General features: G+C 47.8%; 1 pseudogene; it reads left to right on the top strand.

The window, feature by feature from the left end:
- Window positions 1-13,941: 13,941 nt before the first annotated feature.
- LOC115313977 lies at window positions 13,942-58,995 on the top strand (annotated as a pseudogene).
- Window positions 58,996-72,089: the final 13,094 nt, after the last annotated feature.

Here is a 72,089-nt window from a genome sequence, read left to right as displayed (position 1 = left end):
GTGCGGGAGGAGGTGCAGCGAGCCTTCCAGCAGGAGGCTCCCGTCGACCTGCCACCATCGGAACAACCAACGGTGAGCTACGCCGCCATGGCTCGACGACCGCCAGTTCCTGCCCGTCAACCTCCTGCGCCGCAACGACGAGACACACCAGCACCGCCGTACCTCCGACGTCTCGACGACCGACCTCAGTGCGTCCGGCGAGAACAACCGGCGCCCAGGAAGACTGACGTGTGGCGGACGGCTGATCGACGCCCCCTGTGCTACCACTGTGGTGAAGCAGACCACATCTACCGACGATGCCCCTACCGACAGCTGGGCTTACGAGGGTTTGCGCCCAACGACCCTCGACCACGTCTTGGAGAGCGACCTCGGGACATCGAAGACTACCTCCGCCGCTCTTCATCTCCTGAGTCGTCTCGCCGCCGAGGATTCCGTTCACCATCTCCCCGACGCTCGCCATCGCCCTTCCGCCGGTCCCGCCGAGAAAGCCTGTCCCCCTTGCCTCGCCGGGAAAACTGAGTGCGGCAATACCGGGAGGTGGTATTGCCCGTGACGAACGACGCCAATATCCTCCACTAACGTCGGAGGGCTCCCACACTAGCGACGAAACGGATAGGAGCGACGCTTCTGTGACGGTGTCGAATAACCTCGACGTTACCATCGACGGCCACGACGCGAAGGCACTCGTCGACACCGGAGCAGACTATTCCGTTTTAAGTGGGAAGCTCTCTCGCCGCCTTCGGAAAGTGATGACGCCGTGGGATGGCCCGAAAATACGAACCGCCGGCGGACATCTCATCACACCAGTGGGAAGGTGTACTGCGCGCGTGGACATCTACGGAGAGTCTTGCCCCGTCAAATTCGTCGTCCTCAAAGACTGTTCGAGAGACGTCATCCTTGGCATGGACTTCCTTTGTGAGTACGGTGCCGTGATCGACCTTGGAGCAAACAGGTTGACGCTGCGAAAGCCCGTGCTACCTCCGGAGGAATCCAAAACGTCGCCAGCCGCCGTCCGAGTCATTGCGGACCACGTGAACCTGCCGCCACGGTCGAGTGTTCTTGTGCCCGTCGTTACCGACGCAGTTGCCAGCGGGAAAGTCCTTTTGGAAGGCAACGTCCAACTGCTTCTCGGAAGAGGAATAGGCGTCGCAAGGGGCGTAGCAGAGCTGCAGGATGGACGTTGTGTGGTCCTCGCGACGAACTTTCGACCGGAGGCGCAGCATCTCACGAAAGGTGCCACTATAGGACACGTCGAGGAACTCCGGGCCGACGCCGAAATCGCCGCGATCTCCGACGAGCCCTCGCCATGTCAGCCGTCCAGTACTGTGCCGCCACAGCTCGACGTTAACCCCAAGCTCAGCGCCACGGAACGACGACAGCTCGGAGACCTCCTCGCCGAGTTCGGCGACTGCTTTGCGACGACGTCGAGGGTGCGCCAGACAACAGTTGCGAAACACCGCATCATTACCAACGAGGACGCGCTCCCTGTGCATCGGCCGCCGTACCGGGTCTCCCCAAAGGAACGAGAGGCCATTCATGAACAAGTACAGGAGATGCTCAACGACGACATCATTCAGCCTTCGAGCAGCCCGTGGGCCTCTCCAGTTGTGCTGGTAAAGAAGAAAAACGGAACGCTTCGATTCTGCGTTGACTACCGGCGGCTCAACGCGGTCACGAAGAAAGATGTGTATCCGCTCCCCCGCATCGACGACACGCTGGACCGGCTGCGCCACTCCCGATACTTTTCGTCGATGGACCTTAAGAGTGGCTACTGGCAGATCGAAGTCGACGAACGGGACCGAGAGAAGACTGCCTTCGTCACGCCCGACGGACTGTTTGAGTTCAAGGTGATGCCCTTCGGACTGTGCACGGCGCCGGCAACGTTCCAACGTGTCATGGACACCGTCCTGGCAGGCCTCAAGTGGCAGAGCTGTCTCGTTTACCTCGATGACGTCGTGGTATTCTCGGCCAACTTCGACGAGCATTTGCGACGCCTTCGGGCCGTTTTAGAGGCAATCAGGACCGCAGGACTCACCCCCAAGCCGACGAAGTGCCGGTTTGCCTACGGCGAACTGAAGTTCCTGGGCCACGTGGTGAGCAACGAAGGTGTAAGTCCTGACCCTGAGAAGACTCGCGCCGTAGCGGCCTTTCCACCGCCCACCGACAAAACTGCCGTCCGAAGATTCCTTGGGCTTTGCGCATACTACCGGCGATTCGTTCAGGATTTCGCCAAGCTTTCTGCGCCGCTAACGCACCTTACGAAGGACACCGTGAACTTCGACTGGGGTGAAGAACAACAACAGGCATTCGACGAACTAAAGCGACGGCTCCAGTCACCACCGATTCTCGGCCACTTCGACCAATCAGCCGAAACGGAGGTCCACACGGACGCCAGTAATACAGGACTCGGAGCGGTACTGGTCCAACGACAAGAAGGTGCGGAGCGCGTGATCGCATACGCTAGCCGGACGCTGTCGAACGCGGAACGCAATTACTCGACGACCGAGAAGGAATGTCTGGCCGTCGTCTGGGCTATCACGAAATTCCGCCCATACCTGTACGGGACTCCGTTTCGGGTGGTCACCGACCACCATTCGCTGTGTTGGTTAGCGGGCCTGAAGGACCCATCGGGACGCCTCGCTCGATGGAGCCTACGACTGCAAGAGTACGACGTAACCGTGGTCTACAAGTCAGGCCGAAAACACAGCGACGCCGACTACCTGTCCAGAGCCCCTGTCGAGTCAGCTGCCGGATGTGCCAAAGACGACGACGACGACGACCACTTTCTTGGCGCGGTGAGCATTCACGGCATGGCAGCGCTCCAGCGGGACGATCCTGAGCTGCGTGCATTGATCGACCACTTGGAGGGACGAGGGGGTACGATTCTCCGAGCCTTCTCACGTGACCTGCCACGATTCGCCGTCCGGAGAGGTATCCTCTATAAAGAAAACTTCGGGGACAACAACTCGACGTGGCTGCTAGTGATTCCTGCTAGTCTTCGAGAAGAGATCTTCCAAGCCTGCCACGACGACCCAACATCTGGTCACCTTGGCTACAGTAGGACTCTTGCACGGATCCGAGAAAAATACTACTGGCCCAAGCTTCCGAAGACTGTCCACCTCTACGTCCGTTCGTGCCACGAATGCCAACGACGTAAGAAACCACCGACGAAGCCGGCAGGTCTCTTGCAACCGATCGCGCCCCCGACTACACCATTCCAGCAGGTTGGAATGGATCTTCTCGGACCTTTCCCACCGTCGGCGCAGGGAAACCGGTGGATAATCGTGGCAACTGATTATCTCACCAGGTACGCCGAGACAAAAGCACTCCCGTCGGGGACCGCCGTGGAAGTAGCCAAATTCTTCGTGGAGTCTATCGTCCTCCGACACGGCGCTCCCCAAGTCCTGATTACGGATCGAGGATCCTCGTTCATGGCGCAACTGACACAAGAGATACTCCGCCTGAGCCACACCGACCACCGCCGGACCACGGCATACCACCCGCAGACCAACGGGTTGACGGAGCGACTAAACAAGACCATCGCCGACATGATTTCTATGTACGTTGACGTGGAACACAAGACGTGGGATGAAGTGCTGCCCTACGTCACGTTTGCGTACAACACGGCGATTCAAGAAACTACCGGCATTACACCCTTTCAGCTGGTGCACGGCAGAAAGGTGACGACGATGCTCGACGCCATGCTGCCCCACGACCCGACGGATGACGGCACTGACGACGCCCAGCTGGTCACCCAACGAGCAGAAGAAGTACGCCAGCTAGCCCGTCTTCGAATAAAGAACCAGCAACGTGTGGACGCTGGCCGGTACAACCTTCGCCACCGCGACGTGGAGTTCCAGCCCGGAGACAGGGTATGGGTGTGGACACCCATTCGCCGCCGCGGCCTCAGCGAGAAACTGTTAAAACGCTACTTCGGACCCTACAAGGTCATCCGCCGCCTTGGGGACTTGAACTACGAGGTGCTCCCCGACGGAACTCGCCCATCAGGACGCCGCCAGCCACGACCCGAAGTCGTCCACGTTGTTCGACTCAAGCCGTTCTACGCGCGTTAGGATTGTGAAACTGCATGTTTGTTTTGTTTCGCCGTAATTGTTTTAGCCATTTCCGTTTTCCTTTCGTTTTGCATCGGGGCGATGCACTTTTAAAGGGGGGATAATGCCACCCGCAGAGCCGAGAAGGCAACGCTCGGTCAAGGTCTTCTAGAAGATTCCCGGTCATTCTCGCAGCAGACGTAACTTTCCTTCTGCTTTGTTATTCTCGAAAGTGCCAGTTCATCCTCGCCCCGAGCGCGCGACGCTCGAACCTTCGTTGCCGAACTTTCGAGATAGTGACGCAGGGTAGATAAGCGGCTCCCGCGACCTTGTCGAGTCAGTCTCAGTCTCGTTCGCGCTCTCTGATTCGCCGCCGAATCGCCGCCTGCTTTTCTGCTGCTTCGACGCTCTTTCGTTACTTATTTTTGGTTGGCACAAGTTCGCCCATTAAATCTTTATTTTCAGTTCATTTTAAACTTCTCGTCGCCTTAATTCGTGACAATATATATATATATATATATATATATATATATATATATATATATATATATATATATATATATATATCTTCTGGTAGCAAAACGGGAATTCTGTGCGATTTTGAGCAACGGTGAAATAGCTTCCACTTGGAAAGGGATAGAATTTATGGACAGCGATAAAGGATTCCGCTCGGCTTAGGGAACGCATGCAAACAAATTTTAACTTATGCTTAGCGCCCACTCAGAGCTCGTCAAAATAGTGTCTCTCATTCGTTGACAATGCACTAAAACATACTTGTATTTATTGTATCTGAGGTGTACATAGCAATCAATCGAGCGATTAAAATGTCAGCTGGCTACAGCTTGAAGTTCAATTACAAAAGCCCCCAAAGTGTTTCAAAGTTAAATAGTGTGCTTCCGTGCTTCTCTGGTTTCTCATGTAAATAAAAAAAAACCTTTTTGCTGAAATGTTTTTTAGTGCTGCTTTTAAAACGGTCTTCCGGATGAGATAGATAGCACCGTTTCACTTAGAACATAAACAGGGACGTAACAAAAAATACAATGTTCCGTCACTGGACTGCGTTTGGGAGTTGTTTATGCCCGTGTCTCATTAGAGCGACAGACAGAAACAAAATACAGCGACAAGCCTCAAAGCCACGCAGCATGCTCGCGATGGTACCTATGGCAGGCGTTTAGTCGTTCGGTGCTCGTGAAGTAAGCACGAGCGATTGCAAGCCTGCCAAAGATACCCTCGCGTGCATGATGATCGTGTTTCAGTATAGCATCCTTTATTCTACAAAGCCTCTCGAATAGTGAAAGACTCTGGTTTAAGGTTGTCGTTGTGGTTTGCTTTTGTCGGTCGCTCTAGTGGGACACGAGCATTACAAGATTAGGTGTGGTCCCAACATGCTCATGTATTATGACCGCTTCACGAAACAAAAACGGGAATGTTAAAATTAGACCCTTAGTTCCGAACTTGCAGGTCGAGGTAATTTACATTGCCTTCTTTGGGAAAGAAAAAAAAAAAAAAAAGCTTCAATTTTTCGCGAGCCTTTTTTTTTTTTTTTTTTTTCGAGGTGCTTTTACTCTTATTGATTTAAAGATGTAAAGGGGCCAAAATTAAATAAAGATTTGGTGTAATGCTGGTTGGTTCAGATCAATTAAAATATTAGAAGGCGTGACTAAGGTGGTTTAGCTGCGGACAAGTTTACATCGCTCAGACCAGTCGATGCCTTAATAAGAGAGCGCGGGAACACAAGCTAGTCGGACGCAATGATTCGGGTGACCATCTTGCGGAGCACTGCGAACGATGCGGGTGTGAAAATTTGTTAGAGCGCACAAGGTTTATTAAGAGAGGGAAGAAGAAGATGGAAAAGAGATAAACCGAAGCTTTCGGTATGCACAACGCGGTTGATAAATGCGTAAGCAGCCGTTCCTTTATTTGCTAAACAAAGAAATTGTGTTTCTTGAGGGCTGCGTCTGTTGAGCGATAGGAATCTTTTATCTCTTGCATGTGTTTAGGCGATGGGGATTGACAGTTTAACAATGTTTCGTGTTTTATTAAATCGGTTGGAGGTTGACGTTTGCCCGCGTCGTACGTGGTTTTTTTTTCGTCCTGTTCTATTCGCGCCTTTTAACTGTTTATTCGACATGAAGCGAATTTTGGGCGGGGACAAATGATTTTACCATGAGGGGTTTACTATTCGCATATCGTTTAGTGGGCCAAAATAAAGAGGGCAGAAAGTCAAAAGCCAGCTTTTCGGTTACGAACATTTGGAGATATAGGGGACTATTTTGTACCTAATTTTCCTTGAAAGCTCTCCTCCTTTTCACTGTGATAGATCCGCTGTACTCAGAGCATGTCAGTGTTACTCACGCGTTGCACATGAGAACTGCGTCACTCGGATGTATGCGCTCGTCAACAAATATTTGGATTCGCGTTCGTGGTCAATGAGTGCCCCGACGGAACTTATAATCACTTGCGAATGACAAGTTATATGTTGTGTTCAAAAAGCACGGTGAAAGCTTCGAGTCATCGCACCGGTGCTAAAGCATCTCACGACCACGTGATTTCTCAATCCGCTTTTGAGTTGAGGATTAAAGCTAAGGAGGAATGAAAAATAATTTCATGACTCCTTTAAGCGTAATACAATATGAATATAAATGCAAAGGGGGGGGGGGTGTATTACGTGAGTGGGATGCTCTGCTAATCTATGAGGATGTCACTTTCAGCTGAGTCATTGGGTCGCTATTTTTGTCTCAGCGGCATGGTAGCGTGATAGTGCTCATAACGGCGCGGAGGGTGCTATCGCACCACTTACCGAATTAGAGAACCACAAGCAGCAGTAAAGTACGTGAATAATAGGCAGTTTCATGATACTCCTAAAACATATGGTTTCGGAACAATTCTTTTTTAAAATAAATGCCTCTAAAACGGCGGTCGTCGCACAGAGCTTCGCATCGGAGCGCTGCTGGCGGGGCCGGAGAACTCCAGAACAACGCGGCGGTGGCGCCCTCTAGTTGCATCAACAGAAAGAGAAACATCTTTGGCGGGCATCAAGACTCTGGTTACCATGAGTTTTAAGAAAACTAGTTCTTTGCCTGAAAACAAACGGAAATAAACTTTTTTTGTAGGAACTTTTATTGGAGATTGGTACAAACCCGCAGACACGGTATGGTTCTTAAAAAAATAGTTTACAAGGTTTCGCGGCATAATTACTATTGTTTTTCTACAACTACGACTCACCGGAAATTTGAGGTAGCGCGTCCAGAGCTGGGTGCGTGCTGACTTCTCTGTGTATTCACGGTATCTCTGCATGGGAGACGGGGGTCGCAACCCTGACATCCCTTTTACCTAGTCTGTTTCGGCTACTACATAGCCGACGAAGGCGAAAATAGAAGAGTAATAGTTGACGCTAATGAATGCAACACCCTGAGCCCGTTTAAAGAGAGTTCTAAGGGCTGTGTAGTTTCATCAGTGGCCGCGCCGGGAGAAATGGCGGTGTTGCGATCGCCGAAAATTGGGTTCCATCGTACGGATCGGTGCAACTTCTTTGGGGAATGTTCCATGGCAGTATATTGAGTTTTAGTAACGCTGCTGTAATACCGTTCGCTATACGGTGCCCGCAATAGTTACCAAAAGGCTGTCCAACTGTTTTCGAATTGTTGCGAGACAAGTGAGGGGAACACCCGCAAAACTATGCCACCCAGCTGTGGCGTGACAGACTCTAACAACAAAAGCAAGACATTGTTGCCCCGATCATGGGGAAGCACTCTCGCGAGAAGCGCTGCTTGGTCATGCAGTGCAAATGTTGTGAAGATGCATGGCGGCAACAGTTGGCGAAAACTGATGTACAGCTGCAGTCCCGTTGTGGTACGCAGCGTCTGCCGAATAGGCTTGAGCAACAGTCAACCAACAATAATGTCCAGTGTTTCCGCAACAATTCCTCGACACATCTATTCCAACCTAGCGCGAAACTGTTGTGTCGTACGGCTGGAACACTTTTGGAAAGCAATGTTTGGCGACTGCAATCTGGCAGTGTAAACGGAAATTGTTTTTGAATCTGCCACGGGAACAGTTTAGCAACATCAGGACAGCACAATTTTGCTGGGTAAAAGCAATGCTTCGGTAACTGTTGCAAGCATGAAACAATCAACGGTTGACCGACACAGCTGCCGCAGTGCTTTAGCAGCGGACACTTCTGCAGTGTTATGACTGTTGCTTCAACATTGTTGCGCGATTGCAGTAAAACTGTTTTCTGTTGCGAAACTTTGTTGCGCCGACTGTCTCCACAACATAAATTGTTACCTGGGAACTTGGGTGCATAAAATAAGCCACAATTAATACAAAAGCGATGTCGTCGGAGCTGAATCTAGGTCATGGTAGCTCACGCCCACGAATCTTCACGCAGAAAATCCCTAAAAGCGGGAATCCAGAAAGGGGTGGAGTGTCGCGTTATGTCCGAGTTAGGTTTTAAAATAGCCCAAAATAGCCGCATAGCCAACCGCCAAATTCCGACGCCAAATGCATGACAAACTAGCCCTATTTGGCTATTAGTAGCCCAACCTGGCAACCCTGCAGGCAACCCAGCTCGGGTTGCGCCCGAGCGAAGAAAGTACTCAGCGCGAGCTCGTAGTTTGACTGCTGCAACGGCGGGCGTGCTCTCGGAATACTCGATGTTCTTGCAGCCGCGTGTACGCGTGCTAACTTCGCTGCGCCTTGAATTAAAGTGAAACGGAGTCTAGACGTACATTCTTTCACGCGGTCGCGTCTTCTGCGAGAGCGATTCGAGCTGAATAAGTAAATTGAGGCAACAAAGATGGACTAAGTTTTAAAGTTCCGTCAAAAATATCGGCTCACCAACGTCGCGCGTTTAAAGTAAAACAACAAAAAAAGGTGTTAATTTTAGTTGCAGTATAAGCGAACATCAGCGCAATTTAAATATAAATATAATTACTTGGCGTTACGCGGACGATCTGAATTCGATGAACCGGCGCTCCCAGCCTTCCGGAAACATTGGCTGCCACGGCTGAAACGCTAGGCGTGCCCACGCCGCCGATCTGTACGTTCAGGATCAAACGGGCTCCGGAGAGCCGTTTGAGTAAACCGGTACAGTTTGCAACATGGTCACCGGTTTGAGCAAACGTGCGACAACTTTGCCCAAACGAGTCGCCCATTTGCCCAGACGAGCGACCCATTTGCCCAGACGAGCGACCCGTTTGACAAAGGAGTGACCTGTTTGTCCAAATAGGTGACCGTTATGGCTCATACGGGTGACCGCTTTGAGCCGAACGGGCGACCCCTTTGACAAACTGGTGACCGGTATGTTTAAACTGTTACCGTTATGGACCCGTTTATTTTCATATAGGCGCCAAATAATTTTTTTGAGTAGGGGTAGCTTAATTCCTGTAGAAAAAAGGTCGCATTCTGCAATGGGATCATCCAACCGAACGAAGCTCCAGTTTTCCTCCTCGACTAAACTTTAAGGAACATAATAATTTCATCATTAACGACTGTATACATAATGGGTGCAAGACACGTGGGCGTTTTACGTTGAGTTGAATGAGGTGTTAAAAAATAAAAAAAATAGGTAAATGTTAACTAAGATCCGATAGCAGAACACCCACCTCTAGCTCATTCGCTTGATAGTTCGTAATGCATAGGTTAAAGAAGGTGTGAGACATTTCCGTCACACTGGTGGGTACATGAATTACATTTTCATGTCGAAAATAATGAAAAACATCAAGCAGCCCTTGTTTGGCTGGATCTATTGGTAAAACATCTATATTAAAGTCACCAAAAATAATAGCATGTTCACCGATTTGCGCGCACCATCCCAGCATATCTTCAAGGAATTCAAGAAACGTGGGAACTGTAGCACAAGGAGGTCTATACGCAACGACAACTAGGGTACTTGCACACTTTACCATGAGATACTCATAATGCGGGTTAATTATAGAGCATTCTGACATGACATGTATATCTAGGTGTTCCTTCACGTACAGCGCCACACCCGCTCCTTTCATATTGTCTAGGGATATTGACGTGCACCCATATCCCGCGAAGTGAACGACATCGCAGTCAGTTAATAACTAAGTTTTTGTAAAAGCTAAAATATCAAAAATATGGTTTAACTGATCTAGTAAAGTGTCAACGCCTTCCTGATTATTTCTAAACTTCGCGCATTCAAATCAAAGAAAATTGTCTTTTATCGCGCAGTTGATTGAAGTGTTTAAAAGAAGGTTAATCATAATAACTGCATTTTGACAGCGAACTAAGAATATCGTCAACATCACCATAAAGGAAAGAAGCGTTGGTAGCCATGGACAGTCCTTCCGATTATTTTCGTAGGTTCAACTTGTATTTGCAACACTGGTTGTGGGTTTATTATTTCAAAACATATCTGAAACAACCTCTTGACTTGTCTTGAAACAGGACGATGAACATACGGGGGTTGTTGAGAAAGTAATGCCCCCCCCCCCCCTTTCTTTTTTCTTGTTGCATGATATATATCTTAACATAAAACTATACAGATTGCCACCTCCAGGTTTTTTTAGTTTTTTTTTTATATGGGTGTGTCAATTTTAAGGTCGTGGCACAGAGGGCGCTACATTAGTGCATGAAAATGGCGCCTGACTCAGAAATCCGTCTGAGACAACGAAGTGCAACAACGCATAAAGTTGGGCGAGTTGGTTTGACATCATGAAAGAGGGAACAGCTCGAAAATAAACGAGGGACGAGTAGAAGAGGTAACAACAGACACGGCGCTTACTAGCAACTGAAAGTTTATTTGTATACAAACCACGATATAAACAAAAAAAAGCACATAAACAACCCGTCACAACGGTTCCACGTACACGCTTATCTGTGATCGATTGAACTTGCCACAAGTACAATACAATACAATACAATTTCTTTTTTTATATTGAATTTCGCTCAACTTTCACATAAGCCAATGAGGCTTGTGCGTGCGACGTGACAGGTCAATACAGATTCCTTCAATTGTGTAGCGCATTCTGTTTGAATATATACACTGTAATTCATAGTATGAGTTAAAACGAATATACATACAAAGGTTTCATTAGGCATAGTCCGTAAATATATAAAAATAACACAATAACAGGTGGAACTAACAGAATTTAGTAGAACACTTCTAAAGCTTTCCCTCGGTCCATATATACAAAAAAAAAACTCAGGTTGCAATATATGCGTAGTTTGGGTCGAAGGAGAGGTAATTTTTAATCTATTCCACATTAATCATTAATAACTTTTTTTTACTGCGCATTGATCCATTGTCGTGTCAGTTTTTTAATGGCACAAGAATTTTCGCATCCAATCAGATCATCGGGTAATTCGTTAAAAACATTCGGCACATAATACATTCTTGTAGCCTCACCATATTTTGTGCTTACTAATGGCACAGAATATTTCCTGTTAGGACGCAGTGCTCTTTCCTTAATAATTTCTTTCTTATGATAACTTTTGAAATTATTGTTGTTATATCATATTTCAACTGATCACTAAAGCATAGTACTCCCAATTCTTTCCACATATACTCTGTATAGTTACTTTCTCCACTTCGGTAGCGAATCTTTCTAAGCATCTTTTCTTGAAGAGTTTCATTTTTGTTTGTAGATATTGAGCAGTGTCCATAAAACGTTATTCCATATTGTATTACGGATTTTCCTAGTGAATTATAAATCATTCGAACTACAAAATGGGGAACTTTATATTGGATGTAAAATATATGAGCCGTCAGTACCCTTAATTTTTACACACTTGTTCAACATGAATATTCCTTTTAAGATGGTTGTCTATGTGCATTCCAAGGTATTTGACATTTTTGACATACTCTATCGATGTGCATGAACAGTTAATGGAGTTTTTTGTGCATTTATAAGAGTAATTCAGCTAATAGTTTTTATTCTCGGCTCTCCTTTTGGGGGTCATTGCGGGCACTGCTGAGTACCTGCTAGAATTTCGGTTTGCTTGTTTAACCCCTCCTGACGCCAATCTTTCCAATTTTGGATAAATCCGGGACAGCGTTCATCGCGCAAGCCTGCGCAAATATTTAAAGGTCTTTATCAAGTTATAAAACAGTCATCAGGCAGAGGTAAGGACGAATAAATACGCGAAAGAGTCCAAAATTGGATGAACAACCTATGAGAGGAGATGTGTTTCAAACAGTAATAAAGAGATTAGCGAAAGCCACTTGATTTATAAGTTTCGGAAATAAATGTATTATCGACGACCTGAACTTTTTATTGCGCAAGCCAATCCTTGTGCAGACACGGGAACGGTTCCATCAGCCGCGCGATGCCAGCGAGCGGCTGCTGGTACGAACCCAGCATACCGCCACGACCCCTCGATCTCCACCGACCGAGCGGCCTCGGACCTGCAGCTCATGAGAGAAAGCGTTCGGTCGTGCTGGCTTCCTCAATCTCGCGGATTGAGCGTACCCGCGTCGACGAGGGAAGACACCTGGACGTCTCAAGGTTGTTGTGGCGCTCGCGGCTAGCTGCTCATTTCGCGCTTTTTGTGGATTATCCCTACAGAAAAAGTCGACACAAAAGAAGCCCCTGCCGTCACCTGATTTTTGGGAGAGGGTGACAAGAGGAGGGCGCGAGGGGCATTTTCCTACCTTGCGGATTATGGTTTCGTTGATCATCTTTAAAGCCTGGTGGACAAGCAATCAACGGCTGCTTTTCTTCGCTCAGGGGCCGAAAGCGAAGAGAAAGGAGCCGTCAATCTCTGCCTGTCAGGTGAAACATTAGCAATGAGTAGACAGGACACGACTATCCTTCTAGTTTAGGAAATAAAATAATTTCTTTTTTAACTTCATCAGCATCCGCACGAACCGCAAAATGACTTGCCTGTGCCGAGTGACATGCTGCATCCATCAATATGTCACCATACTTAAAAAAAAAAAAAAAGCTTTTTTTGGCATATTTTTGATTCCAACTAGCCAGTGGTTGTTCGAAACGATACCTCTCTTATTTTCTGTCCTTTCTTACCGTTGGTCCTTTTCTTTTAAAATGCCAGTAGTGACCTCGCTCTATCGATATCGTATTTCTTGAATAGAAGTCCCAGTCAGGCGATGCCAATGCTGTTTGTTAGACATAAATGAAGTATCAAAGTGAGGAGAGCTGATATCGAAACAAAGGGTGCAACAACCCTGCCATGCAGTAGCGGCACGTAGGATTATCACACCATATCCGCTTTTTGCATTACAGCCGAAAAGAAGAATCAGTGGAAGCAGCTGTGGCAAACCGCAACGAGTTTTTAGCTGCAGACAGTGACTGTATATGCAAGTCAAGAATGCACATGCGTAGAACCCTCTGCGAAAATCACTCCCGACTAGCAATTAAGCTGGGGGGGGGGGGGGGGGGAGCTCTATCCCGAAAGAGCACCAAAATTCAAGATGGCAACGACAAAATTTTTCTACCAGAAAAAGAAAAAAAAAAGCGCAGTGTACACGGATTTAGTATTTTATTTATCTCTGAGAACATAGACTTTATTAGGCCAAAGATTTGTCACTGCTATGTTAATCACTTTCAAAACCACCAAAAGACTCCTCCGAGTCTGTCACAAGAAAAAGTTTGCAGCATTCCGCAGACTACGTGCCGTTGGCTATTTTGACAACCTCTTCAGAAAGAAGCCGGTTGCCAATGGCTCATTCTGCACTTCTTTCGCGCTCCAGGTATGAGTGCATCATCCACGTTTTCACTGAACACCGGCGTGCCGTTACTTAGCTTTCGTCGAAGTTTGACTTTCTTGTAGTTTGGCTGTAGCAAATTTTAAAATCTTGTCCCATTCCCGTATCCGGTAGAGCTTGATGTGTCGAGTCGTCAGGTGTATGTTTTTCCCGTTTTCACAATGCCATTGGACGACCTCAATTTTCTTTGCCGCTATGAAAGAATGCATAGCCGACCTGACAACCCCAAAACAAATCGACAGTGGTGCGTGGCGACCGGGCTGATAGGGCTGCAAAGTAGGATTGGATTGGATTCCTTGGACTGAATTTCGCAGGCCAGTGTTGCCTGGGCACAATCAGCCTGGTACGTGATACGGGTGCGGTGCGGGAAGGGGGGCGCTTTCCCGGAACGGCGAGGAAATGTGAAATTTGCGGTGAAATTGGGGGGGACACTTGCTCAGAATTTCACGGTAAGCTTAAATTGTATCTTCATATTTTCTAATCTGTTTTATGCCTAAAAATAGTGCAACCAAATACTTCACTAGGGTGCTGTGGGAGGAGGGTGAATACACCTTACTGGGCACTGTAATGCAGTGGCTTTGGCACTGACAGGTTTGACGTCGTTTGTGTGGCTGGATTCGCCGAAGCCTGGGGTTTCCACCTTAAATTGGGTGAGGTGGCTGATGTCACCTATCATAGTGGAATACCAGGCAATCGGGTGTCTTTTTGTTGCCCATGGAGCTTGTTTTTGAAACTTAAAACAACATAAAATGGTTCATCTGGTGAATCAATTAAAATTGTGGCCACCTTCTGTATTGGAAAAAATGACCAGAGTTGATTTCATCTCATCAAATTGACGAGTTGTGTGACATGTGGGCAAGTAAAGGAGAAAGCCATTAGCTGGCTCAGAGCGTGTGAAAGGGAAGCACTCGATTGCCAGGCCTGCTCAGATAAACATGCATTTTTGTTTTGTCAAGCCTGTCTTGTCCTTGGAGGTGAGCTGTATGCACCGATTCTTACTGACGTCTGTGCAATGTGCGCCGTCAGTAATGTACCACTTGCGCATTGCAGAAGAACACTGGCTGGTGGTAATGTTGGTGTGGGAGTCTGTGTGTCGCACCATCAGGAGAGAATTTGGCACTCTAGATAAACTGTAATAGAAGTGAGTGAAGTAGGCTGTACATTTGCTCTAGAAACATGTTTAGTGCAATATTCATTCTCACAAAAAATGTTACCTTCGTCTACCAGTTTCAAGTTTGAGTCAATTTCATTGCAACAAGGGTACGGCTGTTCTCTTTAGACTTCATACCAATTGTCATTATGACAAGCAAACAAAGCAATGCATTATCTTTTTATGTTTATTTTTTTTTGTTACTATGAGAATTTACGAAATAGCTAACTTATTGCAAATGTTTTCAGTCATCTTGAACACTACATTTGCTTACCACTTTTGAGTTTAATGACGAAAACACCATTTTTATTGCCCGGTTGTGGTATGTTTATGCATGTTCTGTACAGTTGTGCACTGTATCGTTTTCACTGGATATATCTGAAAATGTTTATGCAAAGTAGTCATAATGAACAGTGTATAGGGTGTTTTCACTGACGTGATTTCGTCCACCATTTCGTTGTTGCGATCTGTCTGGAATGTGCCAAACTCGAGCATTTCAAGGATTTACATGCCTTCTCAAATGCGTAGAGCACCGCTGACATCATTTCAACCGGTTACGATGTAATCCTTCAATGTAGTAGATTTGTTTGAAAAACCAAACTAACAACAAAATGGCGAATTGACGTCATGCGCAAACAACCTATAGTAGAGTGCCTTGAATGCATTTGTGACTGCTGTCTTTGGCCATCCTATGCTGCTTATGCATTTAAGGTAGCCCCAAAATGGTGACAAATTATGTCGCAGGAGCTGGATGCTGTGTTATGTCGCAATCCTAATGGTTGGCCCTATGTGTTCCAGCGAATAATAGGAAACACAAGTGTCGCTCTTGTAGCGTCCCAACTCCTGGCTGCTGAATCTTCCATGGACTATCAAGCTGGAGACGAGCTACAGCACAACAGGGGCCTACCGCACCCGCCTTCTGCTGCTCTACCACCACCAGGATCGTGGCATGGAACAGCATGACACTTCTATGACGTTGTCAGGCAAAGATAGAGGGAACTAAAATGAAGTGACGATGAGCATAGCACTCGGGAACATGTTCTAGGCACCATTAGAATGTGCTAGTAGAGGCCCATTGATGTAGCCCATTAGAATGTCCCAATAAGGGCAAATACATCAGTAGGCGAATATTGGACCCATACACCAACATGCCTCTACTGAACCAAACACACAAATAGGCCTCTAATGGACCAATACACCAGTAGTCCTCTATTTGACCAATACACCAATGGGCCCCTATCGGTACTATAGGACCCACCTACTTTTTACAATAGGAATCTACTGGTCTATCAGTTTACTGGTTTATTATTGTAATTTTTGCTGGGGATGTGATAGCACATCTTTTATTGCATATGTTCCAATGTTAACTGCATATGTTATGAGCCTTACATATTGTTTACAGGTGTACTTTGATAATATTGACGTCAGTGCCATTTCTAACTCCAAACCCTCGATTAAGTAATCTTGTTCATTATTTCGAGCAAAAATAAATTATTAAATTTAGTTCAGTTGTACCACAGCTGCTGCCCTTGCCAGGGAGAATTTATTTGAGGAAGTATAATATCTGTAGCAGTGCCTCTCACCCTTGACATTTAGGCTGCTGCAAAACGTGGCACCAGCTGTTTTGTGTGTTTTCTTTTTGAGGAAAGTCTTTCCTGTAAAATCCACATTCAGGATCATTATCACAGCGAAATCTCTGGAGTGCTGGACACAATTTATGATACTTGGCATGGCACGGGTATAGTATTATATCAGTGCCCGGCGTCACTATTTTCTAGCGCCGTGTTTAATGCAAACCTTTAATGCATACCCTGATGATGGCCTTAAGACAAAGTACATTGGATAGTAATCACCCTACGTAAACGACATTTACATGCTGGTCCACGTCTTTCATCAGCCTGTATACGTAAATATCCCCATTCGATAATAATAAACCTACGTGAAAAACGTTTACACGCTGGTACACATCTTTCATCAGCATTTATGTAAATATTCCACAGTGAACATTAAAAATTGGCTGTATTTTCACATATGCTAGGAAATCTTGGACTATGTGAACACATGTAAAAAAAGTGAAAGCCGTTTACAACTTCCTGTAACGCCGAATTGGAGCGCAGCTCTTGAGGAGGAGGAGTGGAGGGTATATTCCTCCTCCTCCCTCGTGATCATGCCTGCTAGTCCTCCTCCCCCCCTGCTCCCCCTCCCTCTCCTTTACCCCTCCCCCCGAGGTCACGTGACCCCCCCGGACCATACTAGACAATGAGGGGAGGAGGAGGAGGGGGAGGAGGAGGGCAGAGGTCCGGGGGGTCACGTGACCTCGAGGGGACGGGATCACATGACCTTGGGCGGGTCGTCACGTGACTTCGGCGGGGGAAGGGGAGTCACCCCCCGGGGTCACGTGACCTTGGCGGGGAAGGAGAGGGGAGGAGGAGGAGCGGGGGGGAGGATGAGGAGGGGGAGGGGCGACGCCGACGCCAACGCCGACGCCGACGCCACACAGGCTGGAAACGGGTCATGTGACCCCCTCCCCCCGAGGTCACGTGACCCGCCCGGACCATACTACACAATGAGGGGAGGAGGAGGAGAAGGAGGGGAAGGAGGAGGAGGGGGAGGAGGAGGAGGGGAGGAGGGGGAGGAGGAGGAGGGGAGGAGGAGGAGAGGGAGGGGCGCGGTTACGCCGACGGCGACGCCGACGGCGACGCCGACGCCGCTCAGGCTGGAATCGGGCCCCTAAGAGCTGCGCTCTAAAAAAGTTCAGATGCATGTATGCCTTCTGCTATTACAACCCATTTTCATCACACTTCCGGCGCACCAAGGAAGCAATAGACAATGTGTTTGATTTTAGTTCAAACAGACCTGTTTAGCTGTGCAATGTACACTAATTCGGTTTGTACAGGCGAGTTATATGGCTAGTGGGACATAATTAGCGCGCCATGTTTTCGCATAAAACCGAAAAAATCAAACAAACATTTGCCAATAAAATTTTATAAAATTAGATTTATCCGATAAACTCACATTTTTGATGTCCCAGTGTAAAAAAGGAAAGGAAAAGAAAAAAAACAAATGCGTAAGCATGCCTTTCCTTTATCTGCTGAAAAAAGAAGTTGTCTTTCTTGGTGGCTGCATGCGATGAGTGATAGGAACCTTTATCTTGTTGCATGGCGGTGTATATTACTGATGGGGATCGACAGTTTGCCGAGGTTTGGTGGTATATTAAATCGGTTGGAACTTGGCGCTTGTCCTTGTCGTACGTGTCTTTTTTCGTCCTGTTTCAGTTCACGCCTTTTAACGTTTTAATCTGTATTCTGTAACTGAGTTTTGTCACAACACAAGGTCACTGTTCCCAAGGAGAGGTCATTCCTGTTTTTTTTCGAATCTCTGATAGTTGACAAAAGACGTTTTATTGTTTATCTTGTCTAGGTTTGTTGAGGACAACTGGTTATTATACCTCTCGGTCACGTCAAAGGCTACTGTTCCCGTTTGCAGTTTGAGCCATACTCTTTGTGCTCCTTAGTCGGGGGGGGGAGGTTTTGGTTTTTATAAAAGTAAAAAGTATGAACCAGTAGATTTTATGGGACTGTGTGCATGTGTCTGGGAGGGGGGGGGGAGCTGTCACCATCAGTACTGCACTTCATGCAGCCACAGGGTGAAATGGACGGGAAATGACTACATCTGGGTCTCTAGTGATTTTAGAGTATCAATGCCTGTTCCAGCAACACTTCTGTGTAACTTTTGTCATGGGAGAGTTGCGGTGTTAACAGTGGCAAAGACGCGAATGCCAAACCCAGCCAAATAAATATCATTTGATACAGGCACATTCTTTTGAATTTAGCAGACATTTATGCCCAAATGGCATTTATTTTTATTTTCAATTTTCCAAAATCGGGATTACAGCGAAATTAAACTTTGATTTTCATGCATTGTAGACGAATGGGTGTTAAATAGTAAAGTGGTAAATATAGACCGACACGCTGTTTACAAACAAGCACGTGTGTTCCCCCACACCAGGTGTGGGTACTGCGCGTGCACAGAAACCAAATTTGCGTGAAGTGAAAAGTATGCGCATGCGCAGTGCTGTCAACAGCGCCATTGCAGCTGCGTGACTTCAGGGCCGCATGTGGGTCTATATGTTCTTTTTCCAGCTTTCCAAGTGTTGGTCCTTGAAAACCAGGCAAACATCATCACGCAGCTTATTGAGCTAAGGAAGAGTGTTGTGGCTATCTCAGCCACGTTGGTAGCAGTTGCGCTGCCTCCAGACGCCCCCACGCTCCCTGCAAGCACATACGACGGCCTCAAGGAGGTTAACTCTTACGCTGCCTCGCAAGACAAGCTGGATGTTCTGGTGAGATTTTATCACAATTTCGGTGTATAGTTGCCATATTGAATGCGTAAATAATATTTGCACCAATTTCCTGGTTCCTCGCCATCCTGGCAACTTAACTTTATCAGTCGCGTATTTGTCCTGTGAATGACAGCATGTGTGTTTGTGATGAAACCCCATGGTTTGACAGAAGGGCAATGAGCCAGATTTTGTGCATGTTTCTATCTGTTCGTGAATTCATAAAAAAAAGCCTCAGTGCGGGGGAAAAAACATTGTTGTGCCCATTGTAATTTGTATTTTGGAATTGCAGTGGCTAAAATGTGCTTCATTTAAAACTATAATTTAATTTTTATTCAGAAGTAATGAACCACAATAACAGATGTTTGAGGAAAGCAGTGAAGTAATGTTTTTTTTATTATTGTGAATTTTTTTACGAGCTGATGTTAGCGGCTGTCATCAGCTCATTGCGAAAAATTTATTGCGCCAATGGAAGAGCCCACTGTAATGAGACATGACTAAGACCATTATGGTGATATCTTTGTCATTAATAGTGTGATATGGCTTTGCTCTCTTTAAACCAATCTGCGACATAAAAGGCAGGCAACCAAGATGGAACAAGCAAACTGCTGGGTGGCTTTGCAATGACTAAAAGCTATTTACTGTAAATGACTGAATTTCCACAAGCACCTAATTTTTACAACTTGCATAAATTAAAAAAAAATAGACCCTGCAAACACATTTTCCTGTGGTAACAAATCGATCCGTGCACTCATGCTTGTAGGTAATGGGCTGTGCCGTGCTTTTAGAAAGCGAAAAAGTTGTCGGGTATCAGTGTTATTGGTTGAGTTTTGAGTTTGACCAGATTCAACTTTTTCTAGCTTCTTGCAAAAAGTTTCACAAAGGTTCGATACAGGTTTGACTGATATGCGCATGCGCGACAGGCTGGAACTCTACTTATGATTTCCGGTTGCTGGGCAATTCACATTCTCTTGAATAACGGTGTGCCACACCTGCATGAACTCGTCGTGGCTAGTAGACCACATCAAATGCCAACGACAATATCGCCATTCATGATGCAGTGTCGCTCAATGAAGTCAGCAAAAAAGGAACGACGCATAGCCAATAGTTTGGACAAAGTTGACAGCGTCACAGGCACCAGGATGCATGTTTTGACATGTGCAGAAGCATCATGTTCGATGGTTTTCAGCAGTTTGTTTACGACCAAGACAGCGTTGCTCACTTCTAGAGAGCGATGCCTCCGAAAGGAAATTATATTTAATTGCGAACCAGCGCACAGGTAGGCAGTTGCTCAAAAATCCAAACACACAAAATAATGCACTCACACAGTGCTGTGTGAGTGTGTTTTCTGTGTGTTTGGATTTCTGAGTAATTGTCTGCCTGTGTGCTGGTTTGCAATTATGCCTTATCAACTCACCCAATCTGCAGTATTAACAGGAAATTACTGATCACTATCCTGAAAATGAGGTGAAGTGGAAATGAAATTTCATCAGCACCCCTACTGCATGCACCACATTTTCATGTACTTTTTATTTATTTCAGGGCTTTGTTTTCCTTTTCACCTGGCAGGTTATTAGCTTACAAGTAAATATAGAAGTTGCACACATTTTTGTCATGTGTAGTCGAGGCCCAGAGTTGTCATTCTTATATTTTATTATATGACTCTTGGGTTGTATAACGTTTTTGCGCAGCCCCCTGAAAGTTATATAACGAGGGTTCCAATGTATACAATATTGTTTCTCTTAGAATGCGCTTCAAAAAAGCAAACAGTGGATACCTCCTCAACTTGGAGGCAGATCAAGTACCAGAAAATACCAAGGGAGCACCCACCTTACTTTCACTGAGAACGGAGTTAATCTAAACATGCATGCTTGTCCACTAAAATCAGGCGCTTAACATAGAATTTGCAGATTTCCCAAGTTTGGGAAATGTTAATAGTGGGCACTTCCGCAGTATTTTACGGTAGTGCATTTCACCATGGGAAATGTACAGATTGCAAGATAAGTTTATTTATCTGATCATTAACTGAGGGCAATATTCTTGGGAAGTTCCGGTTATTAGAGGTCAAATCTCATAACTATACAGTGGAACCTCGAATATGCGACTTTCAGGGGACCGCGCAAAAGCGTCATATGATATGCGAGTCATATAATTAAAAAAATGATTACGACTTTGGGGCTTGGCCTCGCATGATAAAAATATGTGTAACTCCTTTCGTTACTTCTATGCTAATAACTTGCTGGGCGAAAAGAGAGCAAAGCTTTCAAATAAAGGCAAATGCAATGAAAGTGTGGCGCGATAAAGGCGCCAGTACAAATGTATTTTCACTTCACCTGGTTTTTAGAAAATCGATCAGTGATTTTTTTTTGCAGGCTGCACTCTTCAGAAGCAAGTTTGAGTAGGGCATGCAAAGAATAACGTTGCCACTGCCACTGCACATGCGCCTAACGCTAACCCCGTTTTGCACTTTGCGTGCACTATTTTATCATACATCATTTTTTGGAAATTGCATTCATACGCAAAGAGTTTTAGCGCTCCTTCAAAGAGGATTCGCAATGCGCGAGAAGTTGGCTAAAGCCAAAACGAGCACTGTTAGAAAATGGCAGCTGCTGCAGCTGCAGGCTGTGGCGGCTGCCGCCGTTTGGGCAATCGTCGTGAGCACAATGTTGGCAATATCTTTGCGACTGCAGTTTTCAATACTGTACGACGTTGCACTCTTATGGGAGGTACACGTCACAAACGGTTTAGAAGACTAGCAAGGTGGGCAATAATTGTCGGCTGCTTGCAACGCGCAAACGTTTCTTGGTGAAGGTATGGTGTGCGAAGGTGAATACACAAGACCTCTCTTGTCGAGGTGACGGAAATACAAATACATTTTTTAAATGTATCACGATACAGAGATACAGATACCTGAAAGTGTCTCCGAGATACTATAGTGATACATTTGTATCGTTATACTGCCCAGCCCTGGTTGGTAGTAATTCAGGATTTTAGGATTTCAGCTTTTAGTTGCCTAGTAATTGTTTTTCTTCTGTGTATTCGCTAGGTATTTTTGCATTTTGCCGCCCGTGCACAGGCAGGGTGAAGTGCTGAGGCTACTTGTGGCCACGTTTCGTTACTTGTGAACCCCATTATATTATTCCTGCTATTTAAATCATTGTTTTATTGAAACTACCTTTATTTTAAAACTTGCGTTTTGTCTTCTTTATTGGCAAGAGCCATGGTGTAGGCCAGTCGACTGATTGTCAGTTCTTTCTTTATTTTCTGTTTATAAAGACCTCGCCACGGTGTAGGCCGGTCGACTGATCGTCAGTTCTTTCTTTATTTTCTGTTTATAGTGAACCACGAACCTGTGCGCGTGCGACGGCTTACAGCATTAGGTGGCAGCGCTGGCTGATTCACACCAAGAGCGTTCTAATTGCAAATAAACATCTGCAGGTTTTTGCACTCTATGACCCTCTTGGGATTTCATAAATGAATTCCCCAGATCAATAACTCTCTTGCAACCCTTGACCCACTCATAGATCATGACTTTTCTGATTGCGGATGAGCCGTCTCAAGAGATCTTGGAGCGACCTGAATAGCGCCGAGCGCACATTTGGCTGTCTCTTTCAAATTTTCGTACCGAAACTCAAGCTTTGGACCTTCTACCTTTTTTCTTTTGGCCCACTGAGCGATGTGCTATTAGTAGCATCCCAATATAAATTGATTTATTCCAGCCCAAAATTTGTTTCATGGGCCTTTAAGACAGAAACGCCCCAGCGGTAACTGACGCGACCACGACCTAGTTACGCATTTATATTGATGTTTTAAAACAATATAATGCAACATGTCTTTGCAGATTTGTATTTACTGGTCATCAACGGCCTATCGGGTAAATTTTGAATAAAATCGAGAATGGTTATTTTTTTTTAATTGCCACACAAAAATTGCAAAATTTTGACTTTTTCCATTTTGACGAAATATCTGAGCACAGTGCAGAAAACGCTTCCCACTGTAGAACGCTAATTAATTTGTAAAAAGTTCACAAAGCATTAAACTCTCGATGCAAAAGGTTTCAGCTTTAGGACATAAATTTAAAGCAACTTAAAAATTCGCCGAAAAATGCCTCTTTATGTAAGATTTGCTCGAGAAGCCAAGTTTGGCATTTTATATCCCTTGAAATATATGGTCATATAAGTTAACTTGAAGTAATTCTGGTAGTAAAGTATGCCTGCAGTAAACGTAAAAACTGTTGACTGTGTACAAAGCTGCACTCTTTAGTCCTCCAGCCTTCAAAGTTGCGTCATTGCGCAGTTAGAAAAATCGCTTTTTCAACCTTCTCTCGAATGCGATTATTCTCACGAATACAAGGAAGTATCTTGCAAAAGTAAGGTCTGTCCCATTATTTGGACAAGTTTAGCTACCTCATGTAAAAATATGACTGAAAACAAAAAATAGGCATGACACCACCATGACCGTCCATATCTGAACACACCCTATGGCAAAACCTTGAGACATGCTTCGAACTGATTTGTGCATGAATCTATGATTTTGTTTTCCAAGTCTGCCAAATGAAGTGGGCCCGGTAAACTATGCACATGAATTCAGAAAAAAAAAGGAAATGGAGGCTATGGGATTCTAAATTTAAGTACTAGTTTAAGATTCTAAACTTCGATACCAGTTCAGGATTTTAAACTTCAAGACTTGGTGCGGCCGGGTCTGCACCAAGTCGTCGTACAATGCGTGACGTCGCGTGAGCCGGGGTTGCGTAATCAGGGTTCTTCTGTTGCAATAAATTCAGTTAAAAAGTCATTTTTGCCCTGCACCTGAAATCTAGCAGTTTTACGCAATTTATTTTGCGGGTTTTTGACTTTTGGGATGGCAGCACAGAGCAGCGGTGGCCACATTTCAGCTGGTGAGCTGCCTGTGGCTCTTTACGCGTGCAGGTATGGCTCGCAGCTCCCTGGTATGTCAATTCGCCCCCTCCCCAAGACCACAAGCGAAAAGACATAAAAGAAAGGGCAGTTTGTGTTTTCGCAGCCCAACTTCAAGGTGCTTGTTTCACAATTGGGGACACGTAAGAAAGAAATGTGATGAACAGCTGCTTTATGACTGGAATTCGCTGTGGCTATAAGTGAGGTGAAAGGAATTAAACAAGTACAATGCCTCCTGTTTACCTTTTTGCTGCGAATCTTGAAATGGTTATTTTTTTATGGCTCTTCACTCGTGTCCACAACGGCCACCCCTGGTTTATAATGTTTAATAAAAATAAGATTACATATATAAAGCCATACACTACGTTTGAGAAGGCAGTATATTTGAAGCTGTAGCATTCCAAGATAAAAAATCGTTCAGCCTTTTTACTCTCGTGAAGAAGAAAGACCAGCGGAGCTGTACTCGATACACTCTGTGCTTCTTCTTTGTCGTCGTCTGTTTTTCGCGCTGCTTCCTACGATGAATTCCCACCAACGTGCCCAACTATCCATTCTTCTATTATAGCTGGACAGGTTGGCGCCATCTACGAGTGACGGCGGAAACCACACTGGTTGTGTGCTTGCCGCCGTCGCTTATATATGGCGGTAACTGTCTAGGCAGGTTTGTGTCGACATACCGGACACGATCCTAAGGAACCTAGCCCTTAACAGCTCCGCTGTAAAAGTTGCCAAAAGAAGGGTGGGAGTTATGAACATTAGACAGCAGGTCATGCATTGGATTGGATTGGAAAACCTCTATTGCCAACTTTACCGGTATAATCAATGTGCTTTGATGTTTACTATATACACATTTATTTTAGTAGTCAATCATACCAGACAGAAATCATGAGAAATCGTGTAGTCTCCTGAAGCCTCTTTAGCATAATATGCAGGGTGTCTAGTGACCGGGAAAACCAGGAATTGTCAGGGAAATTTTAATTTTCGAGAAAAATCGGGGCATTGTCAGGGAAATTGTCAAAAAGCGAGCCCAGTCAGGCAAAATTAGCCGGAAAGGCCATCGAGTGCCCTGAGCAAAGACTTTAGGACTTGGGGGCACAAATATAGGCAATAAATTCTGCTTAGAGTGAGGCGTGAGCTCTGCTCCCCCGGTGTACAGTGCGCTGCCCAATGCAAACAGAACCGACAAATCCAGTCGAAGCAATGGATTGGATTGAGGGCGCGACACTAGGCTAGATCCAGTTAGAGCCTCCTTGTAGTAGATATGGTAACAAATGGGAAAGCCGCAGACTCCAATCCAAGCCTTCAGCCGAAAGTATCCGAAAGTGCGTCTGGCGGCCATGTTGCCATTTGGTTATTGACCTGTGTAGCTGAGCGTCGTGTTTTCATCGTGTTTCCGGAAGTGGCCTCTTCACTGACGATGTCAGCAGCAAGAAAGTGCTTGTTTAACGCGGACTGGACGAACCCAAATATTTCGGTATATGCAAGTTGGATTAAGCCTGCGCAAAATGATCCTCACAGTGCTCAATGCCTTGTGTTGTAATGGTCTTATATATTTAACCACCTCTAGAGTGGTCAGGGAATTTCACCTGAAATTGTCAGGGAAAGCCTGGAAAAGTCGGGGAATTTCAAAAGAATAATTTACGAGACACCCTGAATATCCCGTTTTTGTTGTGTGCAAGGAAAACGAAAATTCTGAAAATGTTTTGTTGGAGTGCCTGTGGACACTCTAAATGTGCTGAGACATACTGTTGAAAAAGGTTTTCCTATGCTGTAACATGTCCGACGTTTATTTGACTCGAGGTACAATCTCGAACTACCTCTGTGTATGACTTGTTTTTGTGCTCTACCTATTTTTTTTTTCCTGTGAATTTTTTGTTTTTGTTCCTCTATCCACCCTTGAAAAGAGTAGACAGCCAAGGGGATGGTTTGGGTAATAAATCTGACAGGTTGGCTAAGAAACCTATTTTTTTGGGATTTTTGACTATCTATTTGGTACAGTCACCTATCATAAATTGCCAGCTTCTGGGCGATGTACGAGATTATACCTTGACATGGCTTTTTCCTTTCATTAGATCTGTCTGAATTTGGGTCTCATGGTGGTTGTGTTTCGTACAGGTCCAGCACCTAGCCCTTATTGGAGGCAACGACGAAAAAGACACGACACACCGGGTCCTCTGTGCCCTTGTCAAGCACGACCTTGCCCTCAGGTTGAGCTGGTGTGGGTCCGGGGAAAAAAAGAAGCCTTTGGAGATCTCCAAAACCTGCGTACCGTCGTGCTTCGTAAGTAGTCCTTGAGCTTATTTAGGGATGCTGTGTGATGCAACGCTTGTCGCACAAATTACCTAACTATAAAGGCTGGCTTAGGCATTAACATTGGTTACATCCACAGTGACTAAAATAACGAGCGACAGAGGCACCAGGACAATTAAGACACTTTGATGATTTCCTGAACCCACTCGAATTGCTTATGTTGTTCACAGCAGGCAGTTGCCTCGGTGACAGCTGTTTGCTGGTTTGTACCGTTGGTGTCCTCTTGGTTGCTTTGAATTCAGCCATCACTACTGGCTGGACCAAATAAAATACAGAGCCCAGGCTCATGAAACAATCTTAAAACAAAAGATGTGTGCACTACGAAACCTAACAATAAATCCGTACTCACAAATCAAAATTATCGTAAGTTTTGCATAAGTTACGATTGAATCCTACGACAGCTCCAGGAATGTCTAACACACTTTTAAGGATCAGATTAACATTACCGAACGCGTCGATTACATTGTGGCAACGACCAACGGGTATTAATTTTTCTGCCTACTATCCACGAGCTTAGAGCAGAACAAAGGAAAAAGAAAGAAGTGCTCCAGATAACGCTGCGGTGGTGAAGGCTGGATCCACAGATCACCAGATAAAGCTTCAATTACAGTGCCAAGCGGACGTGAAGGGCCAGCTAGGAACACTAGGCCTAGTAAGGCACTCAATGCAACATTGCTTCAGACTATCTGCCAACTGCCTGCTGCCTTGCTAAATAGAAGGTGCCTGCGGAATTATATTATTTTTTTAAGCGCATCTTATCTGTGTGAATAGCCCCAGGATCGTGTCCGTTGGCAAATAAATGTCGACACAACACTCCTTACAGCACCGCGGCCACCAGACACCCAGCTTGCCAGTTGTCTGGTAGCCACCATCGCTCATTGATGGCAAGAACCTTTTTAGCATTTCCACTCTGACTTGCCAACTTGCGGCCAGCTAATACTTCATTCCCACAATAGTACAGCTTCGCTGGACTTCCTTCTTCACCAAAGTGGAAAGGCTGAAAGTTTTTTTAGGTAGAATGCAGTCTTATCCCCCCGTCGTGCTCTTGTCAGTATCAGGGTGGTTGGCAGGAGCTGCTGACTTTCTCATTGATTCGATCTGCTGTCTTGTGTGACAAACAGCTCAAATAAATACCATATTCGCGACTCCAGCGACCTATAGGGGGCGCCACCACCAAACAAACGTGGCGGCTGGGTCCAGGTCGTGTCGGCTCGGCCGGGCCGCCTGAACGGGTGGCGCATTCAATTTAACATATTTTCTTTTGTTTAATGCCCAATTTTATAGGTATTTGAACTCAGACGGTTAAGTGTAGCCGGTGCACATGAACTTGTAGAGCATTGTTTTGTATTCCCGGTGTCTTTTGTTCTTTTCGTGTCAAACTTTCATTGCAGAGATTTTGTTCAAAACCGAAACTATGGGCTCCGGAGAGACGGTGTTATACTAATCAGTTTTGGTCGTCTAAGGAAAGCGGCGATGACTACAGTATTGTTCCACCGAGAGCAATTTTCAGCTAACTCGCATGCCTCGACTATGCGACTTGTCTGTCCGCGAAATCGAGCTTTTGTGCGTATCCGCGTTTCTCAGTCGTCTGCCCAGTCAACAACAGAGGCTGCAAAAAAAAATATGATAAGCACTTCTTGAGCCAAGGAGCATGTTAAAGGGACCATGAAGTGATTTTAAAATCAAATTTAATCCACCGCACGTCGTAAAAGGTGTGAAAAGAAACACAAAAACACAAAAATAGGGAGCCAAAAAAAATTATTTGCTATAGAACTTTTAAAAGAAAACTGGACTCTTTTGCGCCTTCTTTCCTTCGCCTTTTCACTACGATGCATCCGCGGAAACGGGGCACGTCAGCCGAATCCACGTCGCCTATTGGGTAGGAGCCTACCTCACCAGCACCGCGACCGTAAAAAATAAATAGCCGGCGAATGTTTCCTAAAAGCTTTGTTAAATAATATTCAGATCCACATTTTGTAGCATAATTAGAGATGTGTGGCGAAAATTACCAAATTTGATATTGCTGAGAGCCAAGCGCCATCTATCGTGTGGTAAACGAAGCAACTACTGCGCGTGCGCAGTAGGGCAGGGCCGACTTCAGTTACTTGGGTGGCGACGACCAACGAACGTTTATTTCCTTTGATTCCCTTCCTCTCAAAACTCTGACTGACTTGACGTTTAGTTTTCTACGTGTTCTTCTCGCGTGTGCCGACTTCAAGCAGCAAGAAAAAAATTACTTAAAACAGACCACGACGAACAAGAACGCTGGATCTACAAACACCCGAGAAAATCCACCAACTCCGACGAAGCGAGCTGCTCAGAATATAGGCCTAGCAGGCACTCCGACTCGGCGCAGCATTGCTTCCTCGCAAGACCGTCTGCCTACGACTGGCTGACGTGCTGAATGGAATATGCCCGCGCTACCTTTGTGGACCCTTCCCGTATTATAGTTTGATCGCTAACCTCAATTTTAGATTAAGAGGTGAGGTCAATCTTTTCCCCTTGTTTTCCGAGGCAGTGTTGACGAACACTCGTCGAAATGGGACTCTCGTCGATTCTATCTTCTTGTTTTGTGTGATATAGAGCTGAAATAAACGCCGTAAACGCCGTATGGATTTCCTTTGTAACACGTTATGTACACTTTGGTATTGGTATGCCATTCTTATTTTGACAGACTGCACGTAACTGTCGAGCTATAACAGTTCGTGGGAGGTATACGTGCAATGCCGGTCCAACCTTTCTTTGCCGAGTGTCGCATCAGTATCGAGTTGCAATCGTAAAACAACGGTCCCAAAGCGCTTCCCAACAGCGCGAATACAGCCCTTCGATCAAACGCGCGTGTCCGCTCAGAGTGTGAACAGGTATTTGCGCGGCTCTTGCGGACACTCTCGTAGTTCAAACGTATATTTTTTAACGTCGGCTCGCTCCTGCATCTCCGTGGCCGCGAAAAACGCCGCGGCAATTTGTTTCCATCTACGTCGCTTTGCAAATGACTGACACGGGCCGCCTTTTACCAACAATGACAGTTGGGATGACTTCTGGAGTCTTACCCGGAAGACTCGCTGCACTTCCCAACAGGCATACCGGCGTATGGGAGCTGTCACTGTAGCGCAACATATCTCATTGAATTTCGCTCCGCTGCAATGCGGCGATGAGAGGCGCCGTTTCAGAAAATACGTCGGTGACATTAGCGCAGTAAAACCTACCGGCGCACCCCAAGTCGTCGCCGCTAGCGCTCCCATTCTCGTACTGCCGAGAGAACTTCCGGTTCCGGAAACAGCGTACGTCACGGCTTGTTTTGCGGTCAGTTGGAGAGAAAGAAAAAGTCAATTTTTCGTTAATTGTTTGTGTAGAAGTTATTAAACCGAGACGAAAACGGATGCATGTTCGGCATTCAGTGAACATTAACGGTTTAATGTAAAAGTTATCTGGAAGAAGTAAAAAGGTCATTTCATGGTCCCTTTAACCCGCCGGCACCCCACTAAGCAGCTAATACTTGTATTTCAATTCAGGTTTTAGTAGCAATCGAGAAGTCATTTTGACGAGCGAGTTATTTATTATATTACGTACTATATTGCCGCGCCCAGGGCTGAGAAAGCAACGCTCGGTCACGGACCTCCAGAAAGTTCTCGTTTATTCATGTACCGCTCGTAACTTCTATCATTTATTCCTGCTTTTGTTTTCTAGAAAGTGCGTGTTCATTCTCGCCCGATCACGCGACGCTCGAGCCGCTTTCGCCGAATCTTCGAGATAGCGACGCACTCTAGATAAGAGGCCGCCCGCGATCTTGTCGAGTCAGTTTTCGCCCCAGCGTTCGACTCTGCTGACACGCCGACTTCGACGCCCGCGACGCTCTGCTTTCTTCTGTTTCCTTCTTTATTTTTGGCACAAGTTCGCCACATTAAACGTTTATTTATTTCTGTTCATTTCTTGTTTATTCGTCACCACCCGTGACATTCTGGTGGAGGTGCGGGGTAATCACATGTCCGTACGGCGCAGCCCTCCAAGTTCCCGCAGTACAAGTCCAAACCCCAGCTCCGGAGGACCCGACGAAGACCAGATCGAGACCCGGTCAAGTCGCCGCATCCGAGGTCTACCCCCGGAACACGGACTTCTGCCACCCACGACCAACCCGAAGACGACGATGGCCAACCAGGCGCAGACCCCGGCCGCTTCTGCCGTTGTGTACCTGCCGGTCGCACCCAGGACTCCAACGCCTTTCCACGGAGACGTCCACGAGGACGTTGAAGACTGGCTGCAACACTACGAACGTGTAGCCCGCCACAACGGATGGACGACTGAACAATGCCTCCACAATCTCTACTTCGCGCTTGAAGGAACTGCGAGGCATTGGTTTGAAAACCACGAAGCGTCCTTCACTACGTGGGAGTCCTGCGCCGCGGAATTGAAGCGAACGTTCCTCAACCACCACCGTCGGCAGCGAGCGGAGGGCCTTCTCCAAACAAGGGTGCAGGGCCCCAACGAAAGCGTGACCAGCTTCGTAGAGGATGTCATGCGCCTATGTGCCCGAGCCGATCCGGAGGCGGCCGATGAGAAGAAGCTTCGTGTCCTCATGCGTGGCGTGAAGGCTGAAATTTTTGGGGGCCTTTTCCGCCATCCCCCGACAACCGTCGACGGTTTTGTGGCTGAAGCCACTAACATCGAGCGAGCGCTGTCGGCCCGAGCAAGCCATTACCATCGACTCGCCGGCGTGCCTGCTCCTCGAACCGCCGCATCTTGCCGACTAGACCTGAACGCCACCGGTGTCGACGGCCTTCGGGAAATCGTCCGCGACATCGTCCGGGAGGAGCTCCGCAAGCTTCTGCCTGCTGCCAACCAGCCGGCTGAGCTGTCGATCGCCGAAGTGGTGCGCGAAGAAGTCCAGCGAGCAATTCAACCGGAGGCTCCTGCCTGCGTAGCACCACCCGAAGAGCCCGCCCTGACCTACGCCGCAGTGGCCCGACGGCCACCGCCGCCTCGCCGCACCTATGTCACGCCGCCCCGACGTCAGTCTCCTGCGCCGCAGCACGACCGACGCCACGACGACCAGGTCCAGTACGCCTGCCCGGAGCCTCGCGCACCCCGCAAGACCGACGTGTGGCGAACGCCCGACCGACGCCCTCTGTGCTTCCATTGCGGGGAAGCGGACCACACCTACCGCCGATGCCCATACCGACGACTCGGGCTACGCGGGTTCCACCCGAGCGACCCGCGCCCCCGGTATGGTGAACGCCCTCGGGAGATCGACGAGTACCTGCGACGACCCCAGTCCCCCGAGCATGCGTCCCGCCGAGAGTTCCGGTCGCCGTCACCGCGACGTCCAGCTTCGCCGATGCACCGACCACGACGTGAAAGCCTGTCCCCCCTCGCTCCTCGCCGGGGAAACTAGGCGCGGCAACCCCTGGAGGTGGAGTTGCCGAAGACGACCGACGCCAAGATCCTCCACGAACGTCGGTGGGCCCCCACTCGAACGCTACCAGAAACCAAAACGACGCCGCTGCAGTGGTGTCCAATAACCTAAACGTCGTCATCGACGGCCAAGACGCATCTGCACTCGTGGACACCGGAGCAGACTACTCAGTCTTGAGTGGGAGGCTCTCTCGCCGCCTTCGAAAAGTCATGACGCCGTGGGATGGACCACAAATAAGAACCGCCGGAGGACACCTGATTACACCAGTCGGGAGATGCACCGCTCGCGTCGAGATTCACGGCGAAACATGCCCTGTGAAGTTCGTCGTTTTGCAAGACTGTTCGAGGGACGTCATTCTCGGAATGGACTTCCTGTGTGAATACGGCGCCATCATCGACCTTGCGGAGAACAAGCTGACGCTTCGGAAGCCTGCCCCATCGGTGGAAAATACCAGACCGACGTTAGCTGCAGTGCGAGTCCTCGCCAGCTACGTAAACCTGCCGCCGCTGTCGAGTGTCTTTGTGCCCGTCGGGACCGAAGGAGCCACCTGCGGTGTAGCACTGCTGGAAGGAAGCGTCCAACTTCTCCTCGGACGAGGGATTGGCATTGCAAGAGGCGTAACTGAGCTCCAGGACGGGCGTACAGTAGCCCTTGTCACCAATTTCCGGCAAGAGTCGCAGCACCTTACAAAGGGTACAACTGTGGGCTACGTCGAGGAAATTGAAGACTCAGCCGCGATCGCCGTGATCTCAGAAGACGCCTCTCCGACGCAGAACAAGACAATCACGTCCTCAGAGCTCGACATCGACCCATCCCTCCCAGCCCCACAACGACGACAACTTCGTGACCTTCTCGCCGAGTTCAATGAGTGCTTCTCCACGTCGTCGAAAGTGCGCCAAACGACGGTTGCGAAACATCGGATAATTACTGATGACGACGCACTCCCTGTGCATCGGCCGGCGTACAGGGTCTCTGTGAAAGAAAGGGAAGCCATCCAGCAGCAGGTACAAGAAATGCTTGACGACGACATTATCCAGCCCTCAAGGAGTCCGTGGGCTTCACCGGTAGTCCTGGTGAAAAAGAAAGACGGGACTCTTCGGTTCTGCGTGGACTATCGCCGACTGAACGCCGTAACAAAAAAGGACGTCTACCCACTGCCACGCATCGACGACACCCTGGACCGACTACGCCACGCCCGATACTTTTCGTCGATGGACTTGAAGAGCGGGTACTGGCAGATTGAGGTCGACGAACGAGATCGTGAGAAGACGGCCTTCGTCACGCCGGACGGACTGTATGAGTTTAAAGTAATGCCGTTCGGGCTGTGCACAGCGCCGGCAACCTTCCAGCGCGTTATGGACACCGTCCTTGCCGGCTTGAAATGGCAAAGCTGTCTCGTCTACCTCGACGATGTTGTGGTCTTCGCAAGCGAATTCGACAAGCACCTGAGACGACTGCGAGCCGTGCTACAGGCCTTCAAAGCTGCTGGGCTGACCCTCAAGCCTTCCAAGTGTCGGTTCGCCTATAGTGAGCTCAAATTCTTGGGCCACGTCGTGAGTGCTCAGGGTGTAAGCCCTGATCCCGCCAAGACGTCCGCTGTCGCCGAGTTCCCGAAGCCATCAGACAAGAAGACCGTTCGAAGATTCCTTGGGCTGTGCGCCTATTACAGACGTTTCGTTCGTGACTTTGCGCAAATTTCTGCACCGCTGACGCATCTGACGAAAGACGACGTGCAGTTCCAGTGGAGAGAGGAGCAAGAGCAAGCGTTCGACGAACTCAAGCGAAGGCTCCAGTCGCCCCCTATCCTCGGACATTTTGACCAGTCGGCGGAGACTGAAATCCACACGGACGCCAGCAATACCGGTCTCGGTGCGGTACTCGTTCAGCGACAAGAAGGGGCAGAGAGAGTAATCGCTTACGCAAGTCGGGCGCTGTCTAAGGCAGAACAAAATTATTCAACGACCGACAAAGAATGTCTTGCTGTCGTCTGGGCGATAACCAAGTTCCGCCCGTACTTGTACGGGATCCCGTTTCGCGTGGTCACAGACCACCACGCCCTCTGCTGGCTCGCAAACCTCAAGGATCCGTCCGGACGCCTCGCCCGCTGGAGCCTTCGACTGCAGGAATTCGACGTAACCATTGTGCATAAGTCCGGCCGCAAGCATAATGACGCTGACTGTTTGTCTAGGGCTCCAGTCGAACCTCCAATCTCCGGCGCGGACGACGATGACGACGCCCGTTTTCTAGGCGCACTTGACGCTACCGACATGAGGGCACTGCAACGCGACGACGCGGAACTTAGCTCCGTGATCGACAGCCTCGAAGGTCGAGGAGGCTCTGTCCCACGGGTCTTTTCTCGGGACCTACCGAGCTTTGTCCTGCGGCGAGGCGTGCTCATCAGAAAGAATTTCGGAACCAGCGAAACCCCCTGGGTACTGGTTGTCCCCGCCAGCCTCCGAGAAGAAATTTTTCAAGCGTGCCACGACGACCCAACGGCCGGACATCTCGGCTACAGCAGGACATTTGCCCGGATTCGTGACAAGTACTACTGGCCAAAGCTTCCGAAGACCGTCCATCTCTACACACGATCGTGCCATGAGTGCCAGCGACGCAAGAAACCACCGTGAAAGCCAGCAGGTCTCCTTCAGCCGATTACCCCGCCAACCAAGCCCTTCCAGCAAATTGGAATGGATTTGCTGGGTCCTTTTCCACCGTCGACGATGGGGAACCGCTGGATAATCGTCGCCACCGATTATCTCACTCGTTACGCCGAGACGAAAGCCCTTCCTTCGGGGACTGCTGTCGAAGTCGCCAAGTTCTTCATCGAGTCCATCGTCCTCCGCCATGGCGCCCCCGAAGTACTGATCACAGACCCAGGGTCATCGTTTATGGCACAGTTGACCCAAGAGATCCTGCGTCTAAGCCACACGGAACACCGTCGAACAACGGCATACCATCCGCAGACCAACGGGTGGACGGAGCGGCTCAACAAAACAATCGCCGACATGGTCTCTATGTACGTCGACGTGGAGCACAAGACCTGGGACGAAGTGCTGCCCTACGTCACGTTCGCCTACAACACAGCCGTGCAAGAGACCACAGGAGTGACGCCCTTCCAGCTGGTGTATGGCCGGGCGGTGACGACTATGCTAGACTCAATGTTGCCGCACGAGTCAGTCAATGACGGGAGCGATGACGCCCAGGTGGTTGCTCAACGGGCAGAAGAGGTCCGCCAGCTAGTCAGACTACGAATTCAAGACCAGCAACATGTCGACGCTCACCGGTATAATCTTCGTCGCCGCGACGTCCACTTCCAGCCCGGAGACAGAGTTTGGGTGTGGACGCCGATTCGTCGTCGCGGTCTCAGCGAAAAACTCCTGAAGCGCTACTTTGGGCCCTACAAGATCATCCGACGCCTCGGCGATCTGAACTACGAAGTTCTACCCGACGGAACGCGCCCATCTGCAAGACGTCAGCCGCGACCCGAGGTGGTGCATGTCGTCCGGCTGAAGCCGTATTACGAACGATAGGACTCTCCACTCTCGTCGACGAGTGAACTGTGGACTGTGAACTCCGGCTAGCAATTCTGCTGTCCTTTTGTTTTTTTGTTTTCCGTTTTTGTGCTGCACCGGGACGATGCACTTTTAAAGGGGGGGATAATGCCGCGCCCAGGGCTGAGAAAGCAACGCTCGGTCACGGACCTCCAGAAAGTTCTCGTTTATTCATGTACCGCTCGTAACTTCTATCATTTATTCCTGCTTTTGTTTTCTAGAAAGTGCGTGTTCATTCTCGCCCGATCACGCGACGCTCGAGCCGCTTTCGCCGAATCTTCGAGATAGCGACGCACTCTAGATAAGAGGCCGCCCGCGATCTTGTCGAGTCAGTTTTCGCCCCAGCGTTCGACTCTGCTGACACGCCGACTTCGACGCCCGCGACGCTCTGCTTTCTTTTGTTTCCTTCTTTATTTTTGGCACAAGTTCGCCACATTAAACGTTTATTTATTTCTGTTCATTTCTTGTTTATTCGTCACCACCCGTGACAATATAGTATATTCTCCGGGTTGAAATATGAGCTTAATTGACTAGCAATTGGGTGAACTGCTGAATAAAAGTATATTTGACAGACAGAGAGCTACTACTTAAATTTAGCCAAAGGGTTCTAGCCGGTAGCACGTAGACGATTGCGGACAGACTGAAGAGAGTCTTCATCGGAGATTCAAGCAGAACTTCTCTGCATTAAACTTGACTTCGAATCGTGATTGGAGAAAAGGAGTACTTTTTTGAGGCCCGTCAACCTGAGCAATGTAGACGTGCATTGCTGCTGGCTTCAACGGGGGTATAATATAAATATTGGAGGCGCAATAGATCATAACGCCGTGACAGCTTCTTACTTTGCGAGACACAACCCCCACCTTTTGAAAGCAGATAATTTCCCTCATTAATTATGTGCAGCGGCCAGGTTTTCCTGAATCAGGTAATTGCAAAATCAGCCCTACTCCTTCAGTGTTGTCCAGAGGCTTTTTCGGCGAAAAGCAGCCAAAATGAATAACCAACGCACTGACTGGCGTGGGTGGCTCGAACTTGAAGCTAATCGAACACAACCAAACTAAAAGAAAAGCAGCCATCGAACCTTCCCATTCACTTGAGTTCAACATTGGTGTTCCCTCTAGTGGAACACCTTGTCTTTCATCCTCAGTCTACTGTTCTACATCCTTATAAAGAAACCACTTATCAGTTACCAAGTAGTCGTCACTTTGAATGTGATTCGAGAGAGACAAGAAATCAAAACGTTTTTCCGTGATTCCAAACCATCCAAGAATTCTAAAACACGCGACCGGCGACCGTGTGTTGTGAAGTAAACGGTTTTTCAAACACGTGATGGAAGGAAACAATCTACTGAGGCTTGACCACACTAATAAACACTTGGGCAAACTTTTCTAACCTTCGTCAAATTACATTGTTGGCCACCGCGCCGACAACACGTGTCTACGGTGGCTAGAAGGGGGAAGTGGCAGAATCGCGGTGCGACGGAGAGAGCAGCCGGTCAGGACGCAGCGGTGGCGCTGCCGTCGCCACTGAGGTACCCGTCCGCTTGCGCGTCCGCTCCGATACATGCGCTTTGGTACTTGCTCCGCACGATCATGCGGCGCTTGACATGAATGCTTTTAAAGGGCAACTCAGCTCAATTCCGAAGATTTTGGGGGAATGAGTGATTTCGAATTAAAAAGCCATAGTAAAAGACACTACGTCGTTTCCTTCGCGAAAAATGGGATATATATTTTTAAATCTAATTTTAAACACGAGCGGAAAACGAAACCGAAACTTCGGCTCCGTCCGGCAACATTGGCCTCGGGCCGCCAAGTACATGGCCATCACGTGGTACGAGATGTCACGTGATCCTCGGCCCAACGACGGGCGGGATTGGGGCGGCGGGCGTGCGGCAGGCGCGAGTGTCGTCTGCACTGCACTCTTCGCTACGTTTTGGTGTCTACGGCATTCGACGACGTCTGCACAACTGCGGCATAAGTCTGCGACTCTGCGCACGTGGTGTCCATAGTGTGGACGAAACTCCGAGAGGCAATAATCACAAACGGTGAGACGACGACGGTGGATGTGACGCGGAAGACGGCAGTAACAGCGGGACCACGGCGGGCGGTTGGTCTGCTCCCAAGAAGCGCGCTGCGCAGGCGCATACGCCAATCACGTGGACACCGCTGAGCGCCAAGAGGCAACATTGCTGACGTCATGCGCTACGCTCGATCGGAGAACTAAAAACAAGCAAAAGGGGCCATGATCATGACGTTTAGCTCAATGTTGGCTTCGCCCATGCCGTAGCCTTGACTGCGCTGTTGGTTGCGCCTGAATTCGCCCGCTCGAGTCAGCCGATACCGGCAACTTGGCGAGTTGCAAAGTTTGCCCGACCGTTTAAGAAACCTTTAGAGAGAACTGCGTCGTAATATTTGACGTGTGGTCTTCCTAGGCGATACTGAAGAGGACTGCATTGTTGTCTCAAAACCAAAATTGAAGCGGAGTTGCCCTTTAAGCTAACTTCCACCAAGCTCCACTGACTTCGAACGTGTGGCTAAAGCAACCCCCTAATAAACCTGCTAATCATTTTATAATGATTTAGTTGCGTGTGGGCGCCCAAGGCTCTCGATACGCTGAAGCGTTATCAACAAGAGAAACCACTGTAAAACCTTTTTTTTTTTTTCGCAAGGCCCTAATTTTTGTGAATTTCACAAATTAAAACATTTGCGAAATTTAGGGGCACGCGAAAATACTGGCCTCTAGAAGCCCTGAATTCCGTTCTCCAGAATCCGCGAAATTAATTGGTCACGAATATGTCTCTCTGCACGATTCTCGAAAATATGGGCCACAAGGGCCCATATCTGACATTTTTTAGCAAATAGAAAGAACACCCTCATTTGAATATTCAAACCTGTATTCTCACTTATTTAAAAAACAACCAATATTTAAAAAAAAAAGAAAAGTACAGAAAGTAGTTTGGACGGTAACCAGAAACGGAGATCACATTGTATGCCTCAGCTTGAGGTACTTCATCTTGTCCCTCTTGCCTTGTCTGGACGCATTCTGAGCTGCAACAAGGAAATGCATTCTAGTAAGCACAAAGAAACGAATAACTTGATTTGTCACTTCGACAGTGTGCTCTGCGCAGCCAACCAAGTTCAGTCTGTTTTTGGAGAGGCAGGAGATGGGAGATACCTTACGCTGTTCGCCCTCAACTTATTGAAGGTGAAACGGTATGTGATTCCATCTTCCATTGTTTCAACTAGGTCCTTGAGTGCCTGGGACGGGTAAAGAAGGCCTCCCCTGTCCATGTACTTTGTCAGGCACGACTCCCCTGGGAGCGAGGGCCAATCCTTGGGCTGAAGAAGCAACCTCGAACACTGTTCGCACTTGGTTTTCTTCAACATTTTGCGGGCAACATAGCCACTAACATAGTAGGTTATCCGAGAGTCGCTTTTTAATGCAACCGTGTCACCGTGCTCTGGCAATGCACTACATGCTTTTATCATCTCATGAGCCTCGTTCAAGTAGCCCGCATCCAAGAGATCGTCCAGCTTGTTTTGCAGTTTTGCCGGGTCAGAGTTGCTGCGAGGATCAAGAAGGCTGCTTAAGAGTCCTTGTGAAATGTTGCCGCTTGTGGGTGACCGTGCTAAGCTGTAAAAGCTCAGGCAGTTCACTAAAATCAAGAACTGCGTCGGTGTGAGGTGGTCGTTGCAGCCTGACATCTGTCTCAAGATGCCAAACAGGTTCTCGATAGAGTCCTGACTGAGACGTGCGGTCATCAAATACTTGAATCCCAAAGTATTTGTCACGTATGTCAGGAGCGAGAGTGTGCTTGCAAGAGTCACCCGAAAGCCTCCAGCTGTAGCTTGGCTCAAAAACCCCAGCTTTCCAACAGTGGCTTCCGAGATGTCAAGGTATTGTTGAAACCTCTTGATGTGCTTGACTTGTTCCGTCTCTGGTCTCAAACCAGTTCGGCGGTGCCTTTGAAGTCATGGAAGTGATGAGGTCCCTCAGCATAACGACAACCAATGAAGCGGCCACTGGGCTCCCAGGCCCACAACGGCTCTCCACTTCATGTCTGTATACATAAAGGCCCCTCAGTACCTCGTCACTGAAGAATCTAAATGCAAGATTCACTCGCATCTTCTCGAATCCATTCGGCTGAAAAACAGCCATTGTTGCGTGCGGCATTGCTTTGAGAGGCACAGTACTTGCACTGTCGCACTTCCATGCTTCTTTTACGAATTCGCTGCTCACTCGTCCATCTGGAGTCTGAAGCCCTGTTGAAGATATAGAGTTCCGCACACATTTTACAAGGTGCGGGAAGTCTGATATGAAGTGTAGATACTGGCTCGGGTCCACTGGATGTTGAACTTACAGACTGTCTTCGTGAGCTTCCCGGTGACACCAAACATTTTTCCACATACTCCTGTTCCAGGAGGCGGCATCGCATGTGATAAAATCAACAAGAAGTCCAGACTTCTCCGCAGAAATCAAAGCATCCGCAACAATTCTGGACAGCACATCTGCCTTCACATTACCTCGTGCGCCAGAGACGCCGAGGATCTGCTGCCATTTTCCTGTGAACGGCTGAAACAGTACCACAAGCCCTTGTCGCAAGTGACACCTTCCTGACCCGCAGAGCTGTAGCTGCCGAGGTCAACAAATCTATCGATGAGTCCTTTTTTGTTGAACATCAGGCTTTCTGAAAGCTTCGTTTCATCAACAAAAAAGAAGCCCTCCGTGTCGCCGGTATGGATTGATGTCCTTTGACTTCTTGGCTATTGCTGCAGACACCATCTCAATGAAGCCAAAGCTGCTTTTGTAGGTTTTGACATATGTCTGTAGGCACGAAGGGCTTGGGACTACCATGAGCTTGTGTGTTCGAATATGCTCGTACAGTCGAGGGCTCTTCATGTGCATGACAATGCACTCAAGTATCCATTCTTGATCAAACTTCATACCGTTGGTCCCCTTCCTCGTTGAAGCTTTGCAGCTGTTGCTTTTTGCAGCTGCTGCTTTTCGCAGCTGCTGCTTTTCGGACAGTCCTTCTATCTTCCGCTCCAAACTAGCGGTACTGGTGGACTCATTCTTTGTCTTCATCTTTTCAATGTCTTTCTTCAGGTTTGCGATGTTGCGCTTCAGACGTCGAAGTTGCGCATTTTTTCTAATCACCTTTCGTGATGCCTCAACACGGGTCAGTTTTGCTCTTGTGCTCTTGTAAGAAGCCTGGTTCAACAAGAACCTGCATAGGTATTTGCATTGCAGGCATCGCTTTTCATTTTGCGAAACTCCACCACATTTCACACTGTGAAGCTTGCCAGCATATATCTTGTGCTGTTTTTGTTTGCATCATGTCAATGCCCGTCACCATCTCGAACCCCTCACAAGGAACAAGGGTATTTAACTCCGAAAGCAGGTCCTTCACAACATCAGCGCTGTCGACATCCACAGTTGTCACCACTGATCCCTGTACGTATGCGGTGCAGTGGATACTTGCCTCGCTAGTACAGCACAAAAGCAGCTTCTGAAAGCAGAGAGTTTCACCATTTGGTGCACACACTGAAAACGCTACGACGTTCGGTGCTTTTGGGATCGCGTGCTTAGCCCGATATTTGCTTGGAAGATCTTCTTCTTTCATGCTCTCCAACTTTTCTTTGGTGCTGGGCTGCGTTACTGGTGTGATGTTGGCTGCAACGATGCGCTCGTCTTCACGAATGACGTCGTCCCTCTTTTGCTTTCGTGGCACGTCGCCGTTGGACGTCACCGACTTCCTCTTTGACAGCAGTTTCTTCGACAGGCACGCGGGGATGTTCGGAAACAAAGTTGGGATCGCATTCGCTGTCAGGCAAGGGCGACCACGGGTAATTTCCACCGTCTCGCCGTTAATGACGTGCGTGTTGTTGCGAACTATGAATCTCTCGTCAAAATGCCACAGTGCCTTCTCCGGCTCGCGCGGGCGCCTCATTGTCGATGCGCGCGCCACCTCTCATCGTCATGAAATACTAGCGCGCCTCCTTGCACGGCGCGGGCTAGGCGATTCTGACACCCCCCCCCCCCTTATAGCCACCGTAACGTGTCCGCGAAAGACACCAGAGATGTGGAACGGCGGGAAGCGACCTGGTCCGGCTGGTTCCCGGTTTTCCCACTTACTGGTGTCCGTTTTGCTGGAGTCGCGAATTACCTTCACAACATGTGATACATACACTGTTTCTTTCAGTAGGCTAATTTTATTCCGACATGAGAGTACTAGAAATGTCAACACGTATTGCGCTAGTCCCTTGAGAGCTACGCGATGCCTATCTAACCTTGCTCTGCCAACTGGTGTGTCAGCATCGAGTTCCAGTTGTCTAGTGACAAGGTGTTCATGTCATAGGTGGTAAAAGATTGGTCCTAATGCCGTTACCAAGGCACAGCTCAACAGCATTGTTCCAGCACTTGAATCAAAACGCGTGCATGTCCACTCCAATTTTGATCAGGTATTCACGGTGGTTTTTGCTGCCACTCTTGTAGTTCAAACTTATCTTCCTGCATGTTGGCCTTCACCTGCATCCTCAAGACAACAAAGAATGCTGCTGCGACTTGTTTTCCTGCGTGTCACTTTTCAAATGAGCTGTGTGGGCTATCTCCTTTAGCAACAATGGTAATTCTGTTGGCTTCGTCGCAATTGAGTTTGTAGGAGGCGACCGCCGCTGTTGAGCAGGGCATACATAAGCAGTGAAATTGGACACTGCGCACCACTCACCACTTGCTGCAAGGCGCACCACAGGCGCACCGCGCAAATTTATCTGCATCGACCAGATCCGAGTGACATGACACCGCGAGAATATGACGTTGGGATGTTAGCACAGGTTACAATGGCTGCTGCTGCGCAGCGCCCATTTTCATTGCTCGTGTGTCCCCTGCCTCAGCCCAGCTCCAGTAAAGTTGGACATTCTGGTGCCCTTAGGTCATGCTAGCTTCAACATGTCTTTGCATGGACACGGTGCCGAAACAAGCGTTGACGGAAAGACTGCCACTTTTGTTTTGATGCAAAAAATCTGTGTCTTTCAAAGCATGCCGAGCTTCGGTTGGAGATTTGTGTTGCCAAAAACACTGTCGCCATAGCAAGAATTCGCTCCCGCGGTGATCGGGACATCGGAAGTTCACCTTTTCTGTTTGCTTCCTCTCAGTTAAGAATCTGTTCATGAACACCGATTTCTCCACTTAGGATGTTTGTAAGCTATGAATTTCTTAGCTGCCCTGTTTATTTAAATATACCCTATTTACTCAAAAGTAGGTCAACCCCCAATATTGAACCCCCCCCCCCCCAAAAAAAAAGGAAAAAATTTGAATATAGGTTGACTTTGTTCTTTACAGTGGAGCTGTTAAGGGCTAGGTTCCCAAGGATTGCTTCCGGCACAAAACACTTGTCAACAAAAACGCCTCTGGACAGCGACGGCGGCAAGCACACAATCAGTATGGTTGCCACCGTCGCTCGTAGATGGCGCCAACCTTTCCAGCTATAATAGAAGAATGGATAGTTGGGCGCGTTGGTGGGAATTCATCGTAGGAAACAACGCGAAAAACAGACGACGACAAAGAAGAAGCACAGAGTGTATCGAGTACAGCTCCGCTGGTCTTTCTTCTTCACGAGAGTAAAAAGGCTGAACGATTTTTTTTCTTTTTTGTTTTTTAGGAACAGGGGAAAGTTTGGACAAAAGAAACAAACAAACCTTTAATTACAGCTCTCAGCTTAATCACAGGGCGATGCCAAAAACTTGATCATCGTCAGAACTTTTTGACGTGTCATCGTCGTCCGAAGCTTCGTCACCCTGGCAGACATCCTTGCAAATTCGCAACAATACCTCACTGACACTGTTGTAAAATGCCGACAAGAAGAAATGAAAGAAGGTGGAGACTGGCAAAGCGACGAAAGACCAAATACAAAGACACAAGTAACGCTGGCAACGCCGCGAGCCGCCATGAGCAACAAAAGTAACCTCCGTTTTTTGGTGTGTTTTTTTTTTTTTTTTTTTTGTGCACGTTTGTGAGGGTTGGAGGGCAAAGAGCATGGCGCATCGCATTCCCCCCCTCCCATGCCCCCTTGCCAAGCAAGGGGAATGCTACAGGTACCATGGCGAAACCCAATGCCCAAGAGATGTGCGCGAGAGCCCCGCGGGCGGGCCGTCAGCTGCTGCTGTTTCAGTTGTTTTCGTGCACCAAAAGCTTTTTGAAACAAGAAGTGGTGCAGCTCTACAGCGACGGCGGCTCGGTGACTCGATAGCTTAATTCCCCCAGTAGGGTCACAAAATTTGGTCGCAAATGTAGGTTTAAATTCTTTAATCACGATTCGAGGTCGACCCTTAATTTTTGGCTACATTTCCACAAAAAAAGGTTGACTTATATTCAAATAAATACCTGAAGTCTACCTTTTTTTTTCGCGGATATGTTGTCAAAAATTAAGGGTCGATCTGTATTTGTAATCAAAGAAAGTGACAGACATTCGTGACCAAATTTTGCGACTTTACCGATGGCATGCAGCTGTCGAGCCACCGAGCCGGCGTCGCCGTAGAGCCGAACCGCTTCTTGTTTCAGAAAGTTTTCCGGCGGCCTGACCGCGGTGGCTGCCGCTCGCACGCATCTTTAGGCGCCGCTCACGCATCCCCCTCGCCAGAGCCGTATATTGGGAGAGTCTGGCCAGTGGGTGGGGCGATGAAGGTGCTGGAGAGGAGAAAAGCGAAAGAAAGGGAGGAGAGCGGCGAAGGAGTGAGAGAGGAAGAAGGGAGCTAAGAGGAGACCACCGCCATTTTGATGCAACACACTGCAGGCGCTGAGCACTGTTGAAGGTACGCGTTGTCTGCAACAAGCATATTTTTTTTTGCCCCAATAAAAGTTTGTGTTCAAACGTAGACAACTTAGTTCATTAGCTTTTTAAGCCACCGAGGAATAATATTATATCATTTCATTGCCAGAGCCTGCCAAATAAAAAGAAAGAACCGAAAGTGGATGTCGGTCCCATGCATTCTGCTGGGCGAACGAATGGAAACGGCAGCTCTTCCTGCTCAGCTGGGAGCAGCCGTGAGTTCATGCACATACGCCTCTCGCTCTGCACCGCGGGCTGATTGGCTCATTGGTAGGGGGGCGTTGCTGCAGCAAGATCATAGACTGGCCTAACTCTTCCTATATACGGCTCTGCCCCTCACTACGCAAGGGGGCAAAGGAAGGAGACGGACGCAATGCGCCATGCACTTTGCCCCCTTCCCTCTATTACTCTCTTCCTCGCAAACTAGCAAAAAAGAAAATAAAGCTACGAAATACTGAGGTTATTTTTTTTTTTTTGTTGCTCATGGAGGCTCGCGCGTTCCTCGCGTCTTTGCAACACCCCTCCATTCTCCCCATCAGCGGACAGTGCGGTGTTAGCTATGTGCTAGTTGGACCAGTCATATATTTATCTTTGGTCCTGCAGTCTCGTTCCCGTCTATACCCAGGTCCAGGGAGTAGGGTCAGGTGATAGAAGGGAGGTGGTTGATTTGTTTGACGAGCGCACAGATCACACCGCACCATCACCCAAGAGGTGGGACAACGACCTTGCATGGTTGATGGAGTATGGCATCTTCGTACATTGGCTTCTTGGCGTCGCCAAGTCGCAGCATGCCAGCATTATGCCAGAGAACCTAAGCAAGCACGAGAGAGTGCACGCAGCTGATCCGGGCTCTCGGTTCTTTAAGTTATACATGCATCAATTTGAGGCAGACTGGGTTCACTTGGAGCCACACTTTTGAGCGCCAAGATACCACCAGCGAGTTATTCACTAGGTACTAGCCAGGATATGCTAAAGGAGCAAGGTTTGAAGCCAGATTTTATAGCAAGAGCTAATTTAGCAACTTGTAGCTGATAGGAAGGTTTTGTAGCTATTTACCTTGATTCCATCATGTGAATGCATCTTGTCTATTTTTTGTTCTATGCAAACATCGCTTTCAGGCAGTGTGTGATTGTATAGGGGAGAGAAAGGTGCAACAAGTTTCGGAGCAATTTTTGGAGCCGAGAAATGTTATATCGGTATTTTTTCCCACCCTGGTTCCAATACGTTGTCAGTGCCATTACGTGCCAAAAAAAAAAAAAGCACGCGCGAGTCTAATGCTCACAGATGAGGACAAGAAACACAGGCTTGCTGCAAAGTTAGGTGGGCACCAGGTACCTCAAGCTTATACGAGCTGGTGCCAAAGCGCAATTGTAGTGCAGAACCTTTTAAAGCGGTGATTCGAGAGCATGAACAGGGAAGCACGGTTTACTACAGCCAGACATCGATCGGATGCTCGTAGAAAGCACCGTGCAGGTAGAGAAAAAAAAAAACTCCCCACAAAAGTGAGTCACAAGGTAAATAGTGAAATGATAGGAAAATTATGAGCAGCACATGCACGCCAAATACGGGTGTGACCGGTTCATTCGATTGCTCACGCACTGGAAGCATGTGTGTGATAACTAGGGTGACCATATTCCACAAGGTAGAAAACGGGACATCCCAACCAGGGGAAAGGGGGGGGGGTACTAAAGATTGAGATTGGGAGAAAAGGTTTAAGGCAAGACACTGGTTCTAAAATCGGCTTTTTTGTTTATTAATGGATTATAATGAAAATCAGTGTGTATATGTGTTTTGGCTTCCTCTTTTCAAATATTCAATTAGTTCTGCCATATCTCGGTTACTTTTTGAGTTACGAAGAAAATAATGAAGCCTAATTAGGTCATTTTTTACGACTCATTAAGGAACTTTCTAATACGAATTTTTTTGCATAAGTGATATGGATTTGTAGCTAAGGACCTGCCGTGCAAGATGATGCTATTTATATTTTTGTAAAGATAGATCATTGTATAAAACTACTCTAATTAGCTCAAGTACACTATTTACAAAGCCTAACGAAGTCACATTATCACTAATAATAAAATTTTGGGCCCATACTCTCATACAAAAATAGCATCACCCTGCAGTTCACTTCTTTCTGAATTCAACGGTATAAAGTTTATAGAAATCCTTAAAGAATAATCTCATGAAAACAACCGTAAGGCTAGGCATGTAGACGAAAAATGCGAGGCTGAAAAAATTGCAGTTGCAGTTTTGACACTCATTGCATAAAATTGAGTAAGGGATCCCATGCAATAATGTTCAGCAATATGAAGCATAGTTCTATCTGAACAAATTCAGATGAAAAATTCTGCAATCCGTTCACAAGAACCTTTAAAAAATAATATAAAACTGATAAATAATGTCTGCAATGTAAAATAAAGTTATAAAAGAATGAGTAGACTCTATAAGGGACAACGGGAGGAGGCACCAAGGGTTGCACGTTCCGAAAGCAGATTTTGTTTGGCCCTGAAAAGGGCCTTTGTTCGTGTAGCACTTGAAAGGGGAGCCCCCTCACAGCTGTCCAGGACTGTAGTCCCCAGCTGTTCCGGTTTGGTGTTGCCTGGAGAACCTCTGCTTTGCATTGCTGCTGCTCTGGTGGGTAGCGTTGGCCTTACGCAAATGCAGATTGTCCTTCTCCATGCTGCGGCGTACAAGGCAGTCACCGGCAGCATAGCCCAGGCTCGCAGCAACGGACTCGCTCATTGCCCGCCTGCCCTGATTGTAGAGGGCAACAGCTTCGGCAGCAGCCCTCTTGACGCTGTCCAGGGAGGCATTGGCGTTCTTCGAGGTTTGCGTCCAGATGACCGAATGCAGGCTCTCGCTGGCATTTTGCGTCTTGCCTTCGCTGCACCGTGCCAGCAGGTTTTCATCACTGAGCCTTGCAAACACAGGCTCGAGGGCGGCCCGCACACAATCTGGAAAAGGGTTCTTGTGCGCAGGGGGACTCTCGCCATTTGCCAGGGCTCTGTTGAATTTGCACCACGATTCAGCTCCGTCGGGGCACTTCCTGTGGTCTGGGGCATTGTCCGTAGACGTCATGTGCAAGAGGGTGGCTTCCACTGCCCTCTTCATCCCTGGCACAATGTTACTGTTGCTCCTAAGGGCATAGCTGTAGTAGTTTTGAATCTTCTTGATTCGGTCCTGCGTCAGTCTGCCCTTTCCGCCGAGTGCTTCACCCTGGGCCTTCTTTTTCTCAAGGAGGTTGCGCAACGCAGCCCCCATCCGCTGTGCACATCATTGACGCAGTCCTTTTTCTCAACCTCGACGAAGCCGTAGACTTTTGCCTCCGTCAACGCATAAAGGGTTCGGCTATCTCCATCCGAAAGAACTATGGTGTACCTCAGTCCGTGCTTGGCCAGGGATCTTTGAAACATGGTCAATGCAGCCTCCACTTCCATCCGACCTGAATTGCAATCTATGTTCCTCTGGCACTCGTGGGCTGCATACCAGTCGCCGTACCTCTCTTCCTCCGGCTCCGGTCCCAGGGCACACCCAAGGCAAAAGTTGGAGTACACCACATGGTCAAGAACTAGGCCGGAACACAGCTCGACAATGCAGCCCACACCAATGTGGGAGCTGCGTCCTCTCGTCATCCAAGATCCGTCAAAGATCACGTCGATGTTGCCGACAGGGTTCAAGAAGTCTGCATACAGTCTCTTGACAACTTCTGTGCTGGCAGCATCACTTGCGCTTGCTGACTTTTCGCAGGCTTGCACATGGGTCTTCAGGTGTCCCTGGAAGGTCTTGTGATGCAGGCCGTGGTGGGACCAGTTCATGGACGCACAGAAGTCTGCGAGGGCAGTGACTCCTTTCCCAATTGATTGAATTCCCTTTGTTGCCCTGATGTTCACTTCGAAAGGAGTGATCTTCGCCGTTCCGGCAACTCTTGGTGAAGAAAACTGCTTCTTCTCGAACTCGCATGTGGCACAGACGAGCAGAAGCTTGACTGCCAAGCCATACTCCTTGTCCGTGGCCTTGCTAAGTGTCAGGGTTCCCGCACCGCAGCTTCCGCACTTCGCCTGCGCGAAGAGGTCGTTGAAAGCTTTCATGTCCACTACAATGAACTGTGTCCCAGCGTCGCGCGTCTGGCCTCCTGTGGTGACGCCGAGAAGGTCGAATTTGCGCTGGGTCGCCGACTTTTCCGATAGCGCACGCTTGCATTCGTCCGATCGTGCGACTCGTTGCGGCTGCTCTGCCGTGGAGTAATATGCGGTGTCGACACGATCCGCGCTCGCAAAGCTCGACAAACTGCCGCTGCTACATGGAGTCGCGATGTCTCCGGCTGATGTTTCCGGAAGATCCAAGGCATCCGGCGGTGCCGATCGCGGTGGCGCACTTGCAGCAGACAGCTTCGGCTTCTTGTCCCACGGTCGCTTCCTCTTCCTTCCGAACGCTTGCCGCGTGCTCAATTTCAACCGAGCGTCGTCCGGCATCTCGAGAACTCGAAGCGAAACAAAACAAAACACGCGCGACTTTGTAGGAAAACGAACCAACAATGTTCAACGCAAGCACGCAAACGGGAACTAAAACCTGGGCTCGACCACGGAGGAAACAAAGCAGACAAGCCTAAGGAGACGGGCCCAGGAGCAGACGACGCACCTCTCGCCAGCGCGGGAACGGAAAGGAGGAAAGGAGAAAAAGAGCGGAGGGGCGCGCTTAGGCCAATAGCAGGGGCGCTAGGCGCCGCGCGTGCTCTGACGTACGGGCACCTTGCTAGCCGGCCAATGAGCGATCGCAATTGGGGCCTTCGAAACCCGCGGAATGCGGACGTTCCCTGGTGTTGTCGCGATAACGAATGGCATGGGGACGTGGGGAAAATAGGCGGCTTTTCAACAAGACCAAGATGGCTGCGATCCGACGAGCGATCGCGAAACGCGCGGGGCACGAAGTTCCACTTGTTTTCATTGAACTCGCTGTGTTAGGGCTATGCGGGGACATCGTAAACATCATTTTTTGCATGCTTAAACATTGAATTCGACAGTGAAACTTTGCAGGCAGGAACCTTAGACTACAATTATCGAAATATGTGAATTTTGAAAAACGTGAAATTTTGCGTTTTTTGATTATTTTAGGACCCGCGTCTCCCCTTAATAGTATAACTGCTCTTATTTCAAAACGGTACCATACTGCACTAAGTCCGGCTTAGGGAACAGTCACATTCAAAGTTCCGTTGCATGCACTCATTTGGAAGGTCCTGCTTCGGGTCCTTCGTTGGTGTGGGCGTATTTTGCCGTCGGCTGAAGTTTCCTAAGCAGGACTTTATCCTGCAAGACTCCGTTGTAAAAGTCAGCGCACTTATATGAGAAGTTCAACCGCACATGAGTGCTATATCCAGTAACTGAAAAACATATTTCTACACATGCATCTTCGCGAGAGAAATATTGTTTGTGGGCAAGAACAGTTTTATATATTACTCTGTGCGTGAATATTTTAAATCACCCATGGCTAATTTTTGTAAAATATGCTTGTAACGAGTAAGCATAGTTTCATTTTGCTTCAATTCGTTTGGTGCCGATTTCGAAACTATGCGCTCCTGCGTAAACGGGACATGGTTCTTTATTGGGACAAAAAAACGGGACGGCAGAAGCGGACCTCAAAAACGGGACTGTCCCAGCCAAAACGGGACGTCTGGTCACCCTAGTGATAACCGAAAGTACTCGCACCAACGGCGCCATTCATTTTGACGAGAAGATTACGGACTCGAACGAACAATTACACAATGGAGGTGCTCAATGACACTTTTAGGAAAAGGTTTACTCTCAAAACGAAAGGAATATTTTTGTTAGCTCATCTTGATAGCCTGTGCAGCGTACCTCTCGCGGCCAGACACCAAGACAGCGTGACAGCGCACCGGTAGCATGCAGTCACAAATGACAGCGTAAAGTAGTAGGAAGAGGGGAGAAAATAGGACGTATCATAGGTATAAAAGGGTGACTACAGCTGAAATCTTTGAATCCGGCGGTTGCTTGCGCCACCCTGTACACGTGCCGTGTACTTTACTACGACGAGATTGAGTGTTGCCAACCAAGCTCTCGTTTCCCGCTAAATCTAGCGCCGCCACTAAATTTTTTTTTTAGTTTTTAAATTACTTTTGGCGCAGTGTGGCGCAATTTCGACCAATTTCGCGTTTTTGGCACAACTAGGCGCAGTAAATTGGGTTTGTATCAAAATGGCACAATTGACGCAGATGTCACACCCCTGATCGTATTGTTGCTACCTTGAAAAAAGGTTCCAAGTATGTTTATTGAACCGCCCCAAGTAGGGTGACCACCTGTCCCGTGGCTCCCGGGACTGTGCCACAAAGAGGGCTCGTGTCCCGCGTCCCGCAAGAAATATAAAGTCAAATTTGGGGGTTTTACGTGCCAAACCAACGACGGGCATCTGGCGCGCCCCACCGGAGGACTGGGGATTACTTTGGACCACCTGGGGATCTTTTGACGTGCAACTGAAAACTCAATTACCACGACGCCTTCTCCGCAATAACCCACAAGAAATACCAGATTCTTCAAAATCTGTTGCATTTCACATTGTTGTAACATTCATTACGCAAAATATGGCACTTCCGAACTACGGGGTGGAGGGAAGCGTGGAGGCCGCTGGTAAGCGTGTGAATCTTGATGGTATGCCATTTCCCTGATGGCAAAATATTGCAAGCAAAAATTGCTTGTCAAAAGTTGGGAAATTACCTATCATAATTATTTGCAAATCATACTGTGTCATGCAAAAGGGTTGTGGGAAGCCATTTTTTGTGTGTGAAGACGGCCACACAATGCAAAAAGCCTGCAACTCCAAACGGTCGAGAAAAACAACATAATGTCCCAATTTTGTGTAGGAGCATGTTAGTATAAGAGTAAGTATAGACTGGAAACAATATGCCAAAAAAAGATTTACTGCTGCCTATTTCCCTTTGATACATTGGGGTCTGCTGCAGTCGATTTTTATGTTTTTGACTTGGACACCTTTAATAAAATATGGACCGTTGCAATCAAACAAAACATACTTTTCACTGTGAGTGGATATATTTTAGCTTAAAGGGTAACTGCAAAGACAAAAAAGTTTTTTTTTTGGACAGCTGAATTTCGAGAAGCATGACACAAAACAAACTTTCCGCAAAGAAAAATTAATTTTTTAGCAATATTTACGCCACGGGAAGCAATTTAGTTGAAGTCAAACTCTCAACATTTGAAACCCGCTCTTTCACCCGGGGCGGAGGAGAAGTATGCCCCGCCCCTCGCTTTTGTATTCGCTCTTGGATGGACTTGGCTGTAGAGTTGAACGACGTACGCAGCGTCTCGACTTTCGGTGCATCTTGTGTGCGTACCACAGCCTTTTGGAGCTTCTGTCTTCTGTGCAAACTGCGCACAAACTGGACCCTGAATGAATGCGTCAGCTTCTTGGCCGCTGCTATCAACTGGGTCTTCTGCCATATGAAGATACACCGCGGAGGACGGCTCGCAGCAATGAAGATGGCGCATTGCCTGAGCCTCCCAAGCCTTCGGCGTGCTTGGACGACACCTGCTGATCGTTGTTGCGATCACTAATCTGGCAGAACTTTACACAGCACATCTCCAAAAAATCGAGATTTTCACGTGCAAGCAAAAATAAAGAAAAGCACACAAAGAAAGCAAAGAGAACACCCCAGGAAAACGAAAGTACCAAACTGTGCTATGAAAGCCAAAACCTCGCATCACTTCCTATCACTAACACCTGCGACAGCTGCTAAAAACACACGACTTCACTTCCGGAAGTCTCGCTCAAGCACCTGGGTCAACAGCAAACACTGATCACTTTGGCAAAACGACTGCTCGAGGTAGGCGAGACAGGTGGGAGCAGAGACGGCGTCAACCATAGAAAAAATGACTCAGCTTTTTTTTTTGTCATGGTATGAACCCAAACGTCAGCGCCCGTCTTGCAAACCTTTTGTAAAGAAGAAACAAATGACCGCATCTCCATGTGGTGAATGATGTTGATTGGGACGAAGCTCTGGTGGTCTGCGTAGGCAATGAGCCGCAGCATGCCAAGCCTTTCGTTCGTTTTCATCCACCTCAGAAAGAGAATGTGTGGTATGGAATGTGGTTATATACGCATTTGAGCATTTGACCACAGCGCCCTTTCCTGTGTAGACGTTGAGTGGCTACATGCAACGTTTTATTCATGACAGAAACCCCAGCTCTTGAGTTATTACCACATCTCAAAGCCCCCACTCGTCCTGCAGTCGTGGCCGAGTGGTTAAGGCGATGGACTAGAAATCCACTGGGGTCTCCCTGCAAAGGTTCGAATCGTGTAGACTGTGCAAAAATTTTTTTTTCGTCAGACGTTTTTTTTTTTTTTTTGCTTTACACAAGCATGTGACCTCATGAGCACGATCACAAACACGAGCACCAGCAAGATCGATGTGAGCACGGACGCCGCACGGACAAGGCTAGACCCTAAGGAGCTTCGCCCCTAATAATAACTCTCATCACATGGGTTATTCTTTAAACATAAAAAAATGCTGCTCAAAAGGAAATGAAAACATATCACAACAGTTTTTTTTTATTTATTCGTGCAACAAGCATAGCTTGATAGTTTAGATTAGGTGCGCTATTTGTGCATCCCGTATAAAGCCCAAAAGGGCTCCGGCTTGCGCATTCACTCTAATCTATTTGTAGTAGTCCTCAGGGGAGGCCAGGTTGAGGTCTCGTGCCTGAGTCAGGGGAAGGAGGCGGTGCTGAAGATTTGGGCAATTCCGGAGAATGTGTCGGAGACCAACTACGGACGGCCTGGCAGAGCAGTAGGGGCACGCCAGGCTGGAATCATTGGGGCCTCAGCCCCAGGAGGCCAAGACTGCTGGGGTCAGGATCTTTGCGTCCGGATCTTTGCGAGGAGGACCTCCTCCCACCGGGCAGGCCTGCCGGGAGGGGATGTGGGGACGCGGGAAGGAGCGCACGCGTAGCGACCCTTATGCGGGCCTTGCCCACGACGAGTGAGGCCTCCGGCTCTTCCAGTATGGGGCGGGATTAAGGGGAGGGGTACGTTCAATCAGGGCTCGAGCGACCTGGTGTGTTTCGTCCTTGTGAGTACAGTGCAGATGGCCAGTGGTCCAGAAATCCCGTACTTCTTTACCAGATGTACAATGCAAGGCATGATTGTCATGGCAGATATGTAGCAGAGATCGTGTTGAGTTGAGGTGTCGGATGTCAGAGGCACAATCCGTGTGAACACGCACCCGAGTGACATTGGGCATCCGCGTTAGTGCTTGTATGGCGTCCCGAATACCATATAACTCCGCGATGAGGGGATTGTTCAACTGTTTGGCCATAGCCTCCTTTATACTGATAATGCCTGCCCTGTGGTTGCTTCGTCGTCGTTGCGCCTGCTTCACATATTTGCTACTAGAGGCGCCAAAACCCCATACAAAAAATGCACATGACTCTTCGCTTCCTGCTGCCAGTCCACTGTAATGCCATTTGTGAATTGAATACATTCGTAACCCATGCTACATAGCAGGCGCAGGACACCGTCAGTATAAATTTCATATATAAAAGAAGTTTTATACTTTCCTTTTAGCTTTCACGTCTTGGTTTTGTTTCTATGCTGAAATGTTACCAGACCTCTGGTGCTTGTCATATCGACAACAGAAATAGTCAATGCCAATTAAAAAGGAGACAGACAGGCTGGCGGACTTCCAAAACGTTGATACAGCGACCACTTAGCGTTTTATTGCTACTGGAGCAGAGCCGCAAAACGCACGGCCCGTGGACTACATGCGGCAGTCAAGTGGTTTTTCTCAGGACCTCGAACGCGTCCCCGCTGACCGAAAACCTGCGCACCGGTCGGCAGCACTCTGACCGGGGATCTTGATATACATTTTCAATTTGTTTTTTAAGCGCACAGCCCCTTGATGTTTTTGACCGGTCTCTTGTGGTCCGCACTGTTTTGCACGTATGCAGTTCTAGAGTTTTAACGACTTCGTACATAGTGGCTTGCTGGCGAAGATCTTCTTGGGGTCATGCTCGTCAGTCAGGGATGCCGAGTAGTTTGTCAAAATTGACCTGAAATACTTAATACCTAGTTGCAGGAAATCTTTATAATGATTGACATCTTTCTCTACCTTTGCGTATTTTAGAGCGCCATGGTGTGTAAGTGTATCCACCGCAGTATCACCAGCTGCATGCAACGGCTTTTTCAGCATATTTCGTTTTTTCTGTAAAATCTCTACGAAGTTCTTCCAGCGCACACAACACCCTCGCTAGCTTCTCTGATGGATAGTATAGTCCTCCCCTGTCCTGGTGCCCAAGGAGGGAATTACAAGGAGCCATAAAAGCCTGCTTAATGACCAATAGGAAGTGCAACTCGCGAGTCCGAGTTGCACATAGGCACACAACAGTAAGGTATCATGCGAGTTAGAATGCAGCACAAGGTGTCAGGACTAAGTACAAGGTGCTGATGTGCCCACGATCAATAAATGAAATGAAATGACCGCGCGTGTACGTGTGGCGTCGCGGTGTGCGTGCCACGAGCCGCAGACAGCCTCGTGCTATTGAGCTACGCCGGCAATCGCTAAGCGCTCTATCTGCCGGCCGAACGACGACCGAAAGCAGTTACTCGTGTCACAAAAAAAGATTACGTGATCAAGTGACCTATTTGATCACGCAAGGTCACGTTACAGCGTAACTTAACATAGGAAACTTACATTATCATGTAGCTTAACGGATAACGTAGCTTACGCTAGCTACAGTGAACTGTAGCCGCAGGCAGCGAACAAGCGTCGTCTGCATTTCTGTATGGGGTTTTGGCACCCCTAGTAGCAAATCTGTGAAGTGAGCACGACGACGACGAAGAAACCACTGGGCAGGCATTTTCAGTATAAAGGAGGCTGTGGTTTGGCATAGAACGCCAATGTGTCAATGGAAGGCTGAGATGGTCAATGGACTGTGGTAGCGATGCCATGTCGGTACGTTGCTCCGACGGCGTAGAGATCTAACACAACTCGTCCGAGCGGGCGTGTGCGGGCGGTAGCAGGCTTGTTGGTAATAATCGTAGTGTAGTACCATGGCGGCGGGGGAGCCCCAACGTACGGAAAACAGCGGGGAGGTTCCTCGTACATAGGAGTGGTGGTATGCTTCAAATTGCGAGCTTCTCTGCGTTCAGTGCTAATTTATGTTCATTAGAGTTTAGTTGTGCATACTCGTAAAGGTGCCAGGTAGGTGTATGCCGAGGGAGACCAGTAATCCCGCGAATGGCGTCTCTAATGACGATTTCGATAGTCTTCCACTGATATGCAGTGAGACGCTGGAACTGAGTTTGGTATATCAAGCGAAGTAGAGAGACGGACTTAACTAGGCGTTCGGCTAACTCAGTACCCACTTCGTCTCATCTTTTAAAGATGCGACGGTGAGGTGTGTTGTAGACGCCGCCGTCTTGCGTGCCGCTTGAAGCCACTGCTTGGCTGAGCCGGACTGGTGGATGAGGAGTCCCAAGATCTTGGTTTGTGTAACCATCGCAAGCTGTGTCGACCCTATTCTGAGGGGTACGGGAGTCAATGGCAGTTTCTTCCGGGCAGCGTTGTTGCACACATGAAGGAATTGCGATTTCTCGGGAAACACCGTTAGGCCAAAGGTCTTTGTATGGCAGTCTAGTTTATTCAGCCCGGCCTGTAAGGCATTTTGTTGCACCTCTAGGGGTGGGGGAACTGACCACATTGTGACATCATCAGCGTATAATAAAAAATGAAGGTGTTGTATATCAGCGAAAGCCCAGGCCAGGGGAAGGAATGCAATGTTAAATAGGAGTGATGCAAGTACTGAGCCTTGGGGCACGCCACAGTTTGATGGGAAATTTGGCGACTCGCCATATGATAGGCGTACGGCGAAAGTTCTGTCGGTAATGAAGGCATGGACAGCATTTATGACACGAGGTGGGAGGCCGAGAACCACCATTGCCTCCAACAGTGGGGCGTGAGCGATATTGTCATATTCCTTTGTTATGTCAGTAGCTACAAGTGTGCAAACCAAGTGGCCATAGGGTGACAGATGTAGGACTTCCTTTGCAAGGCGGTCGAGGCCATCTTCCGTTCCGAGATGTTGCCGGAATCCAATTTGGTTGGGGTGATAGAGACAGTGGGCCTCCAGCCACCAAGAGATACGTTTAGCCATCATCCACTCATAGATTTTGCAGATGGTGGGAGTCAGTGATATAGGTCGCACAGCTGTGAGGCCGGTCGGTGCCCTGCCCGGTTTGGGAATTGGCACTACAATCGAGTGTTTCCATGATGTGGGGAGCTCCCCGGCTTCCCAGATCTTATTGATGATAGCTAGCAGGTCTGTGACTGCTTCTCCCTCGAGGTCCTTGTACACCTCGTACGGGAGACCGTCATGTTTTGGAGCGGCGACTAGGACTCTGGATGGCGTCTTGGAGCTCAGCCAGAGTGAGGGGCATAGTGATGCCAGTAGTGTCTGGCATAGCCGTGACAGGGCGCGGGACCGACGGGCTGGCATGCCGAGGGAAAAAGGTATCCGCCGCGCGCGCCGCAAACTTATCGTCGGTGAGCCCCAGACTCAACTAAATGTTGCCAGTCCGGCCTTCAGCTTGGTGAGGTCGTTCCATAGCGTGAAAAGTCCGCCAGAGAGCCTCAGGGTGCTTCGGGTTACTCAACGAGGCACACCAGTGAAGCCAGCGTTGGCGTGTCAGTCTTTTCTCGTGGCGGCGTGCCTTAGCTGCCACGTGGGAAGAGGCTTCCCACGTGGTTACTCAACGAGGAACACCAGTCAAGCCAGCGTTGGGGTGTAAGTCGTTTCTCGTGGCAGCGTGCCTTAGCTGCCACGTGGGAAGAGGCTTCCCACGTGGCAGCTAAGGCACGCCGCCACGAGAAACGACTTACATGCCAACGCTGGCTTGACTGGTGTGCCTTGTTGAGTAACCCGAGGCACCCTGAGGCTCTCTGGCATACTTTTCACGCTATGGAACGACCTCACCAAGCTGAAGGCCGGACTGACAACATGTTCTGAAGTTGGTGGTCGTCAGAGTGTAAGGCTGGCCAATGTGACCGCTTCAAGTCGCTGTTGCCACAGGCTGAGGAGGTGGGGATCAGGTGTTGGTTGATCACAGTGCACCGTGGTAGTCGTGGTGCACTCCAACATGGCTTCTTTGATGGCTCTCTGAACTGTTTCTGGGTTCTGCACCGTGATGTTAAGAGATGATCGAAGTTTATCCCAATCGGTTACCTGAACTTGCTTCCGGAGGCGGTTATATGCCGTGGGGAACCACTTGATAATGATCGGGAAATGGTCACTTCCCCAAGTGTCGTCACTCCGTGACATATTTTAACAACTTTGTTGCACGCGATTTAAAACAGACGAAATAGCCGCAAATTAAGATCGGTCTCACGCAATGAGTATTGCTGTAAAAAAATCAATTTTTTTGTAGCGGGAAATTAGTTTTGTGACATGCTTGTCCCAATTAGGTTGTTTAATAAAAACTTTTTTTTTTGGTTACCCTTTAGTTTTTGCAACGCAATTTTCAGATTAATCTTTTGGGCAGCACAAGATATCAGGGTGTGCGTGTTGATAAATTTTGTTTAAAGGGAAGATGGGGCACTTCCACATTTGAGAAAAAACGCTTGAATTGCGTTCATTTGGCCTTTAGATTAACAGATATCAAAATTGTATTTCAATGTGACCCGCCGGAAAGCCATACGAGCAATTTCAAAATAGGACTGAAGCCCCGCCTCCCTAGCCTTGGGCAGCCAAAAGAGCCGTCGATGACGTCACGGACAGCGACTGTCTTTCGCATTTTTCTCGAATTTAACAATACTTACGCAGCAAATGGTTTGGGTATTCGGGTTCACGGGATAAAAATACACTAGAATTCACTTCTAACTCATTTTTTCCAAGAAGCTCCGTAGCTTCCCTTTAATACTTTTTTCCTTCAGTTGTGAAAATACTGTTCTTATAACTAAAGTTATAAGAAACATCTTGTGTGTTCTTATACGGTTTGTATATGTTCTTATATGATCTTATTGGATCATATGTGTTTATTGGACCAATAAATAATTCATAAAAATAACAGTTTTCACTAGGGTAAGCCTCCCTTTGACGTTTTGTTGAGTGTCCAAAAAGCAATTAGCACACTCCCCCCCCATCCCACCCCGCTCAAGGTTTGCGAGGAGGATAGTCCGCCTTCCCCTGCTTGACCAACAGGACTCTGTGGCGCTTTGCGGTTCTCTCCGGGGCCGGGAAAAGATGGATATTTTCAACTCTAGACCGCAAAGAGGGAGCTGCAAAACGTCACACTGATGTCACTCCTCTGTCTCCGGATTTCTCTGGGACCCGTTTTCTCCTGTTTTGAGGCTTGGTTTGGACCTTGCTTAAGGGACATACTTAAAAGGGCACTTTAAATGACCAACATGTCTCTGCAGCCTCTTTTCTGTTTTCTATGTAACTGATAGTATTGCAACTTGTACACGGTTTCTGCACCAGAGCAGCATTAGATTGAAAATCTTAGGAGTGAGGACATTCCTTATAGTGTGGCTATAATGTTTATTGGTTTTTGAATAGTAAATATGTTAAAAATAATTATTTGTTCTTTTCTTTTAGATGCTGTCAGGTCAACATGTTCTATGGCTGCGAAGACTTCTGTTGAAGCCACCATGAAGGCGTGGCTGGTCGCTGCACCGGATCGAAACGGCGGGCGCAGCAAGCGACGTGCTGCTGGTGAGCCGCAAGTGTAAAAATTACACCGTAAATAGAAAGCAAACACGTAGAGGCAAGGAACAGACAACGAAGACTCTCAAAGTGACTATATTTTAATTTTGTCCAACTGTGTACAACTGGCTCAAAGTAGTTAAACAGATAAAAGGCGAATCTGAAGTGGTGTAGGAAATAGCACCAAATTAAACTCACCCACACTGAAAATACTCGCACACCAGATAAAATATCCCTCACGTCGCAGAAACTTACAACTCAGAATCTGTTTTCGTCTTCTTCCTTTTTCTTTTACCCGCGTTGAAGTTGATTATATCTCACTTTGTTGTCATCTGTACTAACCAAGTGGCAATGTCTAACACACATATAACCCTCGAGTGTCAAGATATAACTCTCTTGTAGTAAGCATTATAGACGGACTACTAACACAAGTGTCCCTGATTTTCGTGACGTTAGCTGCCTCAATGATCTCATGTGTTAATAGTTGTCTCCAATTACGGTGCTATTTTTGAAGTCCGCAGTGCACCCACAGCCACGACAGTGAATGCATAAAAGTGCGGAGTTTGCTATTCGGGTGTTGTTGTTATGTTCTTTTAATGTGTCATTTACACATCTTCGAGTTTGTCCTATGTTACTGTCTGCCGCATGAGAGGGGAAAGGAATAGATCACTCCTTCTGAGGAAGGGATGTATGGGGTTCTATGCTTTTTAGTGCAGCCTATGATAGTTTTTTGTAAGCTGTTAATTTTTTTTACATAAACCTGAAAGTTTGATGGGGGTGGAAAAGACTACTTTGGATGTTTGTACAATTCCCAATCTTCTCAAGGTTATGAGAAATTTTATGAATGTAGGGGATGACTATTGGTGTTTGGTTAGTGTATCTGTCGCATGACTTGCGGGAAGTGGTTTCACCTTTCTTAATCTGTTTGAGGAGAGTTTCGGTGACTGAAGTTAATAGATGTGAAGCATATCCCGCACCTAGTATCTTAGATACTTGTCCTGCAAAGCTTGTTAGGCCTGAATGTGGGCAGGACTTGAAAATAGATTTTTTTAAGCACTGATGGAATGCACCGAATTAAAAATGAGGAGCGGTTTTTTCCCTTGCGGCTCATACGACCAACAGGTATGACGGGGCTGAAGAGTCAATCTTAGGTCCAGAAATCTTAAGATTACACACGAGCTTTCAGAGCAAGGATTCTTAAGATCTCTGGACCTAAGATTGACTCTTCAGCCCCGTCATGCCTGTTGGTCGTATGAGCCGAGAGGGAAAAAACCGCTCCTCAATTTTAATTCGGTGCATTCCATCAATGCTTAAAAAAATCTATTTTCAAGTCCTGCCCACATTCAGGCCTAACAAGCTTTGCAGGACAAGTATCTCGGATACCAGGTGCGGGATATACTTCACATCTATTAACTTCAGTCACCGAAACTCTCCTCAAACAGATTAAGAAAGGTGAAACCACTTCCCGCAAGTCATGCGACAGATGCACTAACCAAAGACCAATAGTCATCCCCTACATTCATAAAATTTCTCATAACCTTGAGAAGATTGTCAATTGTACAAACATCCAATGTAGTCTTTTCCACCCCCATCAAACTCTCAGGTTTATGTAAAAAAAATTAACAGCTTACAAAAAACTATCATAGGCTGCACTAAAAAGCATAGAACCCCATACATCCCTTCCTCAGAAGGAGTGATCTATTCCTTTCCCCTCTCATGCGGCAGACAGTAACATAGGACAAACTCGAAGATGTGTAAATGACACATCAAAAGAACATAACAACAACACCCGAATAGCAAACTCCGCACTTTTATGCATTCACTGTCGTGGCTGTGGGTGCACTGCGGACTTCAAAAATAGCACCGTAATTGGAGACAACTATTAACACATGAGATCATTGAGGCAGCTAACGTCACGAAAATCAGGGATACTTGTGTTAGTATAGTCCGTCTATAATGCTTACTACAAGAGACTTATATCTTGACACTCGAGGGTTATATGTGTGATAGTCATTGCCATTTGGTTCGTACAGATGACAACAAAGTGAGATATAATCAACTTCAACGCGGGTAAAAGAAAAAGGAAGAAGACGAAAATAGATTCTGAGTTGTAAGTTTCTGCGACGTGAGGGATATTTTATCTGGTGTGCGAGTATTCTCAGTGTGGGTGAGTTTAATTTGGCGCTATTTCCTACATGATGAATACCCAACTTGCCCAAGCATCCATTTAAGAGAATCTGATGAATCAGCAGAGAAAGGAAAGAGGATAAAGAACAGAGGGGTCCCTCAGACAGAACTATCATAATATCCCCAGAGATAGCCCCCCTTAAATTAAAAGCAAATTGGGTGAAAATAAGGAGTGGGCTACTCTCGCTGTGCGATACAAAAATGTTGACAAAATGACAGTTTTAGATTTCGTGACCTGCGAAACTTTTAATCGAAGGAAGTGGCGATGAACAAGAGAGGACTGTCCTTCCCAGTCAGCAGTGTTCGCTTACCTCCCGCCGTGGCTAAGTTACACCTCTGCCGAGGTCACCATTGCCGGGGGGGGGGGGGGGGGGGAGGCTGCAATTGCTAGAAATGGGCTGTCTTTTGGAGTTTTTGAAAAAAAAAAATACCGAATTGTGCCAAATATAGGGGTGGGTTATCTTTCGGGGGTGGGCACCTCTTGGTATATCACGGTAGGTCAGCTAGGGTCGGAGGAAAGCTGCCTTACCTTGGACAATACATGCGAAGAAGCAGACACATTATTTTCTTAAACCATTCTCACGAGAGATATGAAAATTTCATGTCCCTTCCCATCGCATTCTCGGTAAATGCCCAAATTCAGAAAGACTGCTCCTTTCGATTTCCAGCAACCAGGACCCTGGGGAGGCACAAGAATAGTGACAGATATGAAATGTGTGGTCTTTCGTGACATACGTTTTGAGAATAATGTATCTGCTCCCTTGCTTGTGTTATTCAAGGCCATGCAGCTTTCTTCTGACCCTAATTGACCTTGGCCTGCCTCTGTTCTTTATCCCTATTCTTATTTCCACTGGCTCTTCAGATTCTCCCTTCACCTTGTTTACTCCTTGTTTACTCTTTTCGTTCGAGTGCCCCTGGCACAGTCTTGGACAAAAATAGAATAGTGTCGTTTTGAGTGTTATGTAGTGTCTGTTCTTTGTCTATGCGTGCTTACCGTGTTTGCACCATTCCAACAAACACTTTTTTTTTCGCCAAAATCTGTGCCCAAAACTACATGTGCATTACATTCGAAACCAAAAAGCGAAATTCAAGAAAAACTCGATGCTTGGCATAAGGTGGCTAGCCCCATTGCCATCGTGACCGTTTGTTTACGTTCACCATTTCGGTATATGTGTCGCGCACATTCTCTCGCATCTAGACTCGTGTCTGTCATCTTAAAATGGGGAAGAAAAAAATTCACTGAGGTTTTATGTAAACGAAAGGCCATCACGCTGGCAGAACAAGGTAACGACGGAGCAGCACTGCGTGGCCTCGCAATCCCAGCCACCCAACGAGCTCACTAATGTTGTTTGAAGGACGACCCTGGCAGAAGCGACGGCCCCGCACTCGTACATGCGCAAGAAGCACGGCACTCAAAATGCTTTAGAAATCTAGTATTACCTTTGTGGATAGCGAAGAAGCGTCGTGGGACTCTTTCAACGACGAGTGCACAACATTTATTTTTGTGTTGGCGTACGTTTCATAACATTTCACCTGTGAACTATGTGGTCAATCTTTGTTATTTTACCTGCGCAGTAGAATCGGCAGCAATTTTCTTTTTGATTATTTTGAGGTTAACTCTAACTGCACGTTAGAATTGGGGACGCGTTAGAATCGGGCACACACGGTAAGCTTCCTGTTTATGGTGTATTTGTCAACAAGAATCATTTGCTCACCCACATATATTTTTTTTTCACTTCAAATAAACTTGCAGCATAGTTTGCTGCTACTCTGGATCATGATGTGTTTCTGCAGTCACTGCCAACGGAGGATGCCATTGGCATAACCAACATGGTTGAAAACAGATAAGAACTGCATGGCTAAAAATCAAATAGACCAGTGGGCAACCTGCAACCCTTCAGACAAAGGATCATTACAACGAAAACTACTAAATAAGTTGTGATTTAGAGTAATGACCGTTAAGTAGTGGAACTGACAAGTGGCAATTTCGAGCAGCTCTTGTAGCAGGGAACAATAGGCTTTGGAGCAGAGGTTCCCACTCTTGGAGCAGACAATTTGAAGCTTTCATGTCAGAAAATTTTATACAATCTATTTGCGAGTTAGTTAGCCCGTGGAAAATAACTGCAGTTGCTGGAGTGTTGGGAGACTATTTTAAGTGTCATACCTGCAGAGGGTTTGGCCGCTAGAGATATTAGGGGCGAAGCTTTTTAGGGGCTAGCCATGTCCGTATGTCCGTCCGCGTTCGGCGTCGGGTGCTCGTGCTCATGAGCTCTGGTGCTCCTGTAGGGCAAAAAAAATTGAAAAAAATGGAAAAACAAATTATGAACAAAAGAAATAGAAGAAAAAGGGTAGGGGGGTTCTGAGATGCCATCCCATCTGTCTTAAGAAAACCACATAATCTCCTACTTACATGAATGAAAGTGGCACCATCAGCACTACCTATGACCAAAATCAGTATCAAGAAAAAGAAGAAAAAAAAGAGATGAGGGTTCTGAGATGCCATCCCATCTGTCTTCTTTAAAAAAAAAAAGAAAACCACACATTCTCCTACTGAAATGAATGAAAACGGCACCATCAGCACTACCTATGACCAAAATCAGTATCATAAGCACCACCCGAGCTTCGCCCCGATCAACATCATTCACCACGCGGAGAGGCGGTCATATTTTTATTTATTTATTGAACATTCATGTGCAGATAATTTTGCAGATGTCTCAATTTACCTATTAGGAATAACAATGGAGTCTTCGGTTCGTGTTTGACGTAAAAAAGATGTTTTTTGGCTGCTTTGTAGGAGGTTTGTATCACGGTGACGTAATTATCATGAGTTTGACATCAAACGGACACTTTTTTGTTAATTATGTCTCACGCTGCTCTCTGCTGTGTAGTAGTTAGGCATGTGCAAATAATTTGGCTTGAAGCAGATTCAAAGTATATAGTGGTTTTGAGCAAATATTTTTTTTTATCGAATACTGAAAAGTTGCTTCACCTTTTTCCACGCCTTTCACTGTTTTTACACAATGCTTAAAAGAAAATTCAGCTGAGCTCTCAAAGGTTGTTCCCATGATTCTAAATGCCAACCTATGAGCTCCGTTAAATTTAATCTAGCTATATTTATAGACTATAGCCTCAGTCCAATCCCTACATTGAGACGGTAAGTAAATGACAGATTTTACATAAAATTAAACCTATAAACGGGCCTACCCATAACTAATTGAGGGGATTTATAAATATTCTCGCTATATGGCAAATATTTTCTTCAATTTCTGATTCAGAAGAGGAAAAATAGCACAAATAACGAACACAAGTTGTTAGAACATCGCTGCCTAACGTATACTCTTGCATAATAGTCACAGTTAAATTCTGAAGATTTTACTACAATGTAAATATTGACAATCCCAATGTTTCCTCTAGTTTTCTTAATACACCAGGCGCGTGCGTGCACCATACCGCTTTGAAAGTGTTTTTCGCCTAAGCGCGCGGCTGCGCTGCGGCAAAGCGAGTCGCGAGATCGCGGTGATAGCTCTGTGGGCATTGCTTGTCCGCAGTGCACTGGTGTTTGAGGAGAGGCGCGCTCGAGGGGGCTAACTTGCCGCGTTGGACACTTCGAAAAGTGCGAACATTGCAGCCGATTTTTAAACGAATATCAAATACGATATTGTTTCAAACTACTATTTAGAAATCTGAATATTTGCGGCACCCTGTTCTTCACACATAGTGCTTTAACAGAAAAAAGCAACAAAGCAGACGGTACTTTGTTACTCAAATATTGAGTAGTTGCTGTGCCTTTCTCCATGCCTTTCACTACTGTTACACCATGCTTAAACGAAAATTTCAGCTGAACTCGCAAAGGTTGTTCCCAGGATTCTAATTGTCCACCTATGACCTCCATTAAATTTATTCTAGCTATATTTATAGACTGCGGCCTGAGAAAGTCCAATGCCTACATTGAGACTTATCAGTGCTGAATGCTGGGCTAGTTGGTATTGGTCTTGGATTGCCAAAGGCATGGTAGCGCTTTTTAGACGACGAAAGAAAGACAAGACAGACACGAGCGCTCCCTGTCTTGTCTTTCTTTTGTCCTCGTCTTAAAAGCGCTACCATGCCTTTGGCAACCCAAGGCCTACATTGAGAAGGCGAGTAAACGACACATTTAACATAAAATTAAACCAATGTCACGTGCCACACTTTGTTTCCTTTTCAAGGACAGCCCCCTCTTGGTGCAGGCATGGTGCAAATTGTGCCCAAATACAGCCTTTGTAGCAGCATGTAGCAGGTTATTTGTTCTGGCGCAGTTTGGCCCAAATGGCGCAGCAGTTCCACCACTGGTTTAGTCAACGTGTTTAACATCATTGTTGTCATATAGCTGAAGCCTTATCTGAAATCACTGGACATATATTTTCCTATCATCTGGAAACGTTTAAACAGTTTGTGACAGCAAAGTGTTATCACCTAAGCTTTCTGCTACACTATGTAAAATTTGGGATTTCAGACTTTTCGAACCATAACTACAGACAATTGCGTCTGCTCTGCATTAGGCAACGAGGTGGTGGCACTCATGAGACAATTGGACCATGGACTGTCGATTTTCTAAATGTAGCTTATTTAGTGGCCCTACCTTTACGAAAATATGTGTGGACGTCCTATGTCTATACTTTTGCCGTTCTATTACCCCTTTGCTCATCCTACGGATTCCTGTAGACAGTTCTTGGACCATTTATGTACCGCTGGTTTACCATAGAACAGCCACAACAATGCTATAGGGATCTCCGCCAAACAAAACGTTTTTCATTCCTTCCCGTTTCTGTGCTATGGTCCTGGTGAGTCTATGGACATCCTATTGCCTCTCTATGGTGTGAGCTATATATTGGTACGTTAATAAAGTAATGCCGAGTAGACGTTTTCTTTACGTATAGCAACGTGTCAGAGTTAGAGTTGTTAATTGAGCGCCAAGGATCAATTTTTTACGTTGATATCTGGAGGCCTGTCCAAACTCAGGGCAGCATATTCATTGTGGAGATGGAAGTGTTCAGTATGTACCGGAATAATTCCTTTAATTTCTCAGTGGGAGGTAGGCTAATGCGGGTCTCTGCGGCCCCCGCAGATATTTCCAACTTTCACGACCCATAGGGGGCACACTGGTGCCTATCAAAATGGTGGTCATCTGGATGCTCGTCGTAGAACAGCGGTACTAGGCTGGGTCTGCGACGCGTAAGTAATTCTGGTTTTTCTATATACGAGCAGTATCAGAGGAAGGTGTAAGCAAGCCCTTTTATTAGGAGGCCAATCATTCAGGAGCTAAGAAGCACGATTCTCTCACCGCGGTACCACCATCGCTGAAAGTTGCGAATACCCCCTGCAGAGGACGACTTCACAAAGGCAACAGCAGTTCTGGTCTGCCTATAGATGCCTTATGTTCTGCCTATGGATGCTGCTCTATAGAACGTCCAAGGAGTGTCCATACATATTTTTGTAAGGGTAATGGCAGGCATTGGTCCAACCATTTTCGCCAAACATCTGCCAATGCCAACGCCAGATCAGCAGCCAACCAGTGCCACCCGTCAGCCACTGCATGGCGCCTTGCCAATGGCACTATACCAGCCCAACGACCGACATGGTGCCACACTCGACCACGGCTGCTCTGCCGATGGCACAATACCAGCTCAACGATCGGCCGTGTGCCGCCCTTGGACACTGGTGTTCTGCCGGTGCCACTATATCATCTCGGTGGCCGACCCAAAGCTGCCCCGGCCACCGGCGTTCTGCCGGTGCCACGATCTCGGGTAGGTGGCTGACCCAAAGCCGCTCTCGGCCGCTGGTGTTCTGCAGGTGCCACGATCTCGGGTCGGTGGTTGTCCCAAAGCTGCCCTCGGCCACTGGTGTTCTGCTGGTGCCACTATTCGCGACTCCAGCAAAACGGACGCCGCCAAGCGGGAAAACCGGGAACCAGCCGGTCCAGGTCGCTCCGCGCCCCCCGCGTCTCTGGTGGCTTTCGCGGAGATGTGTTGTCGGCGCGGTGGCGAGCGATGTAATTTGACGAAGGTCCGAATATTTCTTAAGTTTGCCTGAGTGATCATTAGTGTGGTGAAGCCTGAGTAGATCGTTTTCTTCTATTACGTGTTTGAAAGCCCGTTTCCTCCACAGCACACGGTCGCATGCTTTCGATTTCTTGGATGGGGAGGAATCACGGAAAAACTTATTGATTTCTTGTCTGTCTCGAATCACATTCAAAGTGACGACTGCTCGGTAACTGATACTGGAGGGAACATGAATGTTGCAGTCAAGTGAATGGGAAGGTTCGATAGCTGCTTTTCTTGAGTTTGGTAGTGTTCGGTTAGCTTCAAGTTTTAGCCACCCACGCCGGTCGGTGCGTTGGCTATTCATCTTGGCTGCTTTTCGCCGGAAAGGCCTCTGGACTACACTGAAGGAGTTGGGCTTATTTCGCAATTACTTGATTCAGGAAAACTTGCTCATTGCAAATGATAAATGAGGGAAATTACCTGTTTTAAAAAAATGGGAGACAAGTCTCGCAACGTTAGATGCTGTCACGGCATTTTGACCTATCGCGCCTCCAATATTTATATTACGAGGACGTCGAAGCCAGCAGCAATATACGTCTACATTGGTCAGGTTGACCGGCCACAAAAAAATACTAATTTTTTCCGTTCAATGCAGAGAGGTTCTGCGCGGATCTTCAATGAAGACTTTCTTCAGTTTGTCCCCGTGCTGCCGGCTATAAAACCATTTGGCTAAGTTTAAGTAGTATGTCTCCGTCTGTCAAATATACTTTATTCAGCAGCTCACCTAATAGCTAGTAAACTAAGCTCATATTTCAACCCGAAGGATATACTAATATCGCTTTAGTGGAACCCCCCCCCCCATAGTACGTAATATAATACATAACCCGCTCGTCAAAATGACTTCTCGATTGCTACTAAAACCTGAATTGAAATGCGAGTATCAGCTGCTTAGTGGGGCGCCGGCGGGTTAACATGGTCCTTGGCTCAAGAAGCGGTTGCTTAATTTTCGTAATTTTTCTGCAGCCTGTGTTGTTGGCCGAGCAGACGACTGGAGCTGTTTCGTAAACGCGGATACGCACAAAAGCTCGATTTCGCGGGCAGATAAGTCGCATGGTCGAGGCATGCGAGTTAGCTGAAAAGTTAATCTCTGTGGAACAATTCTATAGTCATCGCCGCTTTCCTTAGATGATCAAAACCGTCTCTCCGGAGCCCATAGTTTCGGTTTTGAACGAAATCTCCGAAACGAAAGTTTGACACGAAAATAACAAAAAAACACCGGCAAAACAAAACTATGCTTTGCAAGTTTATCTGCACCGCCTACACTTAACCGCCTCAGTTCAAAAACCTATAAAATTGGGCATTAAACAAAAGAAAATTTGTTAAATTGATCGCGCCACCTGTTTAGGCAGCCCGGCCGAGCCGCCGCGACCTGGACTCAGCCGCCATGTTTGTTTGGTGGGGGCGCCCCCTATAGGTCGCTGGAGTCGCGAATATCATCTCGGTGGCCGACCCAAAGCTGCCTCGGCCACTGGTATTCTGCTCTTGCCACTATATCATCTCGGTGGCCGACCCAAAGCTGCCCCGTCCGCTGGTGTCCTGCCGGTGCCACGATCTCGGGTAGGTGGCCGACCCAAAGCCGCCTCGGCCAGTGGTGTTCTGCAGGTGCCACGATCCCAGGTTGGTGGTTGCCCCAAAGCCGCCCTCGACCACTGGTGTTCTACAGGTGCCACGATCGCAGGTCGGTGGTTGTCCCAAAGCCGCCCTAGGCCACAGGTGTTCTGTCGGTGCCCTTATATCATCTCGGTGGCCGACCCAAAGCTGCCCCGGCCACATGGTGTTCTGCAGGTGCCACTATATCATCTCGGTGGCCGACCCAAAGCTGCCCCGGCCGCTGGCGTTCTGCCGGTGCCACGATCTCGGGTAGGTGGCCGACCCAAAGCCGCCCTTGGCCACTGGTGTTCTGCAGGTGCCACGATCGCAGGTCGGTGGTTGTCCCAAAACTGCCATAGGCCACCGGTGTTCTGCCGGTGCCACTATATCATCTCACTGGCCGACCCAAAGCTGCCTCGGCCACTGGTGTTTTGCTGGTGCCACTATATCATCTCGGTGGCCGACCTGAAGCCGGCCTCGGCCACTGGTGTTCTGCCGGTGCCAGGATCCCAGGTCGGTGGCCGACCCAAAGCTGCCCTCGTCCACTGGTGTTCTGCCGGTGCCAGGATCCCAGGTCGGTGGCCGACCCAAAGCCGCCCTTGCCCACTGGTGTTCTGCCGGTGCCAGGATCCCAGGTTGGTGGCCGACCCAAAGTTGCCCTCGGCCACTGGTGTTCTGCCGGTGCCAGGATCCCAGGTCGGTGGCCGACCCAAAGCCGCCCTCGGCCACTGGTGTTCTGTCGGTGCCAGGATCTCAGGTCGGTGGCCGACCCAAAGCCACCCTCGGCCACTGGCGTCCTGCCGGTGCCACGATATCATCTCGGTGGCCGACCCAAAGCCGCCATCGGCCACTGGGGTCCTGCTGGTGCCAGGATCTCAGGTCGGTGGCCGACCCAAAGCCGCCCTCGGCCACTGGTGTTCTGCCGGTGCCAGGATCCCAGGTCGGTGGCCGACCCAAAGCCACCCTCGGCCACTGGCGTCCTGCCGGTGCCACGGTATCATCTCGGTGGCCGACCCAAAGCCGCCATCGGTCGTTGGGGTCCTGCTGGTGCCAGGATCTCAGGTAGGTGGCCTACCCAAATCCGCCCTCGGCCACTGGTGTTTTACCAGTGCCACAATATCATCTCGGTGGCCGACCCAAATCCGCCCTCGGCCACTGGTGTTTTGCCAGTGCCATCGATATCATCTCGGTGGCCGACCCAAATCCGCCCTCGGCCACTGGTGTTTTGCCAGTGCCACGATATCATCTCGGTGGCCGACCCAAATCCGCCCTTGGCAGCTGGTGTTTTGCCGGTGCCACGATATCATCTTGGTGGCCGACCCAAATCCACCCTCGGCCACTGGTGTTCTGCCGGTGCCACGATCTCAGGTTGGTGGCCGACCCAAATCCGCCCTCGGCCACTGGTGTTCTGCCAATGCCACCATGCCAGCTCGGTGGCCGACCCAATACCGCCCTTGGCCCTTAGTCTTCTGCCGGTGCCCGGCCATTGGTGCCCAGCCGATGCCCGAGCCGGGGGTGCTGGGCCATGGGGCCCGGCCCTCCCAAAGCCGGGGCAGGTGGGCCTTTCTTATGCCGAGTTACCATAACGAGGTCGGCACCGACCTCTTTGGCCGGGCAATGGCCGATGAAAATAGGCTCGGCCATGGGGATATGGCCATCCTTCGGCCGGGCTCCCCGTGCTACTTGGGTATGTATATGTATGTCCACAGGGTGTTTCACGAGGGAGGGACAAATTCGAAATTGCGAAAACTACGCGTCGAAACAAACAAAAAAAGACTTTTTACGTTTTGGTCCTGGGCCAGGGGCCTATTTAGGAAAAGTATTAAGGCCCGGAATAATTAGATTGCGAATTATTTTTGCGCAACTAACTTTTTTTTCATATTGTGTTTAAGGGAATGGCTTCAATTTCGAAAATTGCTCGGCATCATCGAAAAACGCTTCATCAACGAATCGCAGAACGATAGAAGGCACCCGAACCATTTATGCGGATTTCTGAAGAACTGCCCAAATTCGGCGGGTTTTTGAGTTTCGTTTCGCAATCGGAGCGCATCTCCGCCCCGACGACACCGCGCCCCTTGGAGAAATAGTGCAACCAACCTCTGCTGCGCTGTCCTCGCGCAACGGAGCAGAGGCTGGTTGCCCTATTTTCCGACGGGGCGCGGTGCCGCCGCTGTCAAGAAGCGCTTCGATCGCTAACTGAAACCTAAAACCCCATCGAACTTGTGCGGCTGATCAGAAAGCCGTGAAATGCTGCTGGTGCCTCGTATTCAATTCAATAGTTTCCAATTTCTATTTTCAAATCAAGTCATACAAAATAAAGAGCTGGCACAAAAAAAGCACCATTTTGATTGTCTGTAGGGCCACGCGATCAAATAAAATACATGTTGTTACAACACAAAAGAAAAAAGAAATACACTCTGCAGCAAAAAAAAAATCAAAGGAACACAAAATGAGCCACACAAATAAATACAAAAAGGAGCACTTTAGAGAATCAAATATAGGTGCTTATAGCCAAGTCTACTCACGCAACCATGAAATAAAAGTACGAAATATCTCCAACTGTCAGGCTACGATATCTACTGCTCAGCTGCTTGACACCAATTCCTTAGTTTCTTTTTTGGCACCCCAGTGCGTTCTATATTCATAAGGGAGTCTGGAAGTTCGTTAAATAAAGAAGGAATGTAATGGTTTCTATTTGTAATTATATCAGCTTGAACTTTAGAAATATCTAGAACACAAAGACAGAAAGGACAGGATATGACATGCAGCTGACTACCAACGATGTTTTAGTGTAAACTTCTTTCTTGCGCTTTTGCTCCTTCCTTTTGAGTCCCAAATGGAGCACAATAACCTATTATATAAATTACCATATTCCACTAATAAAGATCACTCTCGATATTTACACTTATACAAAAAATATGTACAAATCATTTTCACAGTATTCCTAACAAATTATTGTTCTTGAACTAACCCGCCACAAACTCCTGCTGTTGTTGTTTGGGGCGTGATATTCTGTAGGTACTGTCTTTCTTTTTTGTGGATGGTGATTGATGGCGTGCTGACACAGTCCTTCGCGTGCTCCTCGATGGCGAGCGCCTCGAGCATTTTCTCGTGCATGAGGATTGTTGTTTCTTCCAAGAATGGTGGTGCTGTTCAAAGCTACACTGCACTGGCATGTTCCCCAATGAGCTGCCAGATGTCCTGCCGCTGTTCCCTTTAGAGACGCTCCATGCTCACTGGCTCTGTCGTTGAAACATCGGCCT

The sequence above is a fragment of the Ixodes scapularis genome, unplaced genomic scaffold (genome assembly GCF_016920785.2).
Source record: "Ixodes scapularis isolate PalLabHiFi unplaced genomic scaffold, ASM1692078v2 PGA_scaffold6__148_contigs__length_123643588, whole genome shotgun sequence".
Taxonomy (NCBI): Eukaryota; Metazoa; Arthropoda; class Arachnida; order Ixodida; family Ixodidae; genus Ixodes; species Ixodes scapularis.
Note: the sequence above shows the minus strand (reverse complement) of the source record. Positions and strands in the feature narration are given on the sequence as shown.